We start from the raw sequence: 71,219 nt of genomic DNA, 5'->3' as shown, positions 1-71,219 counted from the left end.
TTAACATCTTTAGGAGCTCTAAGTGTGTACAAGAATTACATAAATGCTTTAATATGAGCATGTTTTTTCTAATTGGCTTTGACCAGAAAGCTGACTGTTCCCAAATAATACGGGATATGAGTGCCGTACAGAATACAGGATGTGTTGGATTAATAACTGCGCATGTAGATGCAGTACTTTTGAGCCTTATTTAACCAGGATACTCTCTTGGGATCTATATCTTTTATTTGTCTCCAGTCCTATAATGTAAATGCAGTAAATTAGAGCCCAGTAGAATAAGAGCAACTGGGGGACTGTATGGATCTAACCTAACGAAAGGCTTACCTCCATACAGTATGCATATATGCAAACACATTATACTGTGTTGCTCCAATTCTGTATTTGTACATGTATAATTAGTAAGGAGCTACCCTAAAAACTGTACATATTTGGTTTGGTCTTCTAGATGCAAAGTTTGGGAGACAGTAGATTAATGTGATTGTGCTTCATCTGCTTTATCTTGCAACACATTAATGGACTATTTTTAACGTCTCGTCTGTCTCTTCTTTTAAGGTTTCTGATCAGTCTGGAGTCTGGAATCACCTGATCTTTGGACTATGACTTTGAGACCAGTGATGCCCATTTCCCACAGGACTACATCACTGTTAACCGCTGTTGTTAATACTGGAAGACGTTGATCAAATACACTGATTCAAGCAGCCATCTCCGACAACCTGCCAGTGTACAGAGCTAAAACTGTCGGGTCTTGAAACTGATAACGGATACAAAACTGTTGTCAGCTGATACAACAAAACATCTTTATCTGAAAGATGACAGGACACAAATAAGGAGGAAGAAGACACTGAATGAAGAGGACGAACTGATATTTGGCCATTGTGAGGCTGCAACTGTGAAAGTGAACGACGGCGAGGTGGATTCTTTGTGTGCATGTTTGTGTGTTGTACACTGTGTTCTCGGGAACTGCTCTGCACAGCTGTTCAGGAAACATCTGCACTAGATTTTCATGTAGGTCAGAGCTTAGATCACACTCTAACACACACACACACACACACACACACACACACACATACACATACACATACACATACACATACACATACACACACACACACACACACACACACACAAGTCAAGCCATAACTGAGATTAATGCACATTTGTGGTTCAAAGTAATTTTAAAAAGAAGGGAAAAAAAAGGTTATATTGTGACTAAAATAGTAGATGTGGTGTTTTGAACCATTAGTATAATTAGTTTAACAATTTAATCTCCTTAGGTTAGAAAAATTAAATTTATATACAGTATAATAATATTAGTTTCTAGTTATTTTAGTTAGTAATAAAATGTATCTATTTGTCTCATGTAAAGCCGGATGTTTCAATCAAATTGTTGACAATCTGTTGTGACTGAATTACTTGAAACATTTAAAATTATTTTTCTGATACAATGTCAAAAATGTTTTCCAGACTTGACAGATCACATATGAATTTTATATCAATTGTTCATAAGATTTGACTCTTTTTTAGACAGATGCAGCAGTGAAGAGTACTCTTTTTTTTAAATTTCATCATCCTGTGGTTTTTTGTTTTTATGTTTTTTTATGTTTCAACGTTTTTCCAAATGCTAATTGATTTGGATTGAACGCACTTATGGTAAATATGGTCCTTTGATGAGCTGCACCACATTTTATTTCATTATTTTGTATTTCATGTACAATAGTTCTTGGATATTTGAGCATAATTTCACAGAAACTTTTAATCTTCATCAATTTGTATTCTATTTACATTGCACTATTTTAAATTGAGAGCAAGTATCACCGCAGGAATCTTTTGTGATATTCAAAACTATGTCATGTTTACATTTTATCTATGCAAAAGAAAATTAGTAGGAGGTGTTAAGTTTGCACTATTTGTACTAGTGTTTGCACATAAATACTGTTGTTATGTTTGCACATTAACAGCTAAATGTATGGGTTTGGTTTAAGTCCACAGTCAGAGAGAAATGTGGTAAATTGTGATATTTTAGTAACGTGCACTATATGAGCACAGGTGCAATGTGTGTGTTATGCTGTTATTGAAATGTGTGTTTTAGTTGTAGTAAAGTAGAGTAGAAAAGATGAATTCAGTCTTTGCTAGCAGACATAAAGTCTTTCCATTGGTTTAATCAGTAGGCTAATTGCACTGTCAGTCTCAGAGACTAAAATCTGGATTTATTCCACATTTCATTTGTAAATCAGTTCCTATGATGATGTAATACAACTACTTGAATGCATTTTATCAAATGTGGAGAACTTGTGAATATGTGCAATAGATTTTTTGCAGTTTAAATACTGTGTAGATAGGATTGCATTATTATGCACAACAAACTACTGTTTCAGGAGTCTTATTAGCTTGATTTGCACAAGTTACTGTTTGTACTATGCAACTGTTTCTATTGCAGTTAATATAATCAATAAAGGTATTGATGTTTACAATGAGGCAGCAACTGTCTGAAAGTGGATTTATTATGTCTACCTTTATGATCCATTATGTCTTTCTGTGTGTGTTATAGGTACATTAAGATCAGAATGGCAGCCATGATACAATCAAAGATGAATACTAAGATGATTAACAGTTAAATCTCTATTTAAATCAAATATAATGGATCATTACATCATTACATCTGCATTTACAAAAGTGCATAATGTTTCCTTCTACACTACCAACATCTTTCATAAACAACCTATAGGTTTGCCGGCTAACTTATGTGAGCATGAATTGATTAATCTACTCAGTTGTGGTTAGCTGAAGTGTAATACTCACACCTATATAAATAAATGTAGAATAAATTGTAGATTTATGAATTGAGTAGGAAACATGTTAAACATATTTCATTTGACATTGCTAATGTATCAAGCAGGTAACAAGTACATGTTAGTCAAGATAACTGAGTCTGTTCGTAAATACTCACACTAAAGGCAGAGCACTGCTGTGGAGAAAGTAACCCATATTTTTCCACTTAGCAGAGGCACAGAAAATAAGTGATGCATGTAGAGCATGGGGGTTCATTTACAGAAAGAGACAATGAAAAAAAATGTATATATATTATAAGATGAAGTTTCTTATACATTTTAGATGTGATGTGGATTAATTCCCAGCATGCTCTCCATCGTGGGAATGTAGCAGAAGCCTCTTAATTGCATTAAACTCATAAAACATGATAATACACTAGATGCTTTTAATAATTAAAGTATCAGTATTCGTTTCGAAATCTGTGGTTCTGGCCCTAGTATTACTTGACCACACATTTTGTTAAAATCCATTCAGTGTTGACTGTGACAGTGTGGTTGATGGATGCCATAAAAATAGTCGTTCTGTGGAAGTGAGAACTGTATATTTTGATATGATGATGATGATGATTTGATGCCAATTGCAACTCATTCAAGATGAGTCTAGTTTAAATTACACAGACGTATGAGGCTGGAGAATGTTAGATTACATAAACTTGGTATAGTTTATAGTTTATGAATAATGCATCAGATAAGTGTGAGAAATTGCCTTTCAGTGAATTTTAAGATGGACTTCAACGTATTAATTTTCAGAAACTATTCAGGCTGAGTGGATCCATCAAGACTAAAAGTCTGAGCTGGCTCCACTGAGTTTTCTTGTCTGTTTATGAATTCAGGATCAAGACATGATTGTACAATACAACACTGAAAGTACTATAACTGTACAGGCATGTCACTCACCAACTTATTACACGTAACCCTCATTTGAAATGTCAGGAGGTAGAAAAAGAGCACAACATGCTCATATGAGCGCTAAACACAATCACTGATCAATGTTTACACGCACTGTAGACTTGCGGAGGAAAATCTGAGTCACATCTGGACAATGTGTTGTGTCTGGGACAGTGTGGCACAGCTGCTCTTAAGGAGGTGCAGGGCAGTGGATACAGCTGCGGCTGTGCTGCATGCAGCCACTGGAAGCATCTGGAAGGACAAACTATTCAGCTCACAAACACTCTGAGGCTGAAGGTCGAATCAAGGAAAGAAGTTTCTGAGCATCAAAAAGGATCTGGAAAAAAAACTGTTCAAGCATACAGCAATGTACTGCTCTCTGTCAACTCACGGCATAGGACAGAAATGACAACGACAGAAGTGACTGAGGTTAGTATTAATTTGATGTTTTGGAAATGTTCATCTAATAAGAAGTTTGAATGTTGAGTATTTTGGTCTTTATGCTTCATCAGGCTGTTTTACATGCTCTGATACGTGAAGCTGTCTGTCAGTGAAGGCAGACAGAATAACAAGATTTATAAAACATTATAATATATTTTTTAATCTACTTGTCACAATCAGACCGTCACCTACTGTCAGGAGTGTATGTGCCGACTGCAGCTTCTGCATGACCCGAAACAAAAAGAAGTACTCCGGTTATAACATTAGTGCTACAACAGGCTTGTGTACACTTTACTTGTCACAGTGCTGATGACTGAGTGATCACAATGAAGACTAAGATTTGCTAATGCACAAAGAAAAACATTTTAAAAGCAAAATAAAGATTGAACTTTATGTTTTACTTGTATGTAAAACCCATTTTTGGTTTACTCCAAAAAGTCAGAGATACTCAATTCTAACATTTTAATCTGTTCTAAAACATTTCAACTACAAACCATGAGAACAGATTGGGTGAGCGAAGTTAGCGATGGTTGAGAGTTTAGTTTAAATCTTAATCAGTATAATAAAATCACGACTTACAAAGTACGACTCTATCATACTTCGTCGTAGAGTTGATGCTGTGACTGACCACGTTTTAACAAATATGGGATTAGCTGGCTGACCTTTCACTTGCACTCTGCCTTGACAGAGTTACAATTTGAGAGCCTAAGAATTAATAGGCACTTTTAAATTAACACTAAAACACTGAGCAGTCATCACAAGAGGCAAATGTCAGCTAAGATAGTATTAAAGAGAAATTGCTAAAAATAAAATTTGTGTATATGAACCGATTTAGGAAAGACCAACTATGAGAATTATTCATTCCATGAGCGTTAACAATAATGTTGCATAAAAATCAAAACATTTAGACCCCTCTCTAACGTCAACATGATTCTCTGAGCTGGTACTTTGTTGTACTTTTGCCAGTTTTCTGTTTTATATTCATGGACCATGTCTGTTCAGAACTATTTTGTTTTAGCTATTCCACATAAAAATGAACAATTTTCAACAGTGATCAAACTGCATGTGGCAAAAGGCAGAACAATCTGATTCAAAAAGACCCAGCAGATCTCCTAGTGTGAAAAACACATGGTCCTTGTATCAGCTGTACAAATTATACAGTACACAGGCCTAATTACAGTCTATTTATAGTGTCACTTTGTCCATTTTCACCAATATATTTCTCAGTTCACTTATTTTGTAAAATAAAAGGTATTTACAATGAATTTAAAATGACACTGCTTGAGAACATTTAGGTTGTCCAAACCCTTTTAACTGGCAGCACTTTAGCAGTGTAGAGATTGACTTTAAAGTAAAAGATAAATCCTGAATGAATGTGAGAAGGGCCATATGACAGGTAGGCCCTCTGCTGCAGCCAGCGCGGCAGACCGGCCTCCAGACAGCAGGAAAGTTACGGGAACCGTCTGATTATAATGGAATCAATAACAAAACAATAGCTCATGTCTGGGAGGAAAATCGTGGGAAGTGCCGCCGAGGGCCTGATTAGCATTCTGTACTGCGAGTCCCCGCAGGCCGTCTCCTGGAGCCCCCCGACCCAGAAGTGAAGAATGGCTGTGCGGGAGGGGAGGGGGCAGAGATGGAAGAGAGGTTGCAGAGGGCCAGACGGGGGATGCGGAAAGTCAAGGAAAACAGCTTCACAAAGACGGGCATGGTGCTGAGGAGGGGGAGTAGTGGGAGGTGCTGGAGGGTTTGACACTGCCACCGTGAAATCAGGCAGTGTGAGGGAACTGGGTTCAAGTTCAACGGCAAATCCTTGTCTGCATGTTGAGGTGATGAAGACAAAATGTCTCCCAAAGAATCCTGTCTGACTAACTAGCTCGGTCTAAATCTACCTGTTACTGGTGCAAAGCACAGAGAACAACTTTTCTGAGAGGAGAGTAAATTTGATTTAAAATGACTTTCAGCACAGAGGACTGTTAACTAAAATTCAGATACACTATTGACAATTAAAAGTAGGGCTGCAACTAACGGCTATTCATGATAAATAGATTAATCATGTAGGATGTAAAATGTCAGAAATCCTGAAAATAGCCAGTCAGAGCATCCTAAAAAAAAAAAAAAAAAAAAAAAAAAAAAAGAGAAACTATACTGTACTATTACTATACTGTAAATTTACTGTTTAGCAGATGACAATGTTGCTACAAATTTCCTTTATGGTTTCCAGTGCATCTGAGCCAGTCAGCAATTCAGAGAAACAAACACTGAAGTAATGTGAAATGTTCACTCTTCTGTACTTCTTATTCAATCAGCCACTGTCAGATTATAAAATTGCCAAAAGAATGAATTTCATTTAAGTGAAGTTCTTGTAAGGATGATTGTCTGTTTAAACAGGATTTATCATTTCAGTTCTGTTGTTAAATGAAAAAAAGGAGCTGAAGTGGTAGAAAAATGTGTATTTGGTAATCACAATAGGATATCAAAAATGTATAGTTTGGATATTAGCGAAAAAACCTATTAGCACTCGGATACCCTTCCCCGGTGGGAATATGCTGCATTACTCATGAAGCAAACATTCAGTGTAAAAAGCTGTTTAGACTCTAAACACCTATGTGAACATAATTCACTATAAAGGGTACTGACTGCCAATTGTTTTAGATTTTCTTTTCAGTCAAGCAATATGATGGTAAGAATTAAGAAAATAAAAGTTAATTCAAATGAAGAAATAGCCTAGTGTTGAAAAATCTTTTCATCTTGGAAATTGCCTATTTTATACTTATCATCATATTTATCATATATATTCACTAATTAGATTCTAGAGGCAGACGGCAAAGTCTATTTGTGCAACAATTCTTACTATTAATCTATCTAATGCATGGTATATAACATGCCATTTATCAGGGCAACAAATTGTGAAAAACAAACACACCCAAGAATACTGAATAAATAAGTTAAGGTCCTCGTTTGAGGTCAGAAATTATGTGTGACATGAAGAGATCTGACCTCGGGGCAGATGGACAATGGTCACTTCCTCCCTAATTTAACACCTCTCTACACACAATTGACTGTTTGAATTTGTGTGTGTGTGTGTGCGTGTGGGTGTAAAGCATGGGAGAGCGCATAGGGAGGAGGTTGCTCTGTGTGACCCTTTTCAATGGCCTTTTAATTCCACAAGTTGTTTGACCTTTGATCCCTTTGATTGTCATTCTGTGTCCTCGTAGGCCTCGGGGATTTCTTACACCTGTGGCATCGTCCTGTTTAGTTTTCATAGTGACACACCCTCCTGATCTAACACCATTAATTCCTTAATCAGTCGGTGGTAGAAAATTAATAATCAGATCCTTTGCTTAAATTAAAGTGCTGATACAACTATGTAAATATAGTCCAAGTAAAAGTCCTGCATTCAAAATCCTGCTTGAATAAAAACACATTAGTAGTATTTGCTAAACATATTTACATTTATTTTTTGGATGCTTTATCTAATCTCTGCTTTTGTGTGAAATATTGGACCATCTTAACTCTTTGGGCTTCAAACTGTGATTCAAATGAAACCATCTAAGAAGCTTAGAGGGTAAATGGAATTACCTCAAAGACATCTGAAAGGTGACAAAGCACTAAGTTTTTGTGAGGGGTCACAAGTCAAAAAAGTTGGGAACCACTTTAATCTTTAACAATAGAGTCAATTTTATGTTATGAACATATGTTTTCTTCAGGTAAAATCTTAATTTGAAAAGTTACTGTATCTACATGTGTCACATAAATGTAATTGAGTAAAAAGGAGAATATTTCTCTCTGTATTGTAGAGAAGTAAAAAGGAGCATAAAATAGAAATGAGTAAAATGCAAATACCTCGGGACTGTACTTAAGTAGTGCAAAAAAACAAAAACACAAAACACTGTAAATTTACTGTTTTGAAGTAAAGCTGTTGCAATTTCACTTTTTATCCTTCGCAAATCTCAACAGTTCAGCTTGTTTGTGGTTTTCAGAGCACCTGAGGTCATCTAGCCTGAATGATATGAGAGGGAATTTGATTTCTTCAGTCTTTGTTTTCACCAGAGTTTTAGGAAATGTGCAATGTCAAGAACAGGCTCCTCGGTTCATTCCTAAACTGCAGAACGGGGGTCAAGGCTGGATAAAGAGGTTGTTGACCTGCTGGTTTGCTAAGTTTAACCTCTTGGCCTCCTTTCTGATGAGCGCTCAGAGGTCGTGAAGGGGTCGAGGAGAAGTCTTCCACGGACAGCCAGACAGGAGGGTGAAGTGTGTCATCCATCCGCAATGGGCCATGGAGATTTATTTCCACACACGTGCACTAAAACAGACACATATTCTAACCTAACAGCTCATTTTTAACCATATGCAAGTATGCACCAACTGCTAAAGAAACAATGCAGACTGACCACACAGGCTTAAAAACAATCTCTTGACTTTTCACTTTTCTCACATTACGTATTGTTTAGCTCTTAAATGCGTGACAAAGCTCATACATGGGAATGCTCTGTGGAACCTCTCTCCACCAATGAACATTGTCTGAAATTTCCTCCTCTGTCTGAAAGTCATCCACTTGCTGGTTTCCCACAAAAACAATCTAGTGGCTGCTTTTGAACATTTTGTGAATTAGCCCTCAACTTTCTCACACCATTGACAGGGGGGTGCCAGGCTCAATGGGAAAACAATATCTTATGGATTGCGATATAAAACCGATCCATCCAGATGAAGACACAAGCACAAAACATGGCTAGAAATCAGCCATGAGTATGTCATGGCACGCTGGAGGGTCTGACTACTTAATTAGACGTATAAAAAGGCTGGGCCAGACGGAGCAGACAGGCAAAGAAAGGCAGGCGAGATGAGGCCCTTCAAACTGTCTGCGTCACACTGTGGGTGTGTGTCTGAACAGTGCTGTGAGAAAGTGTGTACCATGTCGTTTGCATGTCTGAGTCTCGGCTGTGCGGGTCTGAGTCTGACTCCGTGTGGTGAATTAATAAACAAACATGTTTGAGGTGTTTTGTCATGGCAGAGTGTACCAAACTTTCTTGTCCATAAAAAACAGGTAAACATGATTACCTAAATTTATGACAATGACAAAGGCTTTGGGCTGTGAAGGAAGATTCCTCCATATGTCAGGTGTTTCTTTCTTCATCTTGTTCATATTTCTTCAAAAAAGCAGCCTGTACTTTAAACCAGAACCTCAGCACATACATGCAGCATTGAGGTACATAAATCATGCATAAGAATGATAAACTCAAGGTAGGAATTACTCATTTGTAAATAATGATACCAATTTGCATGCACAGATAATCCAGTACAAGTACCAATATGTGCTAAATTCTGTACTAAGTAACATGTTGCATCACACTATAGACCAGTGGTTTACAAACTGGGGGTCAAGGTGATAAAAGGTTTTCCTCCGAAAATGATTCATATAACAAAATATGAAAAATCACTCTTTGGTTAAACTGCTCACAACCAATACACACAAGCAACCAGTGATGAAGAGTTGTCAGGAGAAAAATCTTTGTTTTAAACGGGAACACCACCAATTTTACACATCAGAGTCCGTTTACAGGTGTAAGGGAGGGTACTACTGCACATGTGAAAAATGTTTTATAAGACTTTTTGATGCTCCAGAGGCCTCAAGTGATGTCACCTGAGTCAGCTGTCAGTTGGGTCTGAAGACTACAAGCCTGAAAATGAAAAAAATCCAGAGTTTACCAGACCTCTGCAGCCTACTGCTCATCTCTGCTTGAGGCTTGAATTTTCATTAGCTGCAGCTTGTATACAACATCTAAATCTTTGACTGAAATGTCTGTGGTCGAGTTACATTTTGGGTCATGTGGATGCAAAGGAAGACAAATGTGTGGAATATAAAAAAAGATATCTCTGCCTCTGCTGTATCAATCTTAATGCTTTTTGAGTTTTCTGTCCATGTTATAGAAGGGAAATGCTTAATAAACGATGCTCACTTGGACAGAAATCTAACATGTCAGTAATATTTAAAGGTGATTAGTTGCTTACTTTAAATACAATTTCTCATGAACTTCAGGAATGCTTGGATAAAGAAGATTCAGCCCCTAAACTTTGTTTGTTAAAATTCCTCCACCGTTTGAGTAAACAGTTAAATAACGCCGCATTATGTTGAACAAACACAGATAAAGCTGATATTTTCTACCGCTGCTACACTGTAGACTACACGGACTATATGATATTAAAGTAATCCTGACGGTTAATGTGTTGTACGTCATTTAAACTCGATGATATCGACAATATCATTATTCATGACAAGGTTTTCACTCATATTCAATCAAGATGGTGTATTATTTGACTGTTAACTGAACCTACGTTACATCTGTTCAGCAATGACAGTATTTAAACTGAGATATCTAAATGTCTGTGATGCATGTTATTCTCTCTGTATTCCCAGTCTTTTAGTAGCAAGTTAACATGACATGCTTGGTTCATATGGGTTTTTTGACTCCCATCAGTTTCATTTCATGTCATATTTCCCTCTCACCTCAGCACAGCACCCTTTGCAAGTTATCAAATATGATGACTGTTTTGAGTTGAGGAGCTTTTATTGGCATTTCAAATGTATGAAATATCTCTTGTCCGACATGTTACATAGGTTTTTATCTGCTGTTTGAATGGTGTGTGTTCAAATGCTCCAGACACTTACACTGGCCTGGCCTCCAACATGTTTTAACAATGCAAGTGTATGAGAGAGGAAAAAGAATGTGTCTCAATAAGTCATTAAAGGTGAAAACAAGTCAGAACCACTTATAATAATCACTTATTCTTACTCACCCATTGTTGCCTCTGAGCAGACATGTCGCAGTCAATCTGAACTGGAGTCTGTGGGTGAGAACCAACTGGGGACCCTCCATCCCAGCTGCAGCTATTTGTTGTCTGCGACACATAGAGAGGAGGTCAGAGGTCAAATAAGTTCACAGGAACTTGGGGCTTTCACATGTTAATGCTTCAGAGCAGCACAAAAAATACACAGAGAGGTGATTATAATGTTGTCAGGACACTGCTTGTTAAAAGCCGTCACAATCTCATGTTTGACGGACATGTCTACTTAACTGGTGGACGTGAAGGACTTTGGGTTGCCAAATGTTCAAAATTGGGAGATGTCCTTCAAAATGACATGAAAACACGGACATGGGCAAACATGAATGACATGGTAGAGAAAATTATGATGAACCTGCTGTGTCCAAAATCACTGGGAACCACCTGAGCACTGGAGCAAACTTTCAGTCATGTTTGTCTACATCAGAAAGTGTCTTTGGAACGAATCTTTAAAGCTTTATTTTTATCTAATTGAAGGCCCTGGAAGCTGAGCGTGCTGCATTATGTGGGGGAATGTAACTCAATACCTCTACTCAAGTGCTGTACTTAAGTACAGTTTTGACCATTTCAATTTTGTCCTTCTTCAACTCCACTACTTTACAGGGAAAATATTGTACTTTTCACTCCACTGCGTTTATCTGACAGTTTCAGCAACTAGTTCACAGAATTTTACATGTAAGCTTATCTTATGAAATGTCATAAAATATAATCTATACAGGTTAAATTACCTTACCCTTAAAATTAGCTCCACCTCACCCTGCTGCAACAGTAAAACGATGCTTATGAATCAATGCATAGGTTTTAGCAATCCATTAATATGATAATGATCACTTTCGAGTATAACAAGTACTTTTACTTTCCATACTTTCAATACACTTTGCAGATAATGTTTCTGTACCTCTAGTGAAGTAAGATTTTGAATGCAGAGCTTTTTTTGTAACAGAATATTTTTACGTTGTAGTATTGCTTTTACTAAAGTGAGGGATCTGAATAATCCCTACTTCAATAGATATATACCAAAAGCATCTCATGTCTTATTTTACGATTGTTGCCTCTGACATTCACTGTTGGTGCAAAATATATATTTTTTTTTACAGAAGTCATTAAAAAGGAAAATTATTGCCAAATTCCATTTGAAAATGTTGGACATCTATATAAAAGAGAAACATAGAAAGAGTTTTAATGTCCAATTTTAACCAAGTGTGTTTTGGTTTCTGCTTAAAAACCAGTTATCCAGTGACCACATAACACTAATATGTGAGAAGGCATCCAGGTGTTTGTCTGGGTGCTTTTTTGCCAGTCATCCCCCATCTCCTCGTTTCCTATCAGGTTTTTACTGTTCACAACATAATAAACGCAAAAAAGTCACACAAAACACCTGATTTGTGTCTTTACATTTAATTTTTCCACCATCAACATCACTAAGAGGATAATTTACCACCATATAGTAAGATATCTCACACACACACACACACACACACACACACACACACACACACACACACACACACACACACACACACACACACCTTAGAATGGTAATCAATGTCCAACGTATTGAGGAACAGCTGTGAGAACAAGACATGCACAACACGAACACTCAAGAATCATCCTCAGGAGTTTTTCCCACGTGGTTCAATCACACGAACTGAAACAGCGGCTGAATATTGAAGAGAGGTGATTCCCATGCATTTTGTTAGAACAACTTCAGTTCAGAGTGCCCCCTAGCTGGAGTTCTGCATCACTGCAGGGACTGAGGGTCTGGCAACAACATCAAGATGTGCAAGCACGTCAGATCACCAAATATGACCAAACACTGCAGCTGATGTTTTTTACCCACTGATTTTTTAAATATTTTTTGAGAAGGGAGTGTGTATGATTAGGATGCCTTGCAGGCAGACTTTAAGAAATGCTTTAGTTCACAGAATCCCGAATTCACGTAGTTCCTAATTCATTTTGCTTTCTAATTGAACATTTCTTGCCTTTCATAAGCAAGTCAGTATGCAAGTAAGCAAGAAATGTAAAGCAAACACAATTAATATTTTTTGCTTCAGTAATAATAAGAATTATGCTAAATTCTGTTGCCTGTATTTATTATTAGAACAATCGTTTCCAGCATGAGGTCCTGAGGGGTAGCAAAATAAACCTGAGGGGTCATGACATGATTAAAAAGATAAAGAAAAAAAAAACCTTTGTTACACATTTTTTTCTGATTGTAATTACAGATAGTTAATCTCTTCAAGGCTATCGATTAGATTCAAATTAATTAAACTGAGAAGTACAAATCACTTTTTAGTTGAACTGCTCACAGCTCAAATGTATGCCAACTAACATGAGTAGTTACTGCTTTGTTTTTAGAGGGTTGAAGGATAAAAAAGGTTGGGAACCACTGAACTGTGAAAAACAAGCGTGATATAATCCTTTCTTTGTACATAAATACATATATTTTTAAAAAATCACTTAGAGGCTGTGAACATGTTAGTTTATATTGATTGTCACTGTGGTCAAAATGGCTGTTATTTGTTTGATTAAATGCCACTGAATGATTCTAAAGTCAGACAATCCATCAGTAAATGATACTGCCAGAAATCTTTTCCCATGCAGGCTGCATCCTCCATATTGCCTCTCCATGGGTTCAAATTATAACCTATTTGTGTCTCTGTTTTCACACGGCTGCCTGTCAATCAGTCCTCCCACCCCCAGTGCAAATTGGTGCAGTGTGAAAACAGCCACTCCCTGTGCCCTGTGGGTCTAATTGGCTCGGATTAAAGAAGCCATTATATCAGTGGAGCTGATCTGAGAGCTGAGCCGCTGACTGCAGGCAGCCCCCACTTTTTATCATGCTGAGAAACTGATACAGCTGCATCCAGCTGCTGCAGCTTCCACATGCTCTCACTTTTCCAAGGATAGTTTTCACACAGCATTCCTGATAGGATGTGTATGAAACCGTATCAATGACTGCATCTGAGAACGGAATTACACTTCACTCCATTATATAAACACATTAACTTCACGTTTTCTGTTGTTTGTCAATTGATTGAACCCAGCAGAATGTTACCTGCTCACTGTAGGCTGTCTTAGATCATCTGTGAGCTATAACTTACCGCACTCACTCACTATATATGTGAGAGGAAGACAAAGACGATGAAGAAAGGAAAATTTTATTTTTTACTTAGCACTGTCACAAACCTTGGCCTGATGTGGCTGCACACAGTTTAACTGCTTACTACTTTCTTTACCAAAACAGTCCTGATTTTTAACCAAAATTCTTACAGGTGTCTGAAACATAATACAAAGGGATGAATAATAAATTAGCTCACTGTTTACCACTTCTACAAAATATAGGATCCAGAGCCTGAATGATAATTTGGTTAGTAAAAAATGCAGATTACAAGATAACAAGAATCTGTGGTACAGAAGCAGTATATTTGAAGTACTTTAAAAAAGTGGATATCATATTATACATTATGTATAGATAAACTAGACATTACATATAAGTAGATATTACATATAAGTTGAGGTACTTTAGAAATACTTCCATCATTGCAGTTTGTTCACCAGAGAGAAAGGACAAATTTATTTTTCATGTTCTGTACAGACTTTGATCGCAGCTCTTTCTACATACATTTAAGGGAATTGTTATTAAATACATGTGTTTACATTTATGTTTAAAAAAATGAATAAAAAATTATATTGGCTGATTGTTTGAAGTGTCAGTTGTCAATATTGGTACCAGCCTCAAAAATACTGTATTAGTTGGGCTATAACAGAATCAGAATACGATGCAGTGAAGAAAAATGAAATACTCAAAATTCTGTGACAAAGAATTAATGATAAGCTTTACAATAAGAAATTGTGAGAAATATACGATAGTACTTAATATGCAACATTACAAATGAGAAAGAATGTGATGCTGCGAAGAAAGCAAAAACAAACGCAGCACCAACACTAATGATGTATTGTTATTATTCCTTGTCTTTTCTTCATGCTATGTTTTTATGTGGAGAAGTAAAGTCAACAGAAAGGTTTATCCTTCACTAATGGCCATTACCAGCAGAGAGGTTTGTTTAAAAGGAAATAATGTACAATTTCTTGAAATAATTTCCCCTTCAATAGTACATTTTGAGCAGAACAAAATTTTTTCCAGTGACATTCCTCAAAGTATCTGAACACTGATTAATGTATCACAAGCAGATCTTAAATAAAACCAGAATGTTCCCATTACAACTCCTGTACTTGAACAGGCTTTGTAATAAAGTTCACATTGAATACATTCATAAAAATATAAAATTTCACTCAAAAATCTTCCGTACCTACTGTATGGGAGTGGAATAGCAGAAAGTTATTTTACGTTGTTTTAGAAATATATATTTATCATCATCAAATCTTCTAAAAATGTAACAACCTGTGACAAATTTGCCATAAAAGAGAGAAGACTTATTCCGCTGTTTTTGTGACACACACACACACACACACACACACACACACACACACACACACACACACACACACACATTAATTGAATATTTGTCTGAATATTGTTGTAGTAATACCAGAGGAAGAAGGGGATGCTGCTCAAACCCCCTAAAAAACACAAAACATGCACGCATTTGTCCAAATTGGAATTCACCAGAGGCAGAGAAGCCACAAAGGTTGTTTGTATCCCAGTGAGCAGTGGTGGTGGGGTGAAGGGTTGTGGGTAAAGCTTTCTGCTGAGGTTCCCAGCCAACTTGGCACGCCTTTTCAACTTCTACTCAACCCTTTTGTCTTTTCATTGTGCGGACAAACAGAATCTTATTATTACTGATATGTTCATTTTCTGTTTCAACGGAAAATCTGTCAGCAGAGTCATCTCACAGCTATTCTCAGTATGAAAACTGTGTGACACACAGTCTGAAAAAATGTACTTGTTTATATCCTGGTATTTGAAGAATTAAAAAAAATAATTATTTCGATAAATGTAATAGTTCCATCTGAACCCAAATCTCTGATTGTAAATGTTTCTTTAAAAAAATTGTTTCTTTGTTAGTGAATAGGGAAACGCAGTGCTGAAACAATTAGATAGAATTAAATTGATTAGTGTATCAGAAAATTAATGGCCAATAATTTCGATAATAAATTCATCATTTAGGTCATTTATCAAGCAAAGATCCCAAACATTTGGTGGTTCCATTTTCTTGAATATGAGAATTCACAAATTTCCTAAGATTTATATCAGCACATATTGAAAATATTTGGGTTTTTGGCAGTTCAAGAAAAAAAAAGGCTGTTTTAAGATGTAACTGTGGACTCCTTTGATGTGTGACGGGCATTATTTTACTATTCATTGACTTTTTATAGACTAAACAATTAATTTTAAAAAACAGCAGACAGATTAATCAGCAACAAAAATAATGATTAGGTCCAGTCCTCAATCCCAACACTAAAAATAAAATTAATGAAAGGAGTGGACGAAGGGTGGTTGCAGCTCTAGTGGCAGACAAAATAATTACTGCTCACTCCTTTTCATTCCCTACAGTTCTCTGCTCTCCCTGCAGTTAACACCAGCGGTCATTTTTGAGTGTCAAGGACCTCGCACTTGGGGTTTGGGGAGGTGGCCCCTCAATTAGCGAGCCACGCGCCTTTGGAAGAAAGAGGAACTCCATGAGGAGTCCTTAAAGAACTGGCCTCTGTTCACTCTGCTCTGACCCTGTGACCCCAGGGTCACAGGTCACAATACACTCCCATCTGGAGCTGTGTTATCAGCTGTGTGACGAAGGGGACAGACACCAACCTTCTGCATTCAGGCAGAGCTCGAACAGAGACTCCTCTCTGAACATCCGCTTGCCTTTCACCATTTGATCAGGTCTGATTATGTGGATCTGTCTTTTTAATTGAGCTGGAACAGAAGGAAGGAGGGTTGCACGCAAACACATTGCACACCGGGGGAGCTGCCTGGAGCAACTAAAACCCTGTATTTTTGGCCACTGAGCAGCACTAATGCAGATATTTTTCGGCCTAAATGTCTTGCTCAGTGGCATATTGCTGAGAGAGAAAAGTGGCTCTTGTTTACCTTGATATGAAACTGCGCTCACACATGTTGCATTCTGCACATACAAAAATATTGATGATGAAAAAGTTGGCTACATGTGTTTTTGGCATATCTAATGGTGGTCCTAAATTTACTATTAAAATAATGCTACTCGACACTTTTTTGATTATATTTTGTTTTATTGATCTGAATATACAAATAAATGATAATCTATTATTATAGGTTACGATGAGATAAGACTTTATTGATCCTCAGGGGTATGCGGACTATATACAGCCAATAAAATTACTGCTCTAAGCACACTGAATTTCTGGGTTTCTGAGTGTAAATCTGCTGAATTACAAGTTCCCAGAGCCCAAAGTGATGTCTTCAATTGCTTGTTTAGTCTGATTTATAATCCAACTCCCCAAAATATCCAATTTACATTCATATAAAACAGATAAAAGCAGCAGGTGTTTGGGACTTTGCTTAATAAATAACCTACCACTAAGCTGTTGACAGTGCAAAGGGCTTAATTTGTACTCTGTCATGTCCATGTATGTCTTTATTGTTAAAAATGAAAAGAATGAAAATGGTTGATGACTATAAAAGAGCATACTGTAAACTAAAGTGAACTATTTTGGCCATCTGCCTGCAATGATTTAAAAAAGGATTTACACTGTATCTAATAAAATGCACAACTGTCTAAAATATGCAGGCCTACACATCAGGTTGTAGGTGTATGCTAGTTTCCTTCTGGTGATTTCAGTGTTTGCTGTGCATAAGCCAGGGGGATATTTTTCTCAAATGACTGCAAACTGTCTGATTCACTTTAATCATCAACATATATTTACTGCAAAACTTTCACCTGGTTAAAAAAGGACAGCCACTATACTGTATGCCTCACACAACGAGAGACACACAAGAGAATAACAGCATATTGAAGTGTGCAGTAGCAAAGTGGAGATATTTTCTGTAAGGTAGTTGGAATATAAGTGGTTTGGGTGGTTTTGCAATGTGACTGCTCAATAGCACATCAACAAAATAAGCAGCCAGTTGTAAGAATTGCAAGATTCAAAGCTGAAGTACCCAAATAACAGAGGTAACACATATTTAGCCAAACACAAATGGTTCTGAATATCTGAAATCCATCATTTATCTCACTAAACAATAAGTCTCTGTAGCAGTTTTGTTTGTTTCAGCTTCTCTAATGTTAATATGATCATGATCAAAATATTTTATTAGGACTCAGCTGTGATATCAAACACTTCAGTGTTCCCTGACATTTTGCCATTTGTTTCCTTTAAGCCACTCCAACAAATCACAGCACAATGATGCCATCTGGTGGCAGAATAACTATTACCTACTATCATCTGCTGTCTATGAACGATACTACACAAAGTGTCCTTCAGACAGAAACCTCTCAGGACTTGTTTAAACACTGCTATCGGTATAATAAAATAACATGACCTGTTAGTCACGTCAGGGAAAGACAACAGAGGACATAAGCAGTAACAAACACTTAAATGTTAATTTTTACGATCAAACCAATTGTTTGTGGAGTAAAATAACCAGGTGGGGTTGGGGGTAACTTTCATAGTTTATTCCCTTGCATGTGCATCAGGTGTTTGAGTAGCGCTCGTTTAAGTCACTCTGAGGGCAAGCATAGTGACATAAATTTCTTTTGGGTGGCCGTGTCTAATTCTGGGCCATCTGTAAGGTTTCACTGTGCGTGAAGGGAGGCCCGCCAAAAGGACATTGCAGTAGTCGAGGCGGGGGATAACTATAGCCTGGACCAAGAGTTTGGTGGCGTCTTGCTCAAAGGTTGAACCATTTGCTGGCTAATAAGCTAGTTAACCAGCTACGCTAACAAGCCAGGTATGGTTAGCGCAGACACCGACACGTGCTAATTAGTGCTAACATATAAATAAAATAACACTAGAATTTCACTCACCTCAAAAAACAGGAGCGCCGGCTTCCTCACGTCCTGTTAGTCAAATGACAGCACACCAAGGCATATTATCTGTCCGATATACATCACCAACAACACCACACCACATTCAGCGACTAGAGGTAATGCCAAACAAACAGCTAACGGCTAGCCACGTGATGGTACACACCTGTCAGCGGCCACGCCCTCAATTGTACATAACTCCACTAAAATAAAATAAAAACTGGTGAGTTATATAGAAATTAACTCTCGTACAGTTGTCATGGAAGGGGGATATTACTTATAAAGACCAAAACCGTTTTTTGAACCGGGCTGTAACATAGAGACATGTTTACTCCTGCTGTAAATTTGAGCACTTTTGACATGGAGCGAGCCTCAAGTGGCCATTCGAAGAACTGCAGTTCTTGGCGCTTCCATGCTGGCGGCAACGGAAGTTTCCGCTTGGGGCGCACGTGCACATCATATTGGTCACCTGACCTTGATTGTGTTGTTGTTGTTGTTGTTGTTGTTGTTGTTGTTTTTATAGCCTTTGAAATTATATTAGAGTTAGGAAGTCTTTACAAAAATTGACACCCCACTTTTTCTTTGACTGTCAGTTTTGTTGATGAGAATTAATCTCAACGTATTTACTTTTACAAATTTTTAGCGCAGTTAGAATATTTCAGAAATACTTCTGAATACTTCAGAAATACTAAAAAGAAATAAGCTTCCCAGGTGGAGCTCCTATATGACAGAAGAACAGGGTCTAGTTCACTTCCCCAATGGATTTCGCTTCATTTAAGGAATTCAAAGGTTTTTATCAAAATCCTCCTTTCAATGTCATCTTTTCCCTCTTAAAACGCCTTGTACATTGTGGAATCTCTACTTTTTCTGTTAACACACAGACTAAATCACCAAAAATCAGGGTCAGCTTTTCATTACTATGTCCACCTCACACATGAAATGAAGCCCACACACAGTGCTAAGGGTAAAATAAGAGAACAATTTATTCTTCGCTCTGTTCTACAAAACTTTATTACAACATAAAGCTGACGAACAAAACTGTGTCTGCTGGAAATCAAAGGTTTCTCTTGGAAAAATGCGGACAGCAATCACAGGTGTGAAAACTAATATATGTACAGTATTTATTGACTATTTGTTATGGTTGACTTTGTGCTTTGGAGTTGTAGGTTTCTTTGAAAAGCAGGAAAATATCTGTATTCCTACATTACACTGAAAACAAAAATCTCTGTTGGATAGAACGGTCTTGAAGACATTAGCACCATTTCATAAAAAGGTTCTTGATGTAAAACCACAAATAGAATAGCTATTAATGTAGATTTGGAGCTGGCATAGTAATTTACTGTATTTCTTTCTAGTGAAAAGGACTCATCGGGTAATCACTTTACCTAAACCTCTTTTTAGCTCCACCACTCACTGCATTAACCCTTAAAAATCTCCTTAGAACTTACATTAGAAAGTGTTTTAAAGGACATCAAAAAATAGGAATGTTTTTTAAGTAAACAGTGTCTCTGTCAGAAGAAACTAGAGCCTTTGTGTGCACTCAGGCTCCTTGGCAAAGTGGAGCTTCAGTTCTGTGTTTTCTATGTTTTTGTGGTTCATTTTGTCCTGTTTGAGCATTCATTGGTAAAAGCACTCGGTTCTTTACACCTTGTCATGTTACAACAGCAGAGTTTAAGAAAACAAGACAAGGAAAGCATGGCTGTTTTTTAAAACTTGATGTCCCAGTACTGTGGTGTCTCCTTAGTGGCTTCAAATTCGTCTTCACCTGCTGCAAAGTTGTTGTTGTTGGTCAGTGATGTCACCTCAGGGTGCTGGGTGGAACCTCCAGCCTCTGAAAATAAAGAAATTATGTGAATTTTTGAGTATTTTTTCCTGTGCATGCTTTAATCTTATGTATAACACCACATTTTAAAATTCTTTTTTAGTTTTTTTTTTGCTTTTATATTTTATCTCCCTTTGTTCTTATTTTCTTCTTTTATGTGTAAGATGTTTATTCATCCTGAAAGTGCAGACTATAAATGCAATCACCAAGCCCTATATCAGACATAGTGTACAAGAAGATCACTGCCATCTGTACATTTCATGAAGGGTTCAGGAAATAAAGATTGTTTTTGTCAGGGATTAAGCTAATCTCTTATCTTACCAGGGAAGCACAGAATTTGGGGCCTCTCCCACATGCCTCCAGACAGACACCTGATCAGAGGATTTAGTCTCTGCTGGAAACCCGCGGCACAACGATAACGTACAACTGCATTAGTTTCATATCTCTGTCGAGTTTTTCCGAATATGGAGGCATTTCGGACCTTTGGTGGTGGACCACATGAGGCTGTTGGAAGAGAGAAACACTTCAGATCTCATATTTATTCACAACTTTGTACCCATGATTTGTTCAACTGATGTATGGTGATGTAATAACCCAAAATAACCACATGAGGGAGCTGAGCCCATTCATAAGGAGCTTTAAATAATGACTTCAGTGTTCATTCTCTTTCATTTACTCACAGGTGCCTTTCTTGCAGGTGTAGGCCAGGTGATAGTTGCAGGGCACATCACTCCAGCGTCCATCATCGTGCCACACCATCACCACACAGTCTTCTCCAGAGAGAAAATAGCTGTCCGGCTGCCCTCTGTACCAGTTCTCATACAGCTGTAAACATGGAGAGAAAAGAGATTTAAGCTTTCAGATCTTTAGATTTATTTATTTTTTGCATGCAAGGATATAATAATCATAACATACTGTATGGAAATCTGAAGTCTGTGCATGTGTTCTATGACTTTATATCACACAATAGTACTCTATTTTTTAGGTAGGGTACAACTCTGTTAATGTTTGATAAACTAAAATGAGTTAAGATTTGTTTTTGGTGAAATAAAAAAAGGTATCAAAGCAATATAATCTGGGTCCAAGTTTTCCCAAGTATATGATGTAATAAATGGGTTGAATCATAAACAAGAAAATAATTTGCTTAATGTCAAATAATTAGAGAATCAACACAAATCAAACAACCACTATCAAAAAATGGAGAAATCTAATAAATGAAGTATGAAAATGGAAGAAGAAAATACCGAATGTTTGGTAAGGTTTTCAGCATCTTAACTACATTTTGCTTCATCTAAGAGGTGTTCATCTTTCTGTGATGCTCTGTGAAATGTTTGGTGGTCACACAGTATGGTAGCCTACAAGCATGTCTATATGTTTCTCCTGGTTTCTAATATTACTCACCAGTGGGTTGCCATCAGACCAACGGAAATCATCCTCGATGGTCTTATCGTTCAGACCAGTCCACTGGTATTCTTTGTAGTTGCCTGGGGAGGAGGACAATAAGATAAATTAGAAAAAACAAAAACCTCACTCCTCATGAAACAATAAATAAATAAAGTATCTAATTTCCTGTATGTACAAACAGTCGGCACAGTGAACCTACTGTTGATGTAATTCTGTTCCTCAGGGGTCATGATGGACACCAGGTGAGCTCCCTGCATGCGACAGTGCTGCTCTGCGACCTCCCAGCTCAGACGCTGGCTGAAGTGTCGGTAACAGAAACCGTGAAACTTGTCCCAGCCGGGTTCACATTGCTCCAAGTCTGAGAGAAACACAGAGGAGGAGAACGGAAGCCTTTAGACATACAGGTGCAGACATACATACATGCGTGATTTATCCCTAAATGCTAAATTGCTTTGAGTAAATGCATGGGAAGATTAACACAGACACCCAGAAACCAGCCAATAGGCATCTCCTATGCTGAATTCTAACTACTTTGCCATGTGACAGTTTGTTTGAGGTAATTTGATCAAACAAACGTTTTTATTATTGGCACATTAGTGGCACATGAAGTTGATAATGCAGGACCCACCTTAGTTTGTATTGTACTTTCTTACTGGTACAACGGCTTGACATTTTTCTTTTTTATTGATCTCTTATGTGACCAGGAAAGCCTTGTTTTGATTAAAAGCGAAAATGGGCAGCAACAATAATGACTCACAGACAAACAACATAGGAAATATGACACAACATATATCACAAAATCTGACTGAAACAGCAATGTGATGATAAAATCAGAAATAAAATTTAAATTTTGTAATTGGTAAAATTACCATCAGCACCAGGGGCTTTTGGTGCCCTTGGGGGTCTGGGGGACCCAGGCACCTGCTTTCCCCAGTTGGTAATCCTGATTTCCACATAAAAAAACAGTAGGGAGCTCACCGGTTTGACAGAAGTCTCCTCCATACGTTGGCAAACAGAGACATTTAATCTGCCCATCTCGGTCTGTGCAGGTGCCTCCATTTAAACAGGGGTCGTCCAAACAGGCATCTGAAACACAACAGAGGTCCAGTCATTAGGAGATGAATCTGATGCTTATACTACATGAGAGCAAAGGACACAGTATGTATACAATATGTTATTGTTAAGAGTGCACAGAAACAGAAAGATTTGCATGTGCAAGTACAAATGAAAGCAAGAGAATTATCAGAAAGAGGTGGATTTGGTGAATCAAAAAGGCAGCTCACAATTAATATTACTGTCTTTTTCTAAAAAAGAAATCTTGAAATCAAGTATCAAATCTATTGTGCATGTATCCTCTGTAAAAAAAAATGTAATTATGTGCAACAAAAACATTAAGATATATATGCACATGAGTTAAATTAATATACATATACGGAGAGGAAAATAAACACGTAGAACGAGTGGAACATTTCAGGACACATCCTCAGATAAAATGCATCATGCATAAAAAAAAGCATCATCATCCACATATGCCAACAGATGGCAGCAGAGGACAAACTTCAGAGAGTGTCAAACCCCTCAGGTCCTTTTCTCGCAGCAGGTTTGGGTGAGTCTTCCAAGATAATCTTTCTGTCTTTTTCTCCCATTCCTCCTTAATGATCAACTTTTCATACTTGTATATGGTGGAGCCTTAACAATGACGAATGATATCACACTGTGTGACTGGGTCGTATTAATTAAAAAGGACATCAGTAGGCATGTCACTCAAAACAAAGCAAAATTTTCTTCCTCATAACCAGTTTCTATACTATCTATATCTATATACATGTTTCTTGTGTTTAATATGCCAACACATTATACTTGGAGAAACCCAACAATGTTCCTTTTGAAATGCAATGACACAGTCACACATGATAATCATCAGACATTGCTGTGATTTGTTTCAGTAACTACTCTCTACCAAAGTATACTATCTTGCTTGTGTGCAGGAGTAGAAATAGCTTCAATTGGTTGTTACATATTTCAGTATGTCACACATGTCATGGGGGATACAAATACATAATAGTGCATGTTGATTGAGACATCTGGCACCTTGGGTTTCTACAGTGAAACATCCTCTTCTGATGATAGGTGTTTCAACCTTTATACCTGTGTACATTCATTAAACACTCTAACAAAATCTCACAAAGGCCCATTATTCAGAATTTGACTGAACTAAGTTGAAGGGGTGAAAAAAAATTATTTCAAGCGCCTTGCGGTGGCTGTTGCATCATGTGACAGTTCAATTAACTCTTAAACAATGTCATGAATTAATAATTTATCATTTCTTTTCACATAAAACATGTTCTTTCTTATGCTAGGTTGACATTTGTGTCACATATTTGGAAAATGATGACTTCGTGTTGTCTAACTCCTGTATGGATGATTACACTGTAAAAAGGAAATATCTCTTCAGCTTAAGCAAGTGTTAGCATCAGAGGGTAGTTATTTTAAAGCCCTGAAGAAAAAAGAGGGATTGTTTCAGTTTAAATTTCTAAATTTGTTAAAGAAGGCAAAATGGTGGCAGTGTGTCCAAACTGAAATGAAACATTTTACAAGTGGTTTTGGTTTATTTGTTTCCTCTGACACCCTATAAACAAGAACTCTGTGGTGTCTGTCATTATACTTAACACTCACATACTACTATTTAGACTGATCTTTTTGAGTCAGTGTGTGTATGAAAGGTAATAACTGCCTTACACAAGACTAATGAGGATCATATGCAGTCAAAGTAAAACTGGGGCATGGAAAACCATTGAGATGCCTTTGAAGTTTTAAGTATAAAACAATGAAACCTGTCACAAGTTTTTGCAGCACTAAGGTTCAATTCTCACTCTGTGAAGAGTCTACATGATGTATTTTACAGTTGTAGTATAGTTTTCCTCACGTCTATAAATTGCCTGTAGGTGATGATGTGAGTTTGGTAATTACTGAATGAGTGGTGGCTTTCCCACTGTGTTTCTCAGCCTTTACAAGTTGCAGACTCTCCAGTATTTCATCACTATGAACAGTCCTATATGTAAACTGCTCACCAAATTAAGGCGTATTGGAGATGCTGAAGTCGAGATTAAATGTGAAAAAACATGCTACACAGATATGCAATTGCAAATGCTTTCCCTACTTTTTCATCACCATGAATAGTAAAACTCTAACAGTAAAAAAAGTGCATAAAATCATAATCAATAAAACAAAACTGTACCTGCAACCTTGGATTAATTGTAGCGTGTTAGTGGGTTTAAGTTTGACTTGTAGCAGATGTGGACAAATCTGACATGATGTACATCATCACCACCATGATAAATGCAGTGAAATATTTTGTCCTCCATTCAGCGGTTCTTGTGTATCAGCTGCTTTTTCTTGTAATTTATTTTTAATTAACTTTTTCTTCTTTTTTTTTTAAATCATTGCCTTCCCAAGAATAATGATACTCATGAGTCATTATATTTTCAATTACTGTGTATATTGTTTTGTTAATATACTTTTTAAATAAGATTTTGTAGAATATATATTTGGAGAGGCTCTAGTCCTGAATGTAATTGCAAACATGCTGAGTGAAGCTGCTGCACAAGGCGAGTCAATTATCACCAGAAATATGGGTGACTGGAACGATTATCTTATCTTTAAATAATCTGAAAGTGCCTGTATGGAGCCAAATGCAGTGCCACTCTGGTTCGTAATATCTTTGCACCATTATAAATTCTGTTTTTAAGTTCTGCTGAAGAACTGTGCTGCATCACTTTGATGTAACTAAGTTCCCCTCTAATGAAATGTCCTCTATAAATAAAATTCCCTCGTTCTCTGATTAAAATATTAGACTTGTAACAACCCATTGTGTTGAACAGCACTTCCCTGGATTAGTTTACAATGGAAATTGTTATGCCAATTATGCCAGTTCTGCAGAAACCCATTTTTCCCACACATTGTTACATGTAGTGAAAGTTCTGACTTACCATGAAGATTTTTACTTTTACTTTTAACTTTTTTCTTTTCTTGGCGGAACTGGGTTTCCTTAGAGGTTTCTGAGGCTGCTTTATTTAGTTGTAGAAACTACAAAATGACTAAACTAATCTCAATATATCTTATATACTGAGACATTTCAAATTTCAAACTAAAATGTTTGAGATCGTAGGAAAACAAAATAACAGATTTAAACTGATGGCAAGACGAGAAACAAACATCACTTAGTTGACTTTATCATTATCACACCTAAAAACACAATACTGTACAAATCTTGAATGATTATGATTAAACAATAGAACATGATCTAAGTATGAAACATTAATGTCCCAAATAAGAACATTCAAAAACTTGTTGCTAAGTGTTACCACTCACAACCAATCATCACTGAACAATATTTGTGCTTATAAACATAATAATAATCTGTGCTTCTGGTACTAAACTATCTAAAATAGCAATAGTCTGAAAATCTGAGGAAAGAGAACAGTTTTTAACAGTTGATGATCTGACAGTTATGGATTAAATATAATACATTATTGCGATAGCACTGGTCAGTGCTGTTACATTCAATGTAAATGCTGTTACAGAGTCCCTTTAAAATGTTACTTCCAGATTACTGCAAAAAACATGGTGAGTTTTGACAGTTAGCAGGAAGAAAATGATGGTGCAGAGAATAATTTGCACTTGTTTGGTGAAGGGATTATTTTCTGAAAACAAAATCCACTGATCAATGTTCTGTGAAATGTTTACTGCTGTAACCATCACTCTTGCATAAAACCATGTGTCATGTAGTAGAAGCACTAAAACACTCATTCAAGCATACCACTATATTACAGTACTTCACAGAAGTCAATCTTTGGATGAGGAAGAAAACATCATGCATAACAAGACTGGACTGTTGACAAATGTCAAATGGGAGCTGTCCCGGTGTGAGTATCTTGAAGGGGAGGTGGGATCACAAGGACAGAAGTGAGAAGTGGGAGGAGTCAGAAGGGTGAGTGGACTTTCTGAGACAAGTGAAACAAACGTGGGAAGTCATTTGAAAAGGAGGGGAGGTGTTTTACAGAAAAATGGAATAAAGGCAGGTTGGGGCAGAGGACAGACCAGGGATTTTAGTGGATCATTGCGTCGAGTAGCAAGAGGAGGACGGTTAGGCTGATGAGAGTGGCTTTAACATTACCTGAAGCTTTCCCTGTACCGCCTACAGCTGCCCTCTCATTGGGCAAGATAAGCAGAGTGGGCGGCTGGGTGAGACTAAACTCAACATCCACCAGACCCTGATCCACTGGTGGTATGAGGTGCATCACCTTCTGGGGCTCTGTCGTCTTGTGGTGAACACTTGCTGTTGAGGTTGTCGGGCTCCAGCTGCGTCTGGACCAGTGTGTGGTGGTTGTGATGGTGGCGGTAGTTGTCTTTGTGGTATCAGCAGTGGGTTTTGTACTTAAGGAGGCATCTAAAGCTGCTGTGGAGGTGATGGAGGAGGTTTTTCTGCTGTACTCAAGATCATTCAGAGATTCTTGGGGTCCAGTTGTGGTGGTCAGCAGAGCCCAGTTAGATGTTTGAGAATCAAGAGGAAAGATGGTAAATTCCTCCTCAACAGCTGAGGCAATGGAAGCCTCTTCCTCTAAGGCTGAGGCAATGTTAGCTTCTTCTTCTAAGGGTGGGGAAACATTAGCTTTTTCTTCAAGGGTTGGGGCGACACTACCTTCTTCTTCAATGGTTGGAGCAATGTAAGCTTCTTCTTCAAGGGTTGGGGTGACGTTAGCTTCTACTTCAAGGGTTGGGGAAATGTTAGCTTCTTCTTCTATGGTTGGGGAAACAGCTTTTTCTTCAAGGGTTGGGGAGACTTTAGCTTCTTCAAGAGTTGGCGCAACATTTGCTTCTTCAAGAGTCAGGGAAACAGTAGCTTCTTCAAGGGTTGGAGCAATGTGAGCTTCTTCTTCAAGTACTGGGGCAATGTCAGCTTCTTCTTCAACCAATGGAGCAACACTAGTTTCTTCTTCATAAGTTGGGAAAACTGTAGCTTCCTCTTCCGGTGAAAAAGAAACTTCGGCTTCTTCTTGGGGCAAAGTTGGTGCAACTTTAACTTCATCCTCAAGGTTTGGGGTAACTATAATGTCCCCTTCAGGGGCTGGGGAAACTTTAACTTCCTGTTCCAGTGAAAAGGATACTTTAGCCTCTTCAATTGTTGGGGAAACTTTAACTTCCTCTTCAGGGACTCGGCTAACTGTAACATCCTCTTCAAGGGTTGGAACAACTTCAATTTCTTCTCCAAGGATTGCAGCAACTGTACCAGGCTCTTGTCCACTTGCCTCTTCATAAGCAGTGGTCACAGTATTTAAATACACTCGGTATGATGATGTCTGATACTGTGCTGTGGTGGAATCAGGAGGCAACTGAGAGGTGTTGAACTCCTCTGGAGACTCAGTGGTAGCTAAACTTACTCCAGAAACAAGGTTTTCTTCAGCCTTTGTCGGGTGCAGCCGTTTTTCCTCACTTTCTGTGGTGACTGTGTCCTCAGTTTCTAAGCTTGTACTTCCTTCCTGTTTAGAAATGGAAGACTCCCATAATTGTGGTGCTGTGGAGAGGATATCGAAGCCCAGATTGTCAATATTTTGTGACCCGGATGAAGACGTTGGATCTGGGAGTACAGTCTGAGTGTCAGCTGGAGCGCTGCTAGCTATAGCGGAAAGTGATGGATGAGTGGTGAAGCTGGAAGTGGAATAATCTGATGTTGAGATGAAGCTGACCACTTCAACGTCAAGGTCACTCTCTGGAAAAAACAAAACAAAACAAGTTTAAAGTTTTAACTATCTAAGTGTCTGAAGTAGCTCTATTAAGATACTGATGGTTCTAACCATGCTAGCATATGGCTCTATGGACTGCAGTGTTGGTCCACCACTTTGGTCCAGACTGAAATATCTCAACATCTACTGAAGGGATTAAGATGAAATTTTGCACAAATATCCCTGGTCCCAAGAGAACAAATCTCCCTATGTTTGGCTATGCCTTGATTATTCCACTCTACCATGGGGTTGACATTTTTTGGCTTGAAAGGCCAATTGATAATCGGTGGATTGCCATGAAATTTGTCGCAGCTAGTGCCAAAAGGATGACTTTGTATGTGTCAAGTACTTTGGTTTAAGAACAAATACTGTACAAACTAATGACATTCCCATCAGCCTTGGTTATATTTTGTGTTTAGTGCTAGTTAGCAAACGTTAGCATGCTTACACATTAAACTAAGATGATGAACATGGAAAACATTATACATGCTAATCATCAGCATGTTAGCATTGTCATTGTGTACATGTTGGTATTAAGCTAAGTACAGCCTCACAGAGCTGCTAGCATGGCTGTAGACTGTTTTATATTATAATGCTATTAAATTCATACCTTGAGAACTATCTCCAGATCCATCAAGAGGGAGCCACAGTGAAGTTAGGTTTTTGGTGGGAGCTTGGGTAGTTTGTGTAAGAAGCTCTCCTTCTTCTCTTGGTGACTGAGTCATGTTTGACATCTGCCAAGGCTCTGCTACTGTTGCCTCTTCCATCTTCACCTGGAGCATGTTGTCAGGAGTCATTGAGGTTGCCTCCAGGATATTCTCCTCTTGAGTATAGTTGCTCTCTGTAATGCTGTAATTGGCCTGTGATCTGTTTAAACCAAAGTTGGGCTCTTGTATTTCTGGAGAATCCTTCGGCCTCTCAGATGGTTGCGTAAACTCTTCAGGGTTTGTGTCTGGTGTTGTCTGGTTATGTGTGTGAGGTTCATATGATGGTTCAGGAAACCCTGTGGTGTTTTCAAATTCAAATTGGTGAAAGGTGAAGTTCAAGTTCTGGTGGGAATCTGTCTCATTGTAAACACTGGGCAGTAATGATGTGTTTTGTGAGAAATTGTAGGTTTCTGTGCTGCTGGTGCTGTTCCACAGTGCTGCAGGATTCTGGGAGTGAGAGCTCATTTCTGAAGGAGATGAAGTTTCATTAAACAGTTTTAGGTAGTCCGATGTGGATGTGGTGTTGAGAGGAGACTCTGTTGTGTCTGATATTACTGTTGAGTGTGTGTCAACCAGGTTTTCCTCAGTGGAAGATTGGGAGACAAAGGGAAAAGATTCAAGCGCACTTTGAGCCTCTCGCTCCACTTGCTCAGCATGTTGGTTCAGTTTCAGCTCTTGATCTGGTTCCGTAAGAATAACTACATCTTGTCCAAAGTCTTCAGGCTCTGTGGCCATGTAGTCCATAGGAGAGTCAGTGGGAGCAATTCTGTTATCTGTAGAAGACAGATAAGTAGTTAAAAAATATGATATAACAGCTATGAAAACAACTTTAGACTATCTCTTTACAGTTTAATTACATACATACAAATTGTAAATAATATAATAATAATATCAGAATGTCCACAAAATGTTTTTATATAATATGTATTTCATAAATAGCAAAGCAAAGGATTGATTACTGTGTGCCTATAGTATTCATAGTTAACATTTTTGTTCAAATGAGCAGTAATGAACAGTTTATATGCACATCCAATACATCTTTGACATGCAATTTAAATTCTATTTAATGCACAATCATTTTTTAGGCACAAAACAGAAAACTCACCTTTCAAACAATAAACGTCATGAAGGCTGGACGGCTCTGGGAAGCCAGTTTGGTTGCTGAAGCGGTAAAGGGTTTTGACACCTGTCTGAGGGCCTCCGCAGCGCTCTCTGGGGGTTATGATGGGATAACGCACACTGCCATCAGACAGCCAGCCAGGGCTGCAACGGTCCAGACCTTCACTCCATGCCAAGTACAGCTGTGCTGTTGTAGCCAGCTCTGCCCCTGCAGCTCTGCAGTATGCCTGTGCTTCATCAAATGACAGCTGCTGTGGGACGGGGTCGTGGAACACCTCTCCTACAAACACAAAATATTCATATAAAGTTTCATTATTTTATTTTATAGTATGTACAGTATTTGTTTATTCAGATCACTGAATTTCTCATGGTTATATGCAGATATAGCCTGAGATAAATTGGTGTGACAGATAATATTGGCTGAATGTTCCTTATTCAAAACAGACCTGTCCTATTTAGTACAAATGTTACACACAATTCTCACTATAACAATAAAATTTAGGGGCTCAAAAATGGTGAAATAAATACTGGCTGATATATTGTTATTGTTGCTTTTTAGCTCTAAAATACTGATATCAGTACTGTCCTAAAAAAATCTAACATCAGTGAGGTTTTAGCTATAGAAATATGTGATATTATTCATACCATCAATTTGTTCCACGTAACAATAAACATCAAAAAGATCATCTGGGTCCATTGTCCCGTAGTTTCTCACTCCTGGTTGCCCATCCATGTCTCCATAGCAACCTTCACGGGGCACTTGGATTGGGTATCTGGGAGAATGGAAAGAGTCAGCATTTCTTATGTAACATTAACTTCTTAACGTTTGTCTGAACAGCAAGTCAGTGTTAACAATTCATTCATACTGAGCATCCACGTTAAAAACCACAGATTCTGTAATTTCTAAAAAAAAAAAAAAAGTAGATCATATCAGGCTTGATTTTGGGAAAATGTGAATGAAAGACTAAACAATGTAACTGGCACAGGTTTGAGTGCTTGAGTATTTGTGCAGTTTGAGTGTGAGCATCATACAGAAGACTCAGCGGTGATGAAATACCTGACAGACTGGTCTGCCAGCCAGCCTGCATCACACTGCTCATATCCGTCATAATAAGCCGCCAGCAGCTGGTCAGCGGTGGCGATTTCTGCCCCGATGGCCTCACAAGCCCTCTGGGCCTGATGGAAGGAAAACGCATACCGGCCCAAAGCATCTCTGTAGTGAAATACAACACCTAAACACACAAAGTAAACACACATTATGAACACTTTTAGATTGAGAGTATACAAATCATTCCATTAATAATACCATGAAGAACGACTTTACCAGCTAAAGTAACAGCAAAATCAGTCAGGGGCATCGTGGTAGCCACACAGGAAGCACAACATACTGTGCATAATCCCATTAATACACCAATTCCTATTGTTACAATGCAAACAAAAGGTTTGACAATGATCCATGTCTGCCGTTTTGTTACCTTTGACTTTGAGTTGTACGAGGTCACTGGCGTCCTCCAGGCCCTGCTGTACCTCGCAGCGATAGTGACCCGAGTCACTGGAGCGCAAATCTCCCAGCCAGAGTGACAGGTCATCTGGGGAAGATGTGTGGTTGAGCAATGCCGCACGATCTATGTACGCTTCATTGACCTTCACCCTTTGACCCCGCGCCACCAAGATCTGCGTCTCCACCCCACCAGACACCACAGTCCACTTGACCCGCGGTTCGACCGGGGAAGAGGAGGAAGTGGTAGGTGTGGAGGACAGAGACACGAAGCAGGGGATGGAGATGGAGCTGCCCAGTGGGGCAAAAACCGGATCTGATTGGGGGATGTTCACCTGGAGGGACTGGACGTCATCTGCAGAAAAAAAGACAGAGGATACAGAGCGTGAAGAGCGGAGCGGTTCTGTAACTTTGCTGAGAATCATTCCCTCACTATTAAACGGACCTTTGTATTCTTTGCTTATAACTGAATGACAAACTCAGAATCCTCTGACACAGAGTATTTTATGTCATATTATGACTCATAAATATTTTCACTAAAAGTAAGAGATAATGGTAAAATGTAGACGTACCATATGCAGATGGTGTTTGGGTGGGGAAGGCCAGAGTGAGACGGCACACTGCACAGAGAAGTGGTAGAATCTGGACATGTCTACGGAGATAAAGAGATAAACACAATCAAAACTAAGACAAGATTCATTTTTGACACAGATGAGTAGATTCAGGAAGGAAAGGACATAAAAAGTGATGAATGAATGATTCATCTCCAGTTTCCAATTTCACACATATTTAACCTTTAATAGGCAGAGCAATTTCTGATACCGGAAGTCATGTATTGTGTTGGTTCAGCTAGTCAGGGGAACACGCTCCATTGAGCTAGCCGAATTGATTTATTGTAATATTAAAGGTCACAACCTGTATAACAGTGCCTCCACCACAGCATCCACCTACTGTGGTTTTAGTCTTGCACATGTACATATAGCTGGGGGAAAAGGCAGTATCTGAGTCTTAGCTCATTTGTATTTAATATGATTTGCTGCTTTCATGTAACATAATTTAGGGCTGAATATTATCACTGGAAATAGAGAAGATACATTCTGTAAAAACAAATGAGAACTTCATGAGGGCAGATAAACCCAAAACTCCAACTAACTTATAAATTGAAGCAAGAAACAAAGTTGACCATAGAATCTGCCTTTGGGAGTAGATGTCATTTAAACTGCCATCAGAATTAAAAAGAAAAAGAAACATTATTCCTGTAATGTACATACTTAGCATTATACCGAGAGTCATTTCTAGTAGTCAGCCTACTCTCATTCATATGGATGGGGTAGGAAAATGTTATTTCTGGGTGATCTGTGAATGAGCCAAATTTACAAGTCTAATTTTCATTGTGTAAAATAACACCAGAAAGACCTCTGTGTATAATGCAATAAAATGTCAAAAAAATTGAATCAACACCTCTACAGTTTCAAACTCGACTGAACTGAACATTACAACCTTTGCTGAGTGCACCTAGTACACTTGTAACTGGGCATATACATCATACATTTAGAGAAAAAATCTGCTAAATTGGACAGAGAGGTTCTTTGTTTTACAGACATCGTAACACTGGAGCAGAATCGTTGTGTAAAACACCGACACAAGTCCCATAAAATACTGAAAAATGTATCTCAAAGCTCAACCAGTCAGTATGAAAGAGCAACCTTTCTGGTTTTCAAAGGGAAGCAGGGAGCACAGGCTCCTGACCACAGGCCATTCATCACCTCCGGGAGCTAATGACACGGCGTCTCAGCCCAGCGGCATCCTGCCAGCGCTCCGTCACCAGTCTGGCCCTGTTATTAACCCAGCAGGCATGGCAGGACGCTCACAGTGACCTCACTCAACCTCCTGAGGCGGCCATGATGAAGCTGCAAATGTTCATTTATCATTATTCATCCAAAGTGTCTTTTTTTTAACTTAGAAACGTGGCACAGTTTTAATGTTGATATCAAAGTGTCTCTTCCTTCTCTGGTAATTTAAAACATCTATATCATGTTTAGTATCACACTGGTTAGTTAGCAGTTACAAAAAAATGACATACTTTTACATATATTTTACTAACAATATGTGCATCATCAGGCATCAATGAATCTACCATTATCAAGTAATGCCAATTAAACTTAGCAAAGAGACAGCATAATGTTATCACAAAAATATGATACTCATTCTTTGTTTTTCTAAAGGTTTTCTTGGAGCAATTAGTTCTAATTTTTTTCAGCTGTGAGCTGCTCCTCCATTTCTTTTGGACATTGCATTATGGGACAGCACTGTCAAAAAGAAAGGGTGTTTGTTTTGTCACTTTTCCAGTGTGACCACACCAGAGAGCGTGAAAATGAGGGAGAGGCTGAATGTAACGAAGGGGTTTCTGATATGATGATATACTCATGTTGTTTCAGAGGAGGTATTTGTGCTTGCTTTGCTTTAAACAAGAAAAACTTAACAAAGACGTCCCAGATCAGAGTTTGACTGCTGCTGATGTCACCGAAACAACAAAACTCTTGATGGGCAGAAGAACCTCCAAAGAAACCCATAGCAAAGCACAGAGAAGGTACTGTGCATGTGCATGTGTGTGTGTGTGTGTGTGTGTGTGTGTGTGTGTGTGTGTGTGTGAACTTGCTTCATTTATATCAAGATGAGGATGAATAAACAGCCGTAAGATAGCAGTATGTCTCACTAAGTTTTGACACAAGCAGCCTCATTCTGAGCCTCAGGGCGTCACACTCGGATACACAGACGCTCATCAAAATCTCCACATATCATCACTGGAGCTGTCTTCTTTAATGTGAAAGCTAAATAATAGCTGAGTAGTAATACCGACGAGATCAGAGGACCGAGTCTGTAAATCAAACGCATCCTTCGTAAGCAGCTGACACAAACGCAGCTCACTAAATTGTGACATATTAAATGGCTGTCTTTGATGGCAGAATAATTGTCCCCTGTTTCCTCACCAGCTGGGTGGACTCCACAAAGCTGGTATCACTATTAGTATTCTTGACAAGAAAATCTCTCACTAAAAAGCGAGCAGTGGGCCAGGAGGACAGCTGCACACTGTGCTTTCACTTCATACCAACTCCCTTACAAAAGGCTTCAGGCAAAATTAAAGGACAGGACACTGGCACACTTGCTTGCTCTTTCTCTCGCTCTTTTCAGGGATGGAAAAGCAAAGTTTTAAACCACTACGAATGAGCAGGATTCGCACAAAGGAAACGGCCACATTAAGACACTGCACACTCTTTCAAACGGTATAGCTGTTGTGAGAGTTGTGTGCGTATGTGCTGACACATGTGGTTTCGCCTCATCGTCAGGCGCTCTGCAGTTCTGCTCTTTTTAATGTGAGTAACCAACGAAGGCAAGTCAAGCTAAAAAATCAATGCCGACCCACTGCATTTACAGGTCTAGAAACTGCAGCCAGTGCATTATCCACAAGCAGAACTAATCCAGTCCCCTCCTCCCGCAGACGCAGACAAGTAAGTGAGAGTTGACTGACATGTTGGTCATCAGTGGAGCAGACACATGAAAAATCAGGCTCAAAATAACACTGGCCAGCTTGGATTCTTCATGCAAGAAGTAATGGTAAACAAGGAACATATAATTAGATGCCGAGGTCCCTGTCGGCGCTGCGCTGACAACAGAAACCTGCTTGATACATCTTGTGGGTGGTCTCTGCAGCAGTCTGCATCATGGTCAGGTCAGACAAACCTCGTCTCCACCAATAAGATGGAAAATGACTGCTGATCCCAGTTCAGCCAGTTCAAACACGCAGAGACACTAGTTTGACTGATGTAAGCTCTGTGGAGAGCCGAGCTGGAACTGACTTTGGCACTAATTGGTCTATGATAAAATACAGTAGGGATCTCTCAAAATGCACAGTGAGTGTGTTTTGACAAGGCAGACATCCACTCAGCCTTAAGTTTCTGTCTACCACATGAGCATTGTGGCTTTATCCCTCTTCTTTCATCTCCAGTTTTTTTTTTAATTTAAGATTTCAGATTTATTGACTCAAGGGTATGGAGTTCAAACAAAATATACAATAGGAATGAAGTTGAGGAATGGCCAGTTTAAATAGTACTTTTTCCCCATTATTCCTTACTATCATTACTCTCCTCCACCCCACCCACTGTTGATACTTAGCAGAAATCTCCTAATCTAAAATCAGAAACTCCATATTTTTTATTGCTGCTCATCTAGTCTTTGTGGGTAATCGTCGGATTTCTGGTCAACAAAAAATAGGATTCACTTTGCACACATTGTAGAGGTCAGGCTCTCAGTTCCTGCACTAACCCTTAGCAACCTCTGTAGAAATGAAACCCCAAAGACTAGATCCCACAAACTCATCTATGCTGATGACATCTGCCTGATTACTTAAGCACCAGATCTTAAATCACTGAAGAAGTTAATCACCGAAGTTGGAGTCATTCTTCAAAATCAGGCACCAAACACCATCAAAATGTCACCCATTAAATGCATCATCTCAACACAAAGGCTGCCAAAGAATTAAAGTGAGTGGAAACTGAAACACTATTCTTCACAGGATACTGTCCTTTAGGGGAGAGGACTGAGGTGAAGCTCAGAAACAACCTCATCTGTGAACCTGAAGGCAGCAGATGGTGTCCAGTCATCTCCTCACTGTTTATCGCAACGTGGCCTCTGTGTACTTAAGTTTCCCCTGTCAGACCCCGGTCAGACTATTCACTAAACACCACTCCTCTGGCTGCCAGCACCATCAAACGTAAGCGCCTCCACACATCTGATGAGTTGCACATGCTCAAAGGATTCACCCCCACCTCCAAAACTACATTTCACAGACATCTCCGATAAACCAAATGTCTGTCTCCTAACAAGATGGCAGTTTTGGCAAAGACACCCACCAGATGATTCACCACCCAGTACGAATGGGAAAGATTCAAAGGATGCTTCAAACAAACACCTGATCTCAGTCCTGACTCAACAACTCCATGGACGGACCACAGCCTGTGCATGGCCTGCCTATTATAAACCACTTGGCTGTGAACTCCCTCTCTGCCTGGAAATCAGGGTGTCTCCAGTCTGAGCTCTGCCATGTGTTACTGACAATAAAACAATGACTAGAGTTGAATGAAGGCAATGAATGAACTACTGAATACCATTATCCTGTCAAGAACTCTTTAATTTGAGACTCTTAAACAGTCAACTATTCATATACATTCAGTGATTCAAGATCTGCTTCACTCTCCCAGCAGATACAAAGGTGGCTGCCAGCTTTAGGACTTTACTTTAACCAAATAAATAGATACATTTGTGCTTTTATTACATCTTACATCTTGATTTACCCTTCCCTTTCCTCAAGCTTTTTATGGATTATTTTAAGAAATAAATAGGAAAGTTTACTTATAAAACCCAATATTACAAATCAAAAAATTTGCCTCAAGGATCTTTACTTTCTGCTCCAAAGTTTACAAAACAGAAAGAAAATGACTTTTTCAATGACCTCAAAATAACACATATGAGTGAAATAGGAGTTCAATCTGGTTCGTCTTTGGGGACACAACTAAATACATATTATACATATACATAAACTTTAACTTCAGCTTCATCTACAGACTTGTAATTAATCAAATTACTATTATGCAGTAACATTAGTTCATTATGTTGCCCTACCTGATATTCACTTTGCCTGGAAATTCATTCATTCATTATTTATTGTGAAAATTTGAATCACTGAAAAAAAAAAAATCCATGATTTCGGCTGCAGTTCAAAGCTCTGAGTGACAAGGCTAGATAACAAGAGTTACTACATCACCTGAGATGCCTCCACCCTTGTTCCCTATGTAACATGCAGCACTCCATCAAAGCCCATTCATAAAATGGCCGATGAAATTCTACCCATTCCTAAAACAAATACAAGTGAAATTAACTTTATAGAAATTCAGCATGAATGTTAAGGGTGAGGTTATTGAGTCAGCATCTGCTTTTGTTTGCTTCATGTTTGAGTTAGACTACCGCATTCAGGTTTTGATGGCTCATAATGAGCGGCTCTGATTATTATTATTAGGATTTGATGATCGTGGGCTACAATTTGTGAATGTTTGGTGAGGAAGAACCAGTGTTTTCAGTTTCACTTGCTCCAGAGTTACGCATCAGACCAGAGAGCCATCAGATAAGAGGAATCTTTAAAAGTTCACTGCTCTACCTGTCCATTACTGAGGTCCACCTGAGCCCCAAGGTGCAGCACAGAAAATGAACAGAGGAGGCTAAAAGTGCACTTAAGACAAATAAAAACCAGCTTCTTGTGTCTCCTGCAGGGCACAGGAACTTGCTTTACTAGCTCCAAAGTAGCATTTAAAATATAAAAATGAAGTTTTGCAGTGGAGTGGTTTTAGTGTAGAGGACACTAAGTCATCCTTTCACTTTCATGTTATCAGACTATCTCAGTGACTGATGAGGAGAAATTGGAAGTGAGTGAGCCCTCCAGAAACACATCAACCAGCTGCATGCCCCGGGTTGGGTTTCATGCTGTGCAAGAAAACAAACAAAACAAAAAAAAGAGAGAAAACTCAAAGCTTTTGAGAAAAAAAAGTTATACTTCAGTAACTGCGTCAGCTGCACAAAATGGGGAGAAAATAGCTAACCCCGGTTTCAGAACCTCAGCTGAGGACAGCAACTATTACAACCCAATAAACCGGTGAAGGGTAATTTTCTTAAATGGCACCATCATTTAACGTGACTTTGTGAGTTTAAAAGAAGTTTGACACGACGAAAACCGCATGAACTGCGCATCATCATCATCATCATCATCATCATCACAGCACTTCAAAGAAAAACCTACCGGATTCTTCTCAGCAGCATTTCAGCTGATGCGGGATGGACTGACTTCTCGGCTGTAAAAAAGTATTTTCCCTCCGCTCCTCACAGCTTGCTGCAGTGCGACTACCGTCCTGTCAGGAGGGGGGGAAAGGCGGCTGTGGATGCTCTGCGCAGGTATATATTAGTACCGGGAACTGGGACTGCCGCGGTCCGACCGACTCCGATGCTTGGAAAGAAAAGGAGGGAGTTGAGAGAAAGTGAAGCCAGATATGAAACCCTGAACTGCCCACTTTTTAGACCAACAATCGGGATGGAGATGGCGCATGCCTGTCAAAGGAGGTTGGGAGGGATGACATCTAAAATAACCGATGTTATAGGCTGTGAAGTGAAGCCTGCACTAAGGAGATGACCTATATGGGTTTTTTTTCTGCAGGGAAACGACAAATGCATTGAGCGTCATTTAGATGGACCTGGCTGAGTTGAGTCAGCAGAGCAGGCAGCTGATGCTACTGCAGGTAGTGATATTGCAGCACGGTCACCTGTACTGGAGGAGAAGGATGAGGGAGCTGTCCCCATAGTTTTTTTGACAAGAACAGTGACTCATCCTGTTATTTTGCTGCCACATCACTTAAGTGGCCTGTTGTTGTTTTCATTTAAATCACATTGAACAAGTTTGCATGCATCACCACTGGAGTCATGAGCGGCTTGCAACAACTTAACATCACAGAAACAGTCCCCTGGTGACAGACCACATTATGTCCAACTTGAATCTGCAGACCTGCATTTCATTTGACATCATTAAACTCAATGCACTGCCACAGTTTAGTAGTCATTAACTGCAGGTAATCCAGAGATAGCCAAACATCCTCCAAAAAGGTCACAAAGATATTCATTTAAACAAACTGTACCTTAAAGTTGCATGAAAATAGAAATATATTTTTTGATGCAAACATTACATCATTTCTCTTTATACTGTTGTATAACAAACTCAAAAGAGCTTGTTGAAGAGAAATGAAGAATGCATTCGTCTCCTGTTCATGGCCAGATTAACCTGCATGGGGCCCAGGGCAAAAATGAGCTTTGACCACACCTCCACCCTTCACCAACCTCTTTTTTTTCTCTATGCATTATGTGTCCTGTCATCGTCAAGTAAAGAAACTGAACAAAAATGTATTCAGTAAAATGCACCATGTGAAAGTAGATTTGACACGGTGCTCCTCAACACAAATCAACAAGCCTCCCATCAAGACGTGATGAATTGTAAAAATGGAAAGAACAGTGCAGACTTATGGACAGTCTCTCCTCAAAAGCAGTCACGGCATTGCACTTGTTTCTACACAAAAACCGATAGAGGTTGTGTGATGAATGAACAAGACAAAGAATCTACAGCCATGCTTGCAGCTCAGGCACAGCAGGGATTTGAGCAAGAGGCTTCATCCTCTGGGAACTATGAATTTCTATGCAAAATTGTTGTGCCAGATAATCTACAGTAGTAGGTGATGAGATATTTCACAGGATAAATGAAAAGGTCCCAATAGCTGTCAAGATATTTCACCAAAAGTCCTCCGCCCCAAAAAAAAAAACTCAAACTCAAGGTGGTGCTAGAGCAAAAGTCAGAGGATCACCAAAAGCAGCAGGATTCATCCTCTGGGGACCATGAATGTGTGTACAAACTTTCAAGGCCAAGTTACAAATAGTGTAAAAGATGTGTGGGGAGGCTGTTCAAGGATTTTATAAGCAAGCTGCCTACTTTGCCCAGTCAAAAGTCAATCCTTGGGCCATGTCATCAAGTCATGTTAATTTGATTTACACAGCCCAAAATCATAAACGGTTTAACAATCTGTATAACATATGACACCCTCCATCCTTAAATCCTGGATTCGGAAAAGGAAAAACTCCTCCTCAAAACGAAAAGGAAAAAGGAGGAAACCAAAAGAAGAACAACAGAGGAGGGATCCCTGTTCTCGGACAGACGTGCAATAGATGTCATATGGACATAAAAGACAGAAATAACAGTAAATAAAACCATCAGAGGGTAGAAAATCAGTGCAGAACTGACTGGAATCTCATCTCAGCCAGCAAGGTGTAAGATTTACAGCCGAGGTGAAACCTGTGGTCATTATTAGTTACACGGTATAATTCCAAGTACGCCGTTGGCTCAGCGCTGGACTCTGCCACCTGTTTATACTGTATGTAACAGAGACACACAGAAGACGAATAGGGTCAAACGAAGTGTGTGCTGTGCCCTCTGCAGAGAGGGTGAATGGTGCTTTGTAGTGGTTGCTCTGTGGCTCGGCAGCAGCAGTTGTTGCTGCACACCTGAGGAATCTGACGCCCAGATACCAGCAGGACTGTCTGAGAAGGAAATGTCAAAGCTCAGAGCACAGACAAAGATCAGAGGTGTGCTCCAGTCCAACTTTAGCTATGACTGACTGTCACAGTGACCCAGATTAATTCAAGTCCAATCAGCAGTTACGCTCACTGTAAGACATCATCCTCCCTGCTGCCATGTGTGTTCAGCAGCAGGGTCGTAGAGTATAGGGATGGTCGGCCTTCAAGCAGGAATGTCTTCCTTCCAAAGACTCCATCCATTCAGCTCAGTCAGGTCTCTTACAGTGTCTTTAAAGCAACTGGCTTGAGAATGCTCTGAAATTCAATGAGACAGTACCCTGTAATTATCTCCTGTTGCCGCCGTTTAGCCAAAGCTATGTAGCCTCACTTATACCAATATGGCAGAGAAGCCATTAAAAGTGCACAGGGAAAAAAAAAGGAAATTTCAACATCTACAGTTCCACGACAACTGAACAAACTCCATTTGCTGATGAAGATCATGTGACATGATCAAAAGCACCAGAACAGCTGCTTAATGGACCTCGTGGTGAAACCGTTTCTACAAAAGAATACCGTGCCTGCTGCGAATCATCAGAAAGAAACAACTGCTTTTTAGTTTGAGAATATCCACACAGATCAAGTCTTATATAGAAGGTGGACGGTGTTGATTTGAAATAATTTATGTGCAATGTGTATGTGTGTGTGTGTGTGTGTGCCTGTGTCATACAGTGGTGGAAAGTAACAGAGTACATTTACTTCAGAACAGTACTGCAGTACAGTTTAACATAAAACTCATGAACCATGTCAGGATGAAAGAATTGAATGCCACAAGTTAGAGCAGTGTTTTACCTTCTTCTTAAGCAGAACTGTAACATACTGAAGTCATACACGAGAATCGTTTGGGAGCCAACTAAACTGACCAAACATAGTTAAACATGCATGCAAGCCATGCCTCAGACCTGCATACAAGCTAACGTTACATTTTCCAGCAGCCATCAAACAACCAGCCTATAATTAGACACTATCATTATATTGTGAGCTGAGCTGAGATCATCAAGTGAGTCAAGAGCAACACTGACATTTAGCTTTAAAGTGTCTTCAGATGTTCTGGAGATGTTTGCATGATTGCAGGTCCTTCTGTTTCTGCAAGGACAATGTAATACTACTCATCAGGCAGGGGTGAATTTCTCAAATCATGTTTTTATATTTTAAAATCTGCACCGCAGCCAGTTCATCATGTACAGAAACTGAGTATCAAGTGACTACAGGTACGTATTTAACAAATTCAGGTATCTTTGAAGGATGCTACATACTGTAATCTGACTTTTTAAATGAACAATCAATAACACTTTTGTTGGTGAATTCGCCTCTGACGCATGCAGCAAGCATCACCAGGTGGGATTCATTAGTTAACGTGGCTGAGAAGCAAATGTGACTCAGCTAAAAAACAGAGCAAAGCCTGCAGTTTATTTTTATGTATTCTTAATTCTGCTTGAGTCATGTTCAGTGGTTTCATTTAACTGGGTTACCAGAATTACTGTCAACTCACCACAAGGTATAAATTAGTAGATGGCCATTCTTAAAACTCGCTCTACCCTCTTCAAGTCAAAATGGCCATAAGTCTGTGTTTTTTTGTGCGTGTAAACGGGGAAAAATGAGGACAAATGAAGCAATACAAAGGTTCCACTTCACCAATTTTACACTTCACCTTGATGTAATCCCAGACTGAAATACAACGCTCATGCAATGACAGGAAAGAAGACCAGCCTTTGAATCATTTTTCCTCCCATAAAAGCGAAACCTCAAAACCCTGTTTCCGCTGACTGGCTGCTTTTATTCCCTCTTGGTTGCAAAGTGGCAGAAGCAAACTGGTTCAGGAGGGACGAGTGTGGGAAAGCTGCTCCACTCATCGGCCAAACCAGCAGCCTGCCATGCTTTCTGCATGATGCTGCTGCACTGACCAGAAATTAGGGTATGGAGAGCCACTGTGAAATTTTGACGCAATTATATAATCTGTGACACATCATTTTTTTTTCTCGTTTTTTTTGTGTCAGTGCCTGGAAGGGAGGCTAGTTGCTTCTGCAGCTGGAGATCTGGCAGCAAGTTAACGTGGTCTTTCTGTAAATCAATACTCTTGGTTAACCAGCAAGGAAAAAGAGACTTCATAGACCTAATCGGCCGCCTCCCTCATATATCACTGATAAATGTACAGCTGAGGATGATCTTAAAAAAGGCCGGGTATTTCAGGGACAGATATAGATAAAAAGGGATATTTATAGCTATAGTGGGATATTTTAAGTGAAGGGAGTCTTTCTGTCTGGGGTGCCAGTGAAAAATACAATTTAATCAGGGCCATGAGAACTTTAGAAGTACAGAGGACCAAATGAGTCCAAATCCTCCAGTGCAACCACACTAAATTTTTGAGTACCATCACCAGAAAAGCCTGACAAATTTTACTTTACTTTTTAAAAAGACTTTCTCATTCATTCATCTATTTATTTATTTTTTTTAATTTTTAATTTTGTCTCCCTGCATGTTAGCCCATAATTTTGGTTGATACAGTTGAAAATACAGAATATTGAATCCCTTTATTATATTTTATTTATTTTAAATAACTTTATTTATTTGCCTAAAACGGTCTAAATCTGTTCTAAAAGAATAAATACCCACCACATGTAATTAGGAAAGAGGACTTGACATTCAGCCCTGAATTCAAATGGTGATTGAATTATCTATGTTCACATTAAACAAAATAGCAATGCAGTTTTGTGGCTAATGTTACATGATACTCCTCTTATCATTTCTTGTACTGGCACTACAGACGTTACTGTAGTGAACTGCAAGCTAATCAAGCACATTTTAACTGTGTCCTCCCAGTCGAACACCTTCGCAGGATCATTGGTTTGTGTGAAGGTGTTTTGAGATCCAAGAAACCCTGAATATGTATTTAGCAATTTTAAGTTTCTGGCGGACACAAGAGGAAAACTTTAGAGGTAGCCAGTTTGAATGTGTCGACCAGCTGGAGAGACTGGAGTGGGTGAACAATTAATGCTCTATCCTTCTTCAACAGCTGTTGTAAAAATGCCCTTCTACATTTCAATTTAACATTTTAATGGATGACATTTGAGTAGTTTCAGCAGGAGAAACACTGGTGTAACCAATAACATTAACGATGGCTCTGGACCATTGGTGTCTCAGTAAACCATGACAGGGTGACTGTCAGCCAGGACACACTGGAACCTTCACACTGGAATGAAATGTAGTCATTATTGATGTTATTGATTATACCTGTGCATTTCCTGTTCTGTGAAAATGTCCTCAGTGGGATGCACAGTAGTGAGGATGATAGCACAATTGCAGCCATTTTTTCTATTCATTTCCCATCACCTTTTCTTTTCATCATATGATTTGATTGTAATCAAATTCTGATAAATTTTATGTCAGTTTTTCCAAATGCATGCATGAATAAGTTTGCCTCCCTCTTAATATTTGTTTATACACAGGTCCATGTGTATACAGGAGAAAGGCTTGTGCTCTAAATTAAAACATTTAGAAAATTACTTTCATTTTGAGTACTACTGGGTTGATTTTGGGAGTATTAACTGGCTCTATAGATCAATTATTTGAAAGCTATACACTAAGGTAAGCAAGCAGTGCCAGTGTAATTCTACAGTGAAGAAACTGATAACATCTAATTGCAACCAATTGGCTTGATGGAAAAAGATGGTAAAATGCAGTTGAGATTTTATAAAAAAAAATATGCATTATGTGTACAACTGTACCATTAAAATCAGAATATTACTAAATATATGGTGATTCTGCTGTGGCCTTTGACAGTATAAATCATTTTCTTACATGAAAAACATTCATGGGTGAGGTCATATTTGAAACCTGAAGCAAAAACAGTCACAGATCACAGGAATAACATGCAGTGCCAGTGTATAAAGAGTCAAATGAGGTGAGTGCAAACTATCCAGTCTGTATAGTCTCCTCCCCAGCCATTTCCTTCTCCACACTGTTTCCCAGACATGTTGGAAAGACAGACTCATTTGTCTAGGAGCTTTAAGTTTTGGAGAGCAGCATGTCTGGGCCTCTGTAAAATAATATGGCTATTTTCAGCCTTATGAGTGATCCAAACAGGCTGCAACCATTACCATTATTAACCCTGCCAATACCAGGAACAATCTCAGTTTTCCAGACTTCCAGTCTGTACATATAATGTATTATACAACACTAAATGTCAAGTAATTTGCTCTCTCTGAGACAGAAGCTACTGTATTGTGCGAACTTGCATCAACATCAGTGTCGATCAGAATTTACTGCTCTCCTCTGTTCTCCTGATGTTGGCTTTAGTAACAAGCTTATTTCACACTGCCATCTTGGCTTCCCAAACTTGTCAATGGCACCAATTTATACCTGCTGAGTGAATATCATTCAAGCATTTGCATAGATGTGGGAGCAAAATTTTGTGTTCTCTTCCCAAATTACTGCATTACAGCCAAACCTGTAGTAAATGAAAATGCCTGTACTGCATGACTCCTGTGTTTGTAAACTGTTGATATCATACTTTGTGATTTAGTTTTTCTCTTGTTTTTAGAAAATATGAAGTATTTCATTTGTAGAGCAAAATACAAAGAATTAAATGAATTGGTTTATGTGACATTTATTCATTATGTTATAAAGAAACAAACTATGATACCACTGTGAGAGAATGATTCAGGAAACATTTAAGTTGCATGTATGTTTGCACATCTGTTATACCTCCAAGCATTTCTGTATCATTTTGTATGTTGCACCAGTATTTTACCATCCAAGAGCCTTACTCATGCCATCCTGACAGTGTCTTTTTGTTATGTCCTTCAGTATGACTCAGCATGACTAACTTCAGAATTGCTGCAAAATCTGGGTAACATGATGGGGGACGGTAGTGTCTCTGAATTCTCTGGTCAGTACCAGTAGGACCTTCGGTGCCGCCTGTTGTCCTGAATACCCAGCTTCTCCATGACCTCTTCCTCCAGGGTTTTCAGAGATGGTACATATGTTTTTTCTAGAGTGTCTTCAGGACTGGTGTCTTTGGGACCATCTGTGAGGGTAGAAAGAAAAACAGACCACAAACAAAAACTTAACAGATCATGAAAGTCCATGAGAAAAATGTTGTTGTTTACTCTAACAACCAGCTGTACTGGGACATTTTTTTTACATGAGGCTGTTTCAACTATATTTATTTTAACTAATGAAACTGACAAAAAGTTAAGATTTATTTGGACAGACAGTAAAATCTCATCTGCAGAGTCAAAAGAGAGGAGCTTTAACTAACACAAAATCTAAGTAACAGGAACAATATGCTCAGATGTACAGGTTAGAAGGTTGCTCAGCATTGGTAAAGGTTTGTGCTACTCATGTAGCCTCTAGTTCAGAATAGATTTTTTCCACTGTGAATCAAAGACTCAAACTGCATCACTCTGAAACCTTTTTTTGGAATTCAAGTCTGCACAGGGTGGAAAAAAAGAGCTGGTTTTATGTGCTGACTGTTAACTACACATGGAACAAACTGCATCAATTTTGGGTCCTGAGAAGAATACCCCTCCAACCAAAACATACACACACACACCTTTCCACTGCTGTGGTACAATGCCATCTCGTCGCTCCAGAACAGGTTTAGGGATGATTCGACCCGTCCTGACAGACACTCGAACCCTCTCACCCTCCTCTGTGAATCTCCACTCCACTTCAGTGGGCTTCCTGGAAGATCAATTTCAGTATGTCAAAATCAGTCTGTTAAGATACCAAAGATCAGGTGCATTTATCTAAATAGCGATGGGACTCTGTTTTAACATTCAGAAGTAGTTTGAAGATTACTGTCAAGAAGAATTTATTTTAATGATGATTTAGAGAAAAAAACAAGCATTAATTACAACACACAAACATTAAAGATGCACAGTGATGTCATGCAAACCCCAAAATACTTCAGTAAATTTTGACCCATAATTTTCTCCCAAACAGACCCATTAAAAGTCAAATATTACCTTAATATTTCCCTGTTGGTCACGGTTTTTCATTATGCAATGTTATAATATCAACACCAGGAATTATAGCTTTAACTTCAGTTCAAGCTGCAGTAATTGGAGTTGCACATAACAATGAAAAACCATCTAGGAAAAGGACCACAATTTATTTTGACTGCTAACCTTTGGTTCAGCTATTGCTAAGGTCCTGAGTTGGGTGGGTGCATGCACATGCATAGCCGCAACTATAATCCTGCATTGTCACAGGGCTTAGCGTACCTGTCTGAGGGGTCAACGAGGGAGACATCACGCAGCAGCAAAGGAGCTTCGCTGGAAATGTAGGTCCCACGATAATCATGAGTTCGTCCGACATACCTGTGATGCTAATACATAAAACAATAGTTCACAATTCTTCAACTTGTTGGTGGCAAAATGGCTTTTTTTGGTGAACTTTGTCAGCAGTTACACCCAAACAAACTTGACCCCAGACATTTGGCTCCATCTGGTGGAGCTAAAAAATAATACATGGAGTTGTACACTTACTAATTAAATTGTATGTAATTAAATAAATGACCATGAAAATTTCCCCTGATTGGCAACATCATCTCTGTGTGTTGCTGTATGTTGAAGCATCAGCACTTTGTGTTGAGAGAACAGATACTACAAGCTTTTCATGTTCTCAACAGCAACACCATGTACACTTTGATACACAAAATACAGGTAGAAGTTAGCAATGCTTCTAATTTTCTTGAGAGAGACAGTGAGTTGATCAAAAAAAAATGACAGAATTAGTGGTTATAGGCTGTGAATGTCCTATAAACAAAATTAATCCAGTTTTCTCTGTGAAAAAGATTACTTCCTTACTGTGTTCAGTCCCTCCAGCATAACCCAGTTTCTGTGTCTGAAGACTTGGATTACTTTTCCCTGCTTCCCTTTGTCCTTCCCTGCGAGAATCTCCACCTGAGAAACAAAAGCAGATACTTAACTCCATGTTGCATGAACATATTTTTTAATCTACCACTTGCTTTTATCAATCCAGATTTGGCCAAATATGTGAAGTTTTACTGCCCCATCCACTGGACTCTCTTGTAATAATCAAGCATTATCTTTTGCACACATGTATTAATACTACCAGTATGTACAATACTACTAGCATCAGCTTTACTACCAATGATGGAAAAATTATCACCACTTTAATTCTTTAAGTAAAAATATTCTACTGAAGTTGGCCCAGCATTTAAAACTGGCCCCCACAGAGCCCCGATCTCAACATCACTGTGTCAGTCTGGGATGACATGCAGAGACACTGAGAGAGCCTAAATCCACAGAAGAATTGAAGAATGATTTTTTTTTTTCTGTTTACTTACACTTTGCATTAAGTTAACTAATAAATACAAACTATTCATAGCATTGTGTTTAAAACATTCTCACTTTACTTTTGATCCCTTAAAGTTTGCACAGTACTGTTTATGGAGGCATCATTTTTGGTACGCTGCTATTTTGTTTCCTTAACTTGGCTTTTGCCCTGTTCTGAGTTTCTCACCATGTCCCCTCTGAGCACAGACCAGTCCTCCGGTGCTAACGGCTCCACGAACACCTTTCTCCTCCTCTTCCCCGGAGGGTTTTGCCTTTTAGCAGCCGCTGTCCATGGTCTGTTTGTGCCGTACCGGTAGTCTTTGGGCACAACAACCCTGACTGCCATCGACAGGAGAGTGGTCAGCCTCATTGTGCTGCGGGCACAAAATAAACCAAGGCTTGTGAGTTAACGCTAGGACAAACAGATGCATAGTCTCCACTGACAACACTCAAACCAGGCTAGGCTAACGTTAGCTTGCGGAGTTGCTATCAATACGTTGTGTTACAGCCGTTAAACATACACCACTATTTCCTGAAAACATATAAAAATCTCAAATGGCCATGTTACCTGTCTCTTCAATAAGCCCCCCCCCCCAGCAACAGCGTAAAGAAAACGGAGTGAACATGCAAAAAGATGTTACCCTCTGTTGATGTCAATGTCACATGCAGCAGTTAGCGGCGCACCATCAGCATCAGCAGGCAGCGCCGCCTACTGGGCGGGAGGGCGAGATCTGGCTGTACGCATGCGCAGTTGCCAAATCAAACAGAGACGAGTGATTGATTTGCGAGCAGGATGCAGGCCCCTGACTAATCACTCATCCCCAGTGCTGTACATCAGAAAAGAAATGCAGTTTCTATCCATTTAGATTTTTGTCAAAAATTTTGCAGTATGAGTGTCTGTCACAGTACAGATTTTACTTGTCATTTTCAAAACAATAAGCACAATTTAAAGGTTTTGTTACAGACATCTGAAAAAGCAATTTTATTGCAAATATTAGTTTTAATAGGACATTTTTTTTATAAAAAAAAAGAAAAAAGAAAAAAATGTGCAAATACAATTTTACAACCTTATTTTAATATTGGCTTTATGAAGTCCCAATGTTCTTGTTCTTTTTTGTTTTATTATGTTTTCATTCATACACTTTGGTTGTAGCATCTGTTTAACACTTAAGTTCTGATAAACAAAAAGGAAATAAGTTTTGATCAACAAAATTTAGAAGAAAAAAGACATGGAGGACAAGTTATTTTCATGTTCATTTGCAGTTTTACTCCAATATCCCATCTGTATTTATGATGTTTTGTCCAAGCCTTGAGTTATACTGCAGCATCTTTGCAGCACTAAACTCATTTGTATTGACCACAGCAGTTCACCTCAAAAATCTGGATTGGTTGAACTATTGAAATAAGCCCTTATTTCATGTTGGGTATGCCCATGAAGGCAGATACAGTTAGTTATTACAAGTTATACTGTATTGGTGGTATGACAAAGCTGTGAAATATTTATAGGACCCTTGTTCCACGAGACAAGAGGCTACAGTTTCTGAAGACCTGCAATCGAACATTGTGTTTGCATGTTCGATTGCAGGAAGTGGTTATCAATCTTGTGAGCTAGATGCACCAGCTGCCACAGAGATCATTTAGACATTAATACTAAAACAAAAATGCAAGAAAAGGTTTTATCAATATTATAAAAGGGGAAATGAGCAGATTTAAAACTGTATCACCAACTAAACACTGTATTTAAGGAACTCATACTCAACCAAACTCCATGACAAATTCAAAGCTGTCAGGAAATGTTATATAACACCAAAACTAGTTCAACTATCACAGCCTGAAGCCCAAAACTGTGCTGCAAGCCTCTCTTGGGAGCAAATTATTTATGACAAGTGCATACACACACATACAAAAAGGTGCCATTGTTAGTTTCATGCATTTGTAACAGAGTGAAAAATGGGATGTGAAATGATAAATTAGGTTTGGTTGGTTTGAACAGTAGATTTCCCACCTGCTTGACACTTGAGTTGTGAGCCAGGGAGTCTCAACAATGTGGTTTAGTAAGTGCTGTATGACTCAAGAGGGTGATTTAAAAAAAAAAGAGAAAATTAACAGCAGACAACTCTGTTGGTAAAACAGAATACAGTGACTAAGATCTGATTTCTTTAGGTGATTTCCAGTCTGAGGAAGTGAATAATCTACAATAAACAGAGTTTATTGGCTGTAAACATGAAACTGGAAACATGGGTTTTTGTAATCAACAGATTTATTAAATGGACTGGCAACTACAATAGTAAACCAAGCAGCAGATTAAGATGAATGGCAGCTTCCGAAAGTAACACAGAAAGCTAAACCAAGAATTACACTTGAATACCAAATTATACCCTTGGAATTAACTACAGATCTGAGAGGGGCACTTGAGCTTTTTGCATTTTGAAATCAGTGGTGTGGTGATAGGAAGGTGGCCATCTTAGACCCAACAGCCAGAAATATTTTCACTTTTAAGAGCTATGATTTCCCTTAGGTTCAAAATTTGATAAACTGTGGGCTCCTGTTGCCAAATACAGAACACTGAAGCAATGACTAGGACATCCAAGTAACATGGTGAAAAAGGCCAAGTATTTAAAAAAAACTTGAACCTTAAAAATTACAAATAGTGTAAAATAACAACACCACATATTGACCAACATGTCAAAACAAATGTTCGAATAAAACACATCTTTAAAACATCACAACTTTGTTTCACAGCCAAAATGATAAGACCATTGAAGTAAAACAGACTCGTATTCCAGTTAGGAGGGTAAGAAACCAAAAAGTCAGAAACTTAAAATTTACAGATTGTTCACTGTAGATTCTTTCTAAATTCAATTACTTTCAAAAAACACAATTTGTGTAGATCAAATGTTGGTATTAACAATGTCAGCAATACATTTCAGAGCTGGAAAAAAAACATTTGGTACAACCAATTACTGAATACAAGTGTTCTTCACAATTACATCTCCAGTATCAAGCAATGGCAGCATTAATGTGAGCTAAGTAGGAAATTATAATAACATGAAACTGAGAGTTGAGTTGATGGATTTTGAAAGAGTTTGCCAGATCATTTCCCCAGAAAAAGTGGTGACTATTCATTTTTTCCCCTCAAAAATGCCACCTTGACTTGAAAAGTTTCAAGACCGAGCTCGGACACAACAACATTCAGGAATGTCTTTCTGCTTTCAATAATGCACATCATCAGTTACAGAAAGTTACAGAGGGGTTTGCAAACTAAATGTTTAAATCCTAAAATAGTTCTTCTCAAATGGGGTTTACATATTCAATACGTTCAAAAGCCACGTAGGCTACATGTGGGATCCTGTGCAATTAATCACATAATTTGGTCACCTGCAATGAAGCATACTACAATGCAACAAAACCTGTGTTGCATAAAAACATCATAATAAACTAGTCGATAATTAATGGGGCAGTGAAAAAAAAAAGTTCTGAAAGTGCAACTCATATAACCAACAAGTGAATAAAAGATTTAGATGAAGCTGAGAGGCTAGGTGAAACAAACGGAAGTAAAACATGTAATTTATAAACTAAAGCTGAGATCATGGGTGAAAATTTGTTCTTGTTCCTGTACAATATCTACGTTTTAAAACCCTTAAATCGGAGCCTTTGTCAAATAAATGTAATTTTTTTGTTTAAAATGTTTTTATTTTTATTTAATTTACTATATATTCAGTGTTTATTCCCTCTAAACTGAAAAAATGTTTTGACACCTAGCATTTAGTCTTTGTAATTATGTAATTGCACTTAGAAATAAAAAATATATACACACCAAAATCCCATTTATAAATGAGCCTTAAAGTGCTCAGTTCAATTGTTTGAAATCAGATTAGCAAACTTTTTGTTTCTGGGATATATGATATCCCAAAAATGGCAAATGAGGATTTGTTTGTCTCTTAATACAAACACTTAAGTTTTTTTTTTTTTTTTAATTCTCCTATTAATGAAACAGCTGAAATCTGGCATCCTGCAGGTAACCATGTTGATGCCTAAATTCCAGAGAGAAGCGTCAAAGGTTCTTGGTTTTCTTCTGAGTTGATGTTAAGCACTATCTGTCACAGGCTGCAGGGAGAAAAGGTGAAAGCAATTAGAGAAATTATTACAATTTCAATGAGGTTCATTAAATATCTCAAAGAGTAAATACATTTTATACATATAAATTTTCACAATGTATTTTTGTATGGTCCTTAAATAGCTATATAATTAGCAGTTTATTTTTTAAAACCATGGTTTTTTAGATGTGTTTTGTTTTCAGTGAAAATTAAAAAAAAAAACATTGAAACAGGTTATAACTTTTTAAAAAGTTGCAGTGTTGGTGCATCCAAGTGCTTGTGGGAAGTTTCCAGCTACAAGACTGGTGGATTGGTCACGATTCAAGAAACTGTTATGTAACAAAGAGCCAAAATCAAATAATCCTTCAGTCATGACATTTTACCATTTTCACTTCTGGATTTGATTTCCAAACAACTATTAGATCAAAGTACTTAAACTAGCAGAAATATAATACTTTTTATTTCTGAAAATAATGCTTCAAAAAGTGGGGTTGTATTATATTTGAGGACTATATACCTAGATATCTACTACAGCACTTATTCTTTTAGAATGGAGAGTACCAGCATAACAGCAGCTCATAAAGCGTTGCATGATGGGTTGTTTGTAGCCTTAATGTAGCTAGGCTAGCAAGTGTCTTCACGTATGTTTATAATGCGAGTTAATCATCCCTGAAGTGTTCCATTAGCTCAGTCTAACATGTTTATCTGTCACAGAGGAAATTCCTGATGAGGGAAAACAAATCGAAAGCATCGCCTGATGTCCTTACTGACCGCTTCTAAGAGCCTGACCAGAGAGTGTGTGACTAAGAGAGAAGCTGCACAAATGTGGGATTTATGTTCCAGTTCAATGGAAGTATTTCATGTTTTACTTTACTTTTACAAAAGGACTCTCTGTTGGTATCTTGGAGGCTAGTCTGAAAGTGTTTTGTATCTTCAGAAAGTATTTTTCCAAAAAGAGATATTGGAAAAGTGGTGTTTTATTGTAAGTAGGGTCATCGTATAATTAGATTAATAGATGGTAATGGTTTTTTTGCACCAAGTTTTCAAAGGTCCTGGTCTATTTGAAAAGTGCCTTGAGATAACTTCTGTTGTGAATTGGCACTTTAAAAAAAATTTGACTTGACTAAGTCTCACCTTATCTGCTGTTAATTGGCCTCCTGCTGGAGCATTTTCCTGGGCCTCTGGCTTTGACTCGCTCTGCGAGGAGGGAGCAGTTGCCTTGGGTCCAGCCACATCGTTGAGCTTGGCCTCTGTGTTAGACTTGTTGCTCTCTACTTTAGAGTCACCTTCCACTCCTGTATCCTTCGGCCGCTTGGGAGATGCCTACCAAAGATTTGAGGAGGTGTCAGAGACAATGCACTGAATATGAAGCTCTCTACTTGGACTGTGTATGACTGACAGGCTCAAAGCTCACCTCTGTGGACTCCTCTGCTTTTCGTTTGGTTCCTCCCCTCTCGTTCTTCTCGTCGATGACCAGGGCCCCTTCATCCTCATCACTACTGCCCTCAGCATCTGCTTTCTCCGAACTACCTGTATCCCCTGCTCCTTCTGATGCATTGTCTTTCTTTGATGACTAAAGGCAGAGATTTAAATATTAGTGTAAGAAAAGAAAACAAAGACTGGACCCACAAGTGTTTCAAGACAAAAACTGGTTGAACACTCAAAGAAGACATGTCATACCGACATAAAGATTTTTGTGGAAATCATCATTGTACACTCTGGAGTTTTCTTGTAAACAAACAAAAGTTCTGATTATATTCAGTGTTCACACCAAAATGATGTGTGTATCCTAGAGGTCTAACAAACATGTTGAAGTCTTTCCATTTGCATTCTTGCAAATCCATCTTTCTAGCTTGCAGTAATTCTTCCCTGGCTTTGATGGCCACTTGATGGCTACTTGTCCATCAGTGCACTAATGTGCTTGGCTTGGCTGCAAGTTTCGGGCTTTTTGGCTAAACAAGCCATTTGTTTTTCCTTCACTTAACCTCAATGCTTGATTATCCTTAAGGATCTTGTTATGTGCTCACAGTACAGTAGAAAAAACATTGGGCATGTATCCTAAGAATTAACCTACCTCGTAACCTTCATGTGTGACGGTGGGGTTGTTCTCGATCTCCCAGAGTCCCTCAGCAAAGCCCTTCCTCTTGTTTGCTTTTCCAAACTTCTCCTTACATTCATCATACGGGAACAAATCCTTTGCCCCCAGGAATGCCCTATAGTGGTCAAACATTACTCTCATTATTTTCTAAATATGTACACCCATCCAGTCAACCACACAATTTGTGTGCATTTGGACAGATGGCAACACATTACATTTCCTCACTATATATTCTAATGATTAAAATAATTAGTCGATTCAGCTACATGAGCTTGAGCTACATAAATTTATCACAGACAATAATGACCAGTTTAAGATAACTTATCTGGGACAATAAGGTGATTAAGGGAAATTTAGATCTGACATTGTTGAAGAGTGGTCACAGAGTCATCGAAGTTGTTAAAAATAATTTTCCGGAAACCATGTATATCTATATGGAATTTAATGACAATGTGTCTAGTAGTTGCAAAGAGGCAAGAATTAGTTCAAGTAAGATATCTAATTTTTTCAAATGCTTCAAGTATCTGGCATAATTTAGGCTCCACTTTGAATAAAGTCAATAATGTTAATTAATTAAAATACTCACGTCTCATGTGTTCCAAAAAAGAACACCTGGTATTTGTTTGAGGGCGACTTCACTGCTCCTTCAGGTAATTCATCAATCTGTGAATTAAGAATGTAGCCTGTTAAAAAAGGATGCTGATCAAACCAAAAATCCTCAGTTTTTTTAGGTAGTAAAATGATAATGAAGTAAAACACTAACTCAAAAGTAGATTCTGATACTAACGAACACAGGTCCTCAAGATCAGTGTCATATGAAAGACAGTCACTTATATTCTGAATGATGTTACAACTTAAAAATCTACATTTGAAAAACGCATTCAGAGCTCAAATATGGATCCAAATGCCATTCCTGAGGATCAGCCTGAATGGATTATTTTCTTTATTGATTAACCTGTTGATTCTCTTTTTCCTATAGTGAAGAAAGGCTTAGAAAAGGCACAAGTTGTGAGAGTTCAAGGTAACATTGTCACATTGCTTGTTTTGTTAGACCAACAGGCCAAAGCCCCAAAATTTCTTTTATTTATAACAATAAAAGACTGAAAAGCAGCAAATCCTCACATTTGAGCAGGTTGAACCAGAAAATATTTGGCAGTTTTACTTGATACATGACTAAAGTTTTGATTTTTAAAATTATTGACCATTCACTTTGTGTAAATTTACTAACAAATTAACATTTGGGCTTTTAATACTAAATTAATCTCATATGACTGGAGAATCATGCAACATAATGGAGTTATCTTAGCTTGATGAGCTCATAATGGCTACTGTAAAATCCCCTCTAATCTAACTCCTGATGAGCCTAGTGAGAGCAGGGGTCACTGAGCTTCCTTCTCATGTTTAACATCCTTGCAGTGCACTGTTTTGGCTCCACCACTCTGCAAGTATTTGTTGTGTTTTACAGAGACATGGAGGCACAGGAAAGCACTATTATGATGGCTAAGCGTGGCGTCCGTTTGCCTCTGCCAGACCTCCTGCCAGACAGGCCTTTTGGCATTCCCAGATAGGGCCACTGTGTCAGGATAGGTGGGGCAGGGCCTGTAGCCTGCTGAGATGAGGCACAGCTGATAAGACTAAGAAAAAGGAGGGAAGAGGCACAAACCAATGCTGACAGACAAGTCATTATTAGGGGCAATAACAGGTATTCATTAGTTTTTATTTAGAGGCACTTTTAATAAACCAAAGGTGAATTTTTGTGTGGCTAGGTGTGATAAATCTTACTTAACTGCATAAATGGCTGCTGAAACAGAAACAATGACTTAAACTACAATCTAGTGTTTCCCTCTCAACTCCTTTTCAACTGCACAGGCTAGTGGTGGTTAGGGATTGCATGTTGTTTGATGTCCACATTTTTCCGTTGTAATTTTGGCTCTAGTGCAGTGTGGTGCAAGTTGCAAACTGTTTAGATTATTTTTATCCCTCCTTTCTCTCACTTTGTATGCATAAAAATATGATTGAGGCTGCGTTTTGGAGGCAAACTTAGTGTAACTGACTATAAAGTTCACATTTTCTCCCATGCTGACTGATTAGGAAAGACTGACGGCAATGTTAGGCTACTGTGTGTTTATGGACCGGGCAGACATTACGTTATGGTGTTATACCACCGTTTTTAATAGCCGGGACCAAATTTTAACGTAATGGACGTGATTTTAACGGTACGAGCAGAAACACTGTCACTTATCACAACAAGTGTAGGCAGGCAGTCATGTTTACAAAGTACCAAAGCATTTGGCTACACAAGCAGCCATGTGTAGTTTGTAATGCAACAGTTATTTAAAAAAAAACTTAGAACTAATTTAACACATAGCTGAGTAACAGTGTGGCTTCATGTTATTAGCCCAACTGTAACGTTACAATAACATTTTCTACTGCACAGACGTTACTGTTGTGGGTGACATGACCGTTATTTTGCAGCCTACGTTCTGTTACCCAACTGCTCTTTTTAACGGTTAAGCTCAAAGTTAACATTAGCCTAACCTAACAGGCCCCCCTGGAGACCGAAGCGCCACATGAAAAGCAGCGTTAGTGGCAAAGAGCAGCTAGCAACGACATTCATATTTAGTTAGCCGTGCGTGGTAATGAGGTGTCTGCCCACACGATGAATCACTCGAAAGAAATTTGCAACCGTCTACGGTGAGCTAGCTGTGTGTGGATGCTGGGCAACGTTAGCTAACACGACCGAGCTAGGCTAACTCATGGTAGCTAACCACTGTTAGGCCTCACAGGTAAACAAGTGATAGGAGCAGGCTACCACACGGACTGAAATGAAGACCAAACCTAAAGCTGGAAACAAGATATTTAACGTCGTGTGCTTACCCTCGCAGGCCAGTGTGGGTACCCCTTCATTTTAGCAAACACAAGATCTCCAGGTTTGTATTCCTTTTGCCTGTTGGACCTCGGCATGTTTCTTGAAGAAATGGCTTGCTATGTCAGATATGTGTAATTAGAACACAGTGGTAGTTTTAATGTGATACAAAATCCGGATTGGTCAGCACCTGCAACAAACAAGCCAGGCGTCGGTTTGTCATCCAAATAAACCAGGCGCGGAAAACTGGAGCGAAGACGCGACAGGCGACTTTTTTTTCGCGGATCCTGTGGACTGTAACCACGGTCGGTGGTAGCGACACCGTTCTGGTGTGTGTTTGAATAACGTTACAAATTCAACTTAAATGCTGTAACTATCTGGTTTACACGTTATCCCACAATGCACTGGCTCGTCCCTCGGACTGTTTGGGTTTGAAATTGAAACCCGCTTCCCTCCGCAGACGCGCCCCCAGTACCTGATGAAGTTGCACAGTTAGCGCCCCTGTTGACTCCTACTGAGAATTTCTCATGTAGAAAATAACAGCACCAAATTTAGAAGAGCAGTCACTAAATTAGCTATTAACTTGATGATGTGAATGCGGTTTGATTGAGAGGGAAATTCAGTTTTACAAACGCTTTCCTCTAGTATATTGACCTTTTGTCACCTAAAGGAAAACTTAATTTACATGGCTGGATGAACCTGCTAGGATGCATCTGGGGAAAATAAATCTCCAATTATGTGCAGGTTTTCTACATCGCAGAAATACCTGGACCTAGAAATTTAAATAGGAACTAATTTAATTGGAACTAAGGGGCTAGCCATGGCTGTCCCAATTCACTAGAGTTCCCCATGGCAAAAATGAACTGTGGGCGCCTATTCAGCCCCTTGATTTTCCCTAACGTTGTATGGATATTAACACAGGAGGACACTACACAACAGGAGCTCAAGATTAAGTAAAATGCAGCGTCAGAACATTTCAATATCAGTCTATATTTATTAATTCAACAAATTACCACAAACTAATCACTACATAGTGAACCAAGGAATTTCGCTGCCATAAGGCACTGGGGCCATGGGCAGTTATCCCCTTTGCCCAAATAGTAATCTAGTTTTATGCTTGGCCCAAACCAAATAATTAAAAACAGCCGAATAGTATATAAAAGCAAAACAGACATACTTTTGGCCATATTATACACGTTTTTGGCTATACAGTATCAATGAAGAGAATAAGGAGAAACACTAAGAAAAATTGAAACCAAAACCAAAAATAATGTTTTTAATCACTTAATATAATGTATTGTATTTTTTGTGTTATATTTAGTCAATTAACTGTTCAAAGATATTTTTTGTAATATATCCTTTGTTGCTTTGTTTGTATCCTTTTGTCTGACATGTAGGTCTAAATGGTGTTTCAAATCCCTCTCTTCACTGCCAGAAATAAAAACTTTGATTGACATTTAGTTGTCCTAAAAGTAGTGAAATATTAACATGTTCAGTCTAAAAAGGTTAAAATCAGATTATAATATAACCACCATGTGTAAATTTTGGTTGTAGAGTGTTATTTGTTAAAACTAGCAAATAAAGAAAAATACTGAAGACATAAAGTCGGTGTATTCTATTATAGCTCACCTAATGGTTCCTGAGACATTTTTCATACTGTAAATTGATGTTGCACACTCGGTCCGTTAGGGGCGGTAAGTTATGTAACAAATCAAAATGAACACACGAATAAGAAATGGCTGCGCAGAAAGCTGCGCAACTGTCGTTTTTTCAATCATGAATGATGGAGGCGAATGTTTTGATGGAGTCTAGGGACTAACTAGATGAATTTGTTGGCGTAACACCACACTACAGTCGCCGGTTTGTGGTTTAAAAATATACCCGCTGCATCAACCGATGTGCAATAACAGTTCTGTGACGAATTTAATTTGACTAAGCAAGAAGTGGTCGGTTAGCTAATATCGTTTACTGCGGCGGCCTAGCTAGCATTAGCTAGCGCTGTGAAGTTGGGACAGTCCTTTCATTTCATGAGCTCACTGTGAGGGCCTCTTTTAACCTGCTGTGCTTTCCATGATACTACAGCTCCACCTGGAATTATTTCATTATCACTGTGGCTATATTGATCAAAGCTTATCGTACCTTTAGTGGAAGTCAGATCCTCGGAAAGCCAGAGTGAGTACGGCTTCTTGAGAACAAATCAAGGGGAAGTGGTTATCCATGTCCACGAGCTACTGCAGATTAATAATCTTTAATAACATCAGCAAACATGTCTTTAGTCGCCTATGGCAGCAGTGATGATAGTGACTCCGAGGAAACCTCCACTTCTGCCGCACCGGAGAGCAAAGTCAGCGCAGGAGGGCTCTTCTCTCTCCTGCCTGCTCCTAAAAAGCCAGGATCTGCAGGTGGAAACGATGGACCAAGAAAGGAGACAAAAGCAAACCCTTCAGCTGGGGACAGCACGTCAAACGATGACCTACATCCTCCACCATCTAAAGGAGGCTTCCTTTCTAGTCTGCCTAAGCCGAGGAAGCGAACAGAGCCTGTCAAGATCACTGTACCAGAGATCCAGAGACACGATGTGAGTACTGAGCCAGATCAACCGTTTGCATATACATATTGCAGCTCCTGTGGTATGTAATCAGGTTGTAATTCAGAATCTATGTATTTCTTGTCTATAGTCAGACTCTGATGATGATGAACCAGCAAAAAAGAAACTACAACCTCAGGTGAGAAAATCTTACTGTGCCAAGTGACAGAATAAAATGTTCCCTCATCTCTCTAGCCCAGATAATAAAGCAGTAATTCAGCTGTCATGTCTGACCTTCTCTTAATCACATTATGGGATTGTAAATATTATAAAGTGTTTGTTTGTGACTAATAAAACACTGGAGTTTAACTATCAGCCACAATGTTTTGCATGTCACACTAGCACACACTGCAGACAGAGCAGTATATGGTATCCATCCCAGCCTAGATTTAACTCTTCTACCTCCCTCTTTTGTTTCTCCTCTGATTTTGTTCTCAACTTTTCTACTCTGTTAATAAGGTTCTAAATACATAAAAAGACAGGAAACCAGTGGCACAGAATATATTATTCTATTCCATTATGCTAAAGTAATTCCCTGAACTCACACTTCCCATTTCCATCCATATCTCGTCTCCTTCAGGGTGCAGGCTCAGGCCTGGCTGCCCTTCTGCCACAACCCAAAAACCTGACCGTGAAAGAGACTGACAGAGCCCTGATTCCTCATGCACTCACCAAACGGCAAGAACCCAAAGGACCCAAGCCTGGAACGCCTGCTCAGGGTCTGCTTGGTTCTAGTGCGTCTCCCTCTGCTATCAAAGCTGCAGCAAAGTCAGCCGCCCTGCAGTTGGCTAGACAAATAGCCGCTGATGACCAGGATAATGAGGATGACATAACCCCACAGAACTACTTCTCCCTAGGTGAAAGCTCCCAGCCCCTCCCTGCAGTCATCCCAAGCTTAAACCCTGAGCCAGGAGCCCCTGCAGAGCCACCTCCTATTGCAGCTGCTGATGAGCCTGGTCAGTCAGATGCCCCTCTTGACTTTGGGGGGAACCACGAGGGAGCTGGTGCATGGGGAAGTCAATATTCTCAATATCAGCAGCCCATGACAGGCCCAGAAGCTTTCCCTCAGGTAACCTTGATTTATACAGTTTCTTATAACCTTATGACCTGACTTGTCATCTGAATGGCTTTGTACTCAGATTACACGCTCTTTTCCACTTGTGTTACATCTATATAAAGATATTTAAATGAATTGTTAAAAAATAAGGCTGGCCCAGTCCTCTAGTAAGAGCTGAATTGTCTCGTGATAAGATCTGAGTGTAGCCATGGAAACCATGACTGCTGAGGCATGCATGCTCTCGCACATTATCTATTCACATACCACAGATATACAGCAAGGATGGAAATGAGACACAAGCGCACAGTCACATGCATTAATGATACAACATAAAGACAATTAATGGCTACAGAGCCACATACAAGGCTTAGCCTCTGAATCCTCAAGCATTCATACTGAAGAGAACAATCACCATGTGAGTGACAGCACAAACATTTTTTTCTACTTGGGCAGGAATACTATAATGAGTCATATTACCAAGATCCTAACCCCGGATTGTCGGAGGAGGCTGAAGAGCCTGGCCACTCTGCCATGTTTGATGATGAAGCGGTAAGAGGAAGAGCTCCTTTTTCCCCAAATAATTTTTTTGTAGATTTCATACTACTCCACACTTTCCATTAACTGTTTTTAATGTTGCAGCTGTCATCTGATGTGTTGTTAAGCTTGTGTTTGTCTGTTTCATTCCCTCAATTTAAGTTCAAAAACATCCCCTAATTGAGAAAAATGTGAAATGGGGCTGCAACAGTGTGACTCAAAGAGCCTTTTTTCCTTTATTTCAGTTCATGCGGCTGCAGGGGAAAAGAAACAGAGGCAAAGAGGAGGTGAAGTTTCTGGAAATCAAGGGAGATGACCAGCTCAGTGGCAACCAGCAGTGGATGACCAAGAGCATGACAGAAGAGAAACAGACTCGCCAGTCCTTCAGCAAGGTGACCTGATCTCTGTCACATGGGGGTGTTTTGCATGTGCAGGCCCAGAACTGACAGGACTGGGTGTGAGGTTGCTTCAGTTTTATGTTGATGTTTTTGCTCATTTGCACAAGGCTTGTTTCATTGAACAGGGGCAAGATGTTGTATACTTTTGCTTACTACTGATTAACACCCAGTTTAGACTGGGAACATGTAAAGGCATAAAGGAAATGGCTTTGGTAATTTGACTTTTGAGGTTTCTACCAAACTACAAAATGCAAATGGACTTGATGTTTACTAAGCTGTTACAAGAATGATGAAGAATGATTTCATGCCAAAGATATAAAAGTCAAACATATAAAAAAAACAAACAAAAAAAAAAAAAAACATGTAAGCCAAATATTTTCACATCTCTTACATGAGTTTTTTCAGTTAGGCAAAGAAACAAGACATGCATGAAGGTTTCACTGGGTGGACACATAAGCTAGCACACACACAGGACTGTCAACTATTTATGAGCAGGAATACTTTTGTGTTGTAATGTAACTGTGGCTACTTTTTCTCTTTTTTTACTGCAGAAAAAAGGAGAACAACCTACAGGACAACAGCGGCGCAAGCACCAGATAACATATCTCATTCACCAGGTGAATGCTGCTAAACTTAAATTCTACTTTCTGCATTTCTGTTATATAAATTTCATCATGTATTCATGTCTGCACTGATTTTTCCATGTAGATTGGGCCTTTTAAGGACTACACCTAATTTTTAAAATTGCACTTTTTGGTCAGCTTATCTTGGACCACCAAAATAATTTTATTATCTGTCTGTCCAGAGTTGTTGGTGTTTTTTTTCCTGTTAATTATCTGGTGAAAAGTCAGAGTAGCCATATTGCAAGACTGTTTTAGAAAATTTGGAAATTTTCAGCAGGTTTTTAAGGAGATACAGAGCAGGGTGGAAGTCAAGAGTTTCTCTACCAAAATACCAGGAGTCTGTATTCTCATTGTGACATGTCTGCACACATCCAGCTCCATATTTTTGGCTGCCATGCCTGTTTGTACAGAGCAAACCTCAAGCCTTGTGTTGACTCCTGTATGCCTGCGGTTTTTCTACAGTAGGCTGCAAAAAACTTCAAGGCAATCAAACTATAGCTTAAAAAGTAGATGAATTTCTCTTAACCTTGCTTGTTTAACTTTCAGAGAATTTGGCTATTCAGTGAGTAATGTTGGGTGTTGTTGTATCACACAACATGTTTTATTTGTATACACCTCGGATGGTAAGTGTTTGAACAAGCACACAGGGTGGGGATTATTTGCATTGCTGCACTGGTTGTCATTCAGAGCTCATATTTGTCTGTGCACTCAGGCTTTCGGCTCATCAGGTTTTCCCCTTATGTCTGTGGCCTCAAGCATTTCCAAATTATAGCATGTGAAATTTAATAATAACAGATTAGACACTGGGTTGTCTCTTTTTCTTGGAAAAATTGGTTACATTTACCAAATAGTAGTGTGTTTTTAAATCTTTGTTTACCCTGCTGAAAGGCATTATTTGTACAGCATTTAGTTTTGCAAAATCTTACCAAGATTTTACTTCATTTCTTCTTACACAGGCAAAGGAACGTGAGCTGGAGCTGAAGAACAGCTGGGCAGATAACAAGCTATCACGCCGGCAGACCCAGGCCAAATACGGTTTCTAAATGTCACGCTGCGGACTCTTGGTGACATGTGCAAACCCTGCATCAGAAAGTAGAGTAGAGCTTTCCAGATTTCCCAAACAAACGGAAGGTTGTGTTTGGGGAAGAACAGTATAGATACCTTAATACAGATTTTTCCTCTTTTCCTCCATCCTGCATTTGTGTTGAACTGTTAATATTCAATAGTTGTTTTGGTCAACTGTTTGATAAGGTGTTACTTCCACATTGAAAATCCAGTTACAGCCATTAAACTCTCCTTTGACTGTAGTTTATCATGAATAAACATTATTTCACTTATTTTCTAAACTGGCACTATAACTATAAATAATAGTGTAAAGGTGTTTTTAAGATACCTTTGGTTAGTCAGTGGCAGAGAGGATGTAATGTGACCCTGAAGTGGCCATTACAATTTTTTTTCCCCCCTTTTGAATATGTTATTCCTGTTCATATGTTCGTGGACATTGATGTATGAATGAATGAATGATGTATGTGACGTCCCTATTTAAAAGGCTTGGTTCTCTGGCAATCATACAAATATCAGTAAATGTTGATAATGACAAAAGAACTGGAGTCATGAGAAAGCTCTGACACATATACATACATACATACATACACACAATCATATTTATAGGTTGAATCAACAACTTTGTAATGAAAAATAAAAATGATAATGGAAAACAAACATGTTGCATTTGCTCATAAAAGTGCATATCTGAGTGGCCATTATTATTTATCCCCGGTTATTATTTTTTTTATTGATAAATTGCCAGAGAACCAAACCTGCATTTCAGTTCTTTAGTGACGATCAGGCTAGAGAACCATATGATTTTTTTTAATCATTAAACAAGAACTTTACCTCAGTTTCACTTGGTTGAATCCAGCGTGCATCCTCCAGGTTCAGTACATCTCGCAAAAATCCCAATAATGGGTCTTTGCTGAATTGATGAGCCCCTGATCCTTGAGATTCCCAAAATGAGGAATGCATTTATGTGAAGCTGATGTTTTATTTTAGCTGGTTGAGAGGAGGCTTTTACAATATTTCTTTCTCCTGCTCCAGTTTTTGGCAAATTCTGTCATCATAATGAATCAGGAATATCTGTGTATATGTCTTGTCCACAGCCGGTGTGCCAGAATGTTTTGAATAAGCTGAATACTTTTTGTTAAGGGAAAATGCTATGAACTGTGCAGAAGTGAAACAAAATACTGCCGCCCTCTCCAGCTCTGGAGAATATCGCAGGTATCTTCGGTCTTTTAGACATAAAGGTGCGTGTTGCTTCAAATCCTCCCACACTGCAAAGAAGCCTTTTTTTAATGGCTTTTCATGGAGGCGTTGACATCATTGTAAAGTCTACCATGTTTTCCTTTTTACTTTATCAAAGCAATAGGTTGAAAACCCTCCATCAGTATTCTGTTAGTTCTTAAAGAGTAGCAATGTGAATTCATGGGCCAGCTTACTACTACATGCACTATTTCATATACATTGGATTTCGCAAAGAGCTCCACATGTAAACTATGGCTGGGTACCAGTAGTGGCTCACTGTACCAACACGTGCGCAACCTGATCTGCCTCAAAGCCTAATCTGATGTTTGGCAGACATATCTTAAATATACTAGCAGTCCAAGGATTGCTTTGAAATGTTATATTTAGATCACCTGCAGTGCTTGTGTAATATATCTCAGAGACAGGAATATAAATTACAGAGCTTCATCTGGTTACTTTGTGAGCTCGGGATTTTTCTTATTGTTGCACCTTACCCTCGATTTCCCTTAAGACAGTACAAAGAACATTTGCTCTAAAGCTCTCTATAATTAGCAAATCTCTTTAATGTATCATTAGTCACATACACACAGGATTGGTAAGACATGCCACGGTACTCTGACCTGAGCAGATTGGAGGGGTGGGGGGCTCCTAATGTTAAGTTAGTTGGGCAACGCTGGGAAAGACCTTTTTGTGTTTACCTTATTCTTTTGTTTATGAGTGTTGTGCAGTTAAACTTGATCAATAAATCTTTTCCTTTCCTGGCTCCGTACCTTTAAAGGCCACTGGGCAGTTTTTTTTATTATAACTAGTATCACAATGATGCAGATGAAGTAAAATAATAAACACAATCAGTTTATCCCACTATAATTAACATGATGAACATAATTCCCCAACACAACACTGCATTTTCCTCCCATAGCATTTTCTAAACATTGTGGTCAGCCTACTGAGGAAACATAACCTTTTATTTCCCACCATATCAAATAACACTGTATTTACAGTGGTCCTAAAATTAGAAAAAAAAAAGGCAACTTACATATCACTACATTATTGTTTAATGGTATGTCGACAAACATCAGAAGGATACACTGATTTAAGTGACAGGAGAGGGGTTGTGTTGACTTCTGTGTGGATGAAAATCCTTTTAATAATTGAACCCAAACAGTTTCTATGCGTGTATTGTGTATTATAGGTAAACAGAATCCACTGTAGTTGTGTGGATGTCTTCATTTGGAGTCCTTTAATCTTTTTTCGGCCTGTCACTTGGTGGTGCTGTTGTGTCTTGAGTTGTCGGTGAAGCTGAGGCTGTTGTTTCCTCAGCGGCAGAAGCTTCTCCCGAGGCTGAAGCTTCACTAACTTGACTCGCAGAGTCTTTACCAGCCTCCACTGCTGCATCAGAAACGGCCTTCACAACTGCTTCCTCTTCATCAGCGGCCTCTGAAATGTCTGAAGCTGTCTGCTGCTGCTTTTGTCTTTTCAAATGCTGCTGGTACCTTGCAGATTGGTCTTCATATGGCACCAGTGACAAGGGGATGCGAACTGTGTTTATTCCATTAACCTGGAGGATAAAAATATTAAGAATAAGCATTCTGGTAGAACAGCTAAAGTTGCCACTATTTTTCTTCCATGCAGCTTTAGTCAGGTGTGACACAAAACAGGTGCTTCCTGGGTGAAAAATTAATAAAACTCCAAGGAAACATTAAGTCTTTGTTTTATGAGGTTGCAGAATTTTTCAGGGACATAACATTTTTTTTATTTCTTGCAACATGCATCACCCACATGTAATAAATGCTTATCTGCAACATTTGAACTATTTGTTAGTGGTTCCGAATCAGTTTTTAACTACTAAAAAGGCATCTATAAGTTGGAGCTACATGCATATGATGCACTGAAAAATAAACATTTCTTACCGTAACTTCACACCAGTAATCACCCAAGTCCTTAATTGGCTCAAATGGAAGACTCAGTGCATGAGGTGGAACAACAACTCCCAGCTAAGAAAATGTTTTCATTAAAGTCAATAAAACAATTACAGAAGCACTTACTTAATGTCAAGTAGCACATTTCTCAGTGTTTTGACTGAATCGTGTATAATATGGGAAATAGAGAGGAAAATGAGGATTAGAGAGATTGACATACCTTCCTGAAAATCTGTCTGCAAACGATCTCTTTAGTGAGCTGGAATTCTTCAGAGGGCATTTTGTTGATCTTCAGCTTGGAGCGTTTAAGGAACTCCACCGTCTGTAAAAACACCAGGAAACCTTTGTTAAAAAACTGACAGCTGTTGGGTCCGTCGTTCCTTACACTGAGACTGAGAGCCAGCCATTAAGACAGTCTTTGAAAAGTGAAATACTTTTCAAATATCTTCAGGAGACGAACACTCACCAGTTGTCCAGTGCGGGTTTGAATCCTGTCCTCTGGCCTCCCCTCACGCAGAAGCTGTGAGTAAAAGAATGTGGCAATGATGAATAGCTAAACTCTGCAGACTAATATGTGCAGCTAAATACAAACATTATAAAGCAGTACACACTCTTAACTCCTCAGCAAACATCGCTTTGTTCTCCTGTGATGGATATACAGCGAGACCTTCGGGCAGCAGCTTGTTCCTGGCAACTGATTTTTTCACAAACACAGTCTCTCCTCGCCCACCGAGCTCTGTCAGAACAAACCAGGAAAAAAAACCCAAAAAACTCCAAGGTCATCATCCCTTCATATATTGACTCTATATTGATTCTAAGTCCCTAAATAAATCCATGATGGGTCACTTCAGTTAGTAATTTAGGTTTATTTGATCTGTTTAATGCACTGATGATACTCACTTGGTACCGTCTGAGTCAGAATGAGCTCCATATTCTTCTTGGGAGCGTTTTTGGTGTCTTCAACCACCTTGTAGATTCTGTGTCTTCGAGGGTGAAGCCTCGGCGGGCTGCCTGCTTTTGACAAGGGGACCTGCCACCATCGCTCCACCACCACTGTATTCTGTGGAAACATCAAGCACCCAGACATTAAAATCTGAGCCTGTGCAGATGTTCAGTATATGTCAATTCTGTGGGTTCTTTACTGTTGTTGTGTTTCAGATATGCCCATTTTAATAAAGTTGTTTTTGTTAAACAGCATCAATCATTCTGGTACTACATTAAAAGTTGCATTAGGTGACATACTGCAGGGAAGAAAATCACAATAATTCCAGTTCCAAAATCTAAGCACTAAAAAGTACCAGTGATATTTAGTTAACGCTTGTGACTAGATGATAAAGTACATCAGTCCGTCTGAAAGTAAATGCATGCTAACTTCCTTTGAGGAGATTAGGATCTTCTGGTTCAGGATATGTAAGACCAATGTTGTAAAATGAAAACAGGAAATAAAAGAAGACAGCACTACACACATTAATCCATGCAGTCAGATTGTAGATCATAAAATAAACAGCCTGTTCATATGCTGACAAGCCAATAAAAGGTTTTTATGAAATCCTATGACTAGGGCATACTGATTATAATAATACCAATACATCTGGTTTTAATATATGTATCTGTTGTTCACTAACAGTTTTCCAGGTAATCCATCCATCTGTCTGTACAATGTCCTCTGTATTTATCTCCTTAGTAGCTTTGAGTATACAGTTGTATGCAAGTCCTAACAAATCAATTAAGGCCTAGAGTCAATTACGGTGGCCCTGAGAGCTCAACACACCGCAACTTAAGAAAACACATGCAAATAGACAAAACACAAACAAATTCAGAAAACATATTCATCAGTTTGACAACACGTGTGTTGCTAATACTCACAACACAACCACATACACGAACACTTTTTTTTTTTTTTAATTGTTGTAGAGAGCCGTTGATTCAACTGTATAATTATATTGGGGGCCGCAGTTTGTGCTTTTGTTGAACTGTATTGCATTAAACAGAGATTCGTTGATATAAATGGGGTGGTCAAAGTAATTCAAATAAGTACAATTCAACAGTAGAAAAAACCGCAACTTTGAATGATCATGCAGCCGGACCAACACCTCAACAGTTTCAGCAAAAACTAAACATTATGTCCTTAATGAAGGAGGATCTATTACGCGACTGTTGTATTAGACTGCATTCGTTTTAGCTAGGTGTTCCCCATAAACTGACAACTGAGTGTGTATACATATATATTTATTTCATTTGATTTGTAATGTAATTTGTAATATTTGCCTGAGCCCATTTTATTTTGCATATAAAAACAATAAAAGATAAAGAAAAAAGTATGAATAATGCAAGATATATTATATTACGACTATAAATGCAATGAGAGAAGAAGAGTTTGGAAGCATAGACCTTGTTTTAGTTCAGTCTCTGTCCTCCGGTTTTATTATATAACTTTAAGAACAAGGTAACACTGGCGAAGATATAAGTAGTAATTTAGTATTTACTGCAAGTGTTAAAGAGTGACAGCTGTGCGATATTTAATTGAAATGTGCAGAGACGCTAACCTGAGCAGGAGTCAGAGACAAACTCCTGACAGCAGTCTGGCTGAGCAGATCCTGAAGGACGCGGCGGCCTGAGCTCCACATGTTCAGTCAACACCGCAGACAACTGCCTTCAACTGTTTTATCCGGACAACTTTCTAAAATGTTTTTATCACAGTCTCTGTACAGCCAACACAACCATTCATTTATCCCTCGGTCACCGCTCGAGTCACCGCAGCGTGTATGCTAGCTAAAGCTAACGAGCGTCGGTTTTTAGTGACGTAAAAGGACCCCACCTGCTCCAATAGTAGTCCCGAAAAAATCCTGAAATGAAAGTCCCCGCTTGGAAAATATCATAATCTTTAGAAACTTGATGTAACAATACAATTAAATCAAAAATAACTCCACCTTTCTTTCTTTTTTATTTTCTTTTATTGTTCCACAGTAAACAGTTTGTAATTGCGTTTTTCACACATCATGAATAAAATGTTACGTAAAATGCACCAGGATGCATCCAATGAGCCTTATCATGGAGCATTACACATCAAATTACACATCACTAGCAATGGGTTCTTCAAAATAACCTGTCCCACCATAGAAAGTATTGCGGTTGGGTATCAAGCGGCGTCCTGCCCTCACAGTCTTACAGCAGGTCAGTAAACCGAAGCAACAGCCACAGGTGAACAGGAGAGTCACACACACCCACACCAAGGTGGTGACAACTATTTTCTTTTATTGTTCCACAGTAAACAGTTTGTAATTGCATTTTTCACACATCATGAATAAAATGTTACGTAAAATGCACCAGGATGCATCCAATGAGCCTTATCATGGAGCATTACACATCAAATTACACATCACTAGCAATGGGTTCTTCAAAATAACCTGTCCCACCATAGAAAGTATTGCGGTTGGGTATCAAGCGGCGTCCTGCCCTCACAGTCTTACAGCAGGTCAGTAAACCGAAGCAACAGCCACAGGTGAACAGGAGAGTCACACACACCCACACCAAGGTGGTGACAACAAAGGCAAACTGGAAGGGTGTCTTATGGCAGTACCGTTTTCCTGGTGTGTAGCTGGGAGGATATACAGAATAAACCCAGACAGTGCCTACAAGGGACAAACAGCATATATTAGACAATGCATTTTTAGTAAGACCAGCCTCATGCTTGGCAAATTATTTGATGGCGACTAAAATATATTTAGAAGTAGCATATTAATGATGCATTCACCTCATAGATCATATAAACATATTTCTCTCCCTTATATAATAGTACATTAGCTGCTTTTATCAATGTTGGGATTGATATTGGTGATCCTGGCCCTAAAATCTGCCCTAAAAACTTTAAAGCCCCTTAAAACTTAAAACTTCAAGTCTTCCTTTCAAATCTTAAGTATTTCTCT

At 38.8% G+C, this 71,219-nt stretch overlaps 5 protein-coding genes across 6 annotated transcripts; 1 reads left to right on the top strand and 4 right to left on the bottom strand.

Annotated features, from left to right (window-relative positions):
* Positions 1 to 20,018: 20,018 nt before the first annotated feature.
* LOC111223126 (brevican core protein-like) lies at positions 20,019 to 38,515 on the bottom strand. The gene is made up of 14 exons (XM_022747153.1): positions 38,508 to 38,515; positions 32,869 to 32,948; positions 32,274 to 32,651; positions 31,856 to 32,030; positions 31,444 to 31,571; positions 30,785 to 31,078; positions 29,583 to 30,452; positions 27,367 to 28,959; positions 23,169 to 23,276; positions 22,390 to 22,548; positions 22,188 to 22,270; positions 21,467 to 21,611; positions 21,108 to 21,290; positions 20,019 to 20,795 (listed from the first exon to the last, which is right to left on the bottom strand). Exons 1-14 carry the CDS (start codon positions 38,513 to 38,515, stop codon positions 20,671 to 20,673), a joined length of 4,329 nt encoding a protein of 1,442 aa, XP_022602874.1. The 3' UTR covers positions 20,019 to 20,670.
* Positions 38,516 to 46,095: 7,580 nt separating this feature from the next.
* mrpl24 (mitochondrial ribosomal protein L24) lies at positions 46,096 to 49,534 on the bottom strand. Of its 2 annotated transcripts, none has more exons than XM_022747666.1 (6): positions 49,455 to 49,534; positions 49,001 to 49,187; positions 48,322 to 48,417; positions 47,737 to 47,840; positions 47,064 to 47,194; positions 46,096 to 46,535 (listed from the first exon to the last, which is right to left on the bottom strand). In XM_022747666.1, the coding sequence occupies exons 2-6, from the start codon at positions 49,181 to 49,183 to the stop codon at positions 46,399 to 46,401; spliced, it is 651 nt and encodes a 216-aa protein (XP_022603387.1). In that variant the 5' UTR covers positions 49,184 to 49,187; positions 49,455 to 49,534; the 3' UTR covers positions 46,096 to 46,398. The 2 variants fall into 2 exon arrangements, with proteins under 2 accessions (XP_022603387.1, XP_022603388.1); XM_022747667.1 differs by having other exon boundaries at positions 49,382 to 49,465.
* Positions 49,535 to 51,055: 1,521 nt separating this feature from the next.
* Positions 51,056 to 58,346, bottom strand: hdgf (heparin binding growth factor). The gene is made up of 6 exons (XM_022747660.1): positions 57,886 to 58,346; positions 55,595 to 55,671; positions 54,985 to 55,123; positions 54,325 to 54,483; positions 54,045 to 54,233; positions 51,056 to 52,920 (listed from the first exon to the last, which is right to left on the bottom strand). Exons 1-6 carry the CDS (start codon positions 57,970 to 57,972, stop codon positions 52,900 to 52,902), a joined length of 672 nt encoding a protein of 223 aa, XP_022603381.1. The 5' UTR covers positions 57,973 to 58,346; the 3' UTR covers positions 51,056 to 52,899.
* A 1,218-nt stretch (positions 58,347 to 59,564) lies between these two features.
* prcc (papillary renal cell carcinoma (translocation-associated)) lies at positions 59,565 to 66,389 on the top strand. Its single transcript, XM_022747224.1, has 7 exons — positions 59,565 to 60,452; positions 60,553 to 60,600; positions 61,042 to 61,530; positions 61,972 to 62,067; positions 62,298 to 62,444; positions 63,002 to 63,067; positions 64,030 to 66,389. Exons 1-7 carry the CDS (start codon positions 60,141 to 60,143, stop codon positions 64,114 to 64,116), a joined length of 1,245 nt encoding a protein of 414 aa, XP_022602945.1. The 5' UTR covers positions 59,565 to 60,140; the 3' UTR covers positions 64,117 to 66,389.
* A 22-nt stretch (positions 66,390 to 66,411) lies between these two features.
* Positions 66,412 to 70,078, bottom strand: mrpl9 (mitochondrial ribosomal protein L9). The gene is made up of 7 exons (XM_022747225.1): positions 69,840 to 70,078; positions 68,194 to 68,353; positions 67,905 to 68,029; positions 67,760 to 67,813; positions 67,514 to 67,615; positions 67,285 to 67,368; positions 66,412 to 66,932 (listed from the first exon to the last, which is right to left on the bottom strand). Exons 1-7 carry the CDS (start codon positions 69,918 to 69,920, stop codon positions 66,615 to 66,617), a joined length of 924 nt encoding a protein of 307 aa, XP_022602946.1. The 5' UTR covers positions 69,921 to 70,078; the 3' UTR covers positions 66,412 to 66,614.
* Positions 70,079 to 71,219: the final 1,141 nt, after the last annotated feature.

This window comes from Seriola dumerili, unplaced genomic scaffold (assembly GCF_002260705.1).
Source record: "Seriola dumerili isolate Sdu_G_001 unplaced genomic scaffold, Sdu_1.0 BDQW01000110.1, whole genome shotgun sequence".
NCBI lineage: Eukaryota > Metazoa > Chordata > Actinopteri > Carangiformes > Carangidae > Seriola > Seriola dumerili.
This window is presented reverse-complemented; position numbering and strand designations above follow the sequence as displayed.

Excerpts from the sequence above, each read along its gene's own strand:
- LOC111223126 (XM_022747153.1), bottom strand. Across the intron at positions 21,291-21,466 it reads CACCTGCAAGAAAGGCACCT|CCTCATGTGGTCCACCACCA; the intron begins GTGAGTAAATGA and ends CTCTTCCAACAG. Across the intron at positions 20,796-21,107 it reads CCAAATTCTGTGCTTCCCTG|AGGCTGGAGGTTCCACCCAG; the intron begins GTAAGATAAGAG and ends CTTTATTTTCAG.
- mrpl24 (XM_022747666.1), bottom strand. The coding sequence starts at position 49,183 with ATGAGGCTGACCACTCTCCTGTCGATGGCAGTCAGGGTTGTTGTGCCC. Across the intron at positions 48,418-49,000 it reads CTGTGCTCAGAGGGGACATG|GTGGAGATTCTCGCAGGGAA; the intron begins GTGAGAAACTCA and ends TTTGTTTCTCAG. Across the intron at positions 47,195-47,736 it reads CTCGTTGACCCCTCAGACAG|GAAGCCCACTGAAGTGGAGT; the intron begins GTACGCTAAGCC and ends TTGATCTTCCAG.
- hdgf (XM_022747660.1), bottom strand. The coding sequence starts at position 57,972 with ATGCCGAGGTCCAACAGGCAAAAGGAATACAAACCTGGAGATCTTGTG. Across the intron at positions 55,124-55,594 it reads TTTTTTGGAACACATGAGAC|GGCATTCCTGGGGGCAAAGG; the intron begins GTGAGTATTTTA and ends TGACCACTATAG. Across the intron at positions 52,921-54,044 it reads GCCAATTAACAGCAGATAAG|CCTGTGACAGATAGTGCTTA; the intron begins GTGAGACTTAGT and ends TTCTCCCTGCAG.
- prcc (XM_022747224.1), top strand. The coding sequence starts at position 60,141 with ATGTCTTTAGTCGCCTATGGCAGCAGTGATGATAGTGACTCCGAGGAA. Across the intron at positions 62,068-62,297 it reads CCATGTTTGATGATGAAGCG|TTCATGCGGCTGCAGGGGAA; the intron begins GTAAGAGGAAGA and ends CCTTTATTTCAG. Across the intron at positions 63,068-64,029 it reads TAACATATCTCATTCACCAG|GCAAAGGAACGTGAGCTGGA; the intron begins GTGAATGCTGCT and ends CTTCTTACACAG.
- mrpl9 (XM_022747225.1), bottom strand. The coding sequence starts at position 69,920 with ATGTGGAGCTCAGGCCGCCGCGTCCTTCAGGATCTGCTCAGCCAGACT. Across the intron at positions 67,616-67,759 it reads AAACCCGCACTGGACAACTG|ACGGTGGAGTTCCTTAAACG; the intron begins GTGAGTGTTCGT and ends GTGTTTTTACAG. Across the intron at positions 66,933-67,284 it reads ATTACTGGTGTGAAGTTACG|GTTAATGGAATAAACACAGT; the intron begins GTAAGAAATGTT and ends TTTATCCTCCAG.